Source organism: Schistocerca nitens, chromosome 5 (genome assembly GCF_023898315.1).
Source record: "Schistocerca nitens isolate TAMUIC-IGC-003100 chromosome 5, iqSchNite1.1, whole genome shotgun sequence".
NCBI classification, from domain to species: domain Eukaryota; kingdom Metazoa; phylum Arthropoda; class Insecta; order Orthoptera; family Acrididae; genus Schistocerca; species Schistocerca nitens.
In genome coordinates this window covers 504,374,499-504,446,587 of record NC_064618.1, presented here as the reverse complement: position 1 = coordinate 504,446,587, position 72,089 = coordinate 504,374,499, and the positions used below count along the sequence as shown (strand labels likewise).

At 39.0% G+C, this 72,089-nt stretch overlaps 1 protein-coding gene across 1 annotated transcript; it reads left to right on the top strand.

Annotated features, from left to right (window-relative positions):
* Positions 1-31,984: 31,984 nt before the first annotated feature.
* LOC126259402 (uncharacterized) lies at positions 31,985-64,123 on the top strand. Its single transcript, XM_049956173.1, has 3 exons — positions 31,985-32,401; positions 47,650-47,816; positions 63,162-64,123. The coding sequence occupies exons 1-3, from the start codon at positions 32,146-32,148 to the stop codon at positions 63,747-63,749; spliced, it is 1,011 nt and encodes a 336-aa protein (XP_049812130.1). The 5' UTR covers positions 31,985-32,145; the 3' UTR covers positions 63,750-64,123.
* The last annotated feature ends 7,966 nt before the right edge of the window (positions 64,124-72,089 follow it).

Below are 72,089 nucleotides of genomic sequence, written 5' to 3'. Positions count from 1 at the left end.
ACATTTGTTCTCTAGCGATTCCTGCTTAACTATTTTGTATATCCTGTAGATCTCATTTTTGAGACATTTGTATTCCTTTTCACCTGCTTCATTTGCTGCATTTTTATATTTTCTCCTTTCATCCTTTAAATTCAATATCTCTTGTATTACCCAAGGATTTCTATTAGCCCTCGGCTTTTTATCTACTTGAGCCTCTGTTATCTTCACTATTTCATCTCCCAAAGTTACTCATTCTTTTTCTACTATATTCGTTTCCCCTGTTCTCGTCAATCGTTCTGCAACACTCCCTCTGTAACTCTCTACAAACTCTGGTTCTATCAGTTTACCCAGATCCCATCTCCTTAAGTTACTACCTTGGTTCATAACCAATAGATTGTGGTCAGAGTCCACATCTGCCCCTGGAAATGTCTTACAGTTTAAAACCTGGTTCCTAAATCTCTGTCTTACCATTACAAAATCTATCTGAAACCTTCCAGTGTCTCCAGGCGTCTTCCATGTATACAACCTTCTTTCATGATTCTTAAACCAAGTATTAGCTATGATTAGGTTATGCTCTGTGCCAAATTCTTCCAGGGAGCTTCGTCTTCCATTCCTTACCCACTCCACATTTACCTGCTACTTTTCTTTCTCTTCCTTTTCCTACTAACAAATTCCAGTCCCCATGACTATTAAATTCTCGTCTCCCTTAGCATCTGAATAATTTATTTTATCTCATCATACATTTCTTCAATCTCTTCATCGTCTGCAGACATAATTGGCATATATACTTGTACTACTGAGGTGGTTATGGGCTTCATTCCTATCTAGTCTGTGATACTGTGTTCACTATGCTGTTCATAGTAGTTTATACACGTTCCTATTTTTTTATTAATTGCTACACCTACATTACCCCTATTTGATCTTGTATTTATAAATCAGCATTCAGCAAACCAGAAGTCCTGTTCCTCCTGCCACCAAACTTCATTATTTCCCACTATATCTAGCTTTAACCTATCCCTTTTCCTTTTTAAATTTTCTAACCAACCTGCCTGATTAAGGGATCTGACATCCCATATTCGTACCTGTACAACATCAGTTTTGTTTTTCCTGATAACGACGTCCTCCTGAGTAGTCCCAGATGGAGACACAAATGGGGAACCATTTTACCTCCAGAATATTTTACCCAAGAGGACACCATTAGCATCTAACCATACAGTAAAACTGCATGCCCTCAGGACAAATTACAGCTGTAGTTTCCCCTTGCTTTCAGCCACTCGCAATACCAGCACAGCAATCCTGTTTTAGATTATGTTACCAGGCCAGTTCAATTAATTGTCCAAACTGTTGCCACTGCTACTACTGAAAGGTTGCAGCCCCTTTCAGGAACCACACGTTTGTCTGGTCGCTCCCAGACACCCCTCCATTATATTTACACCTACAGTATGGCTATCTGTATCCCTGAGGCAGAATTCTAAGTGTTCTCAATGGTATCAGAAGTAAATAAACTTCCACTTTGCACTATTCCAAGTAAAATTCACTGAATTTTGATGACAGTGTTGTCTGAGATGTGTGGACAGCATCTCATATTGCAAGTAATGTTCAAGGAACAGTGGGTTCAATAAATGTACTTCATCACCTGACGTTATAAGCGTTTTCAGTAATGCTGCTCCTCAAAAATCACCATTATAGGTGGAAAGAAGATATGCACCATGTTCTTCAGTAGAAAAATGAAAACATAATTGACTTATTGACTGACTAATAGTTTTTCCAAGAAAACAATAAAACATGGCACTAGAGAGACACCAAAAACCATCTGAATTGCCAAAAGAATCACAATAAAATGTGTAAGGAAAATTGTATGAAGTGGCTATAACAACCAGTGAAGTAGGAATGATTTCACATTACAAGAAATTACTCTGTTAAGGAAAGTGATTAACGCGAGCATTACCATGGTAATTTTGGTTACATGTAATACCGACAGGAGGGCCACAGAAGCCCAGAAAGAAAATTACAATCTCATTTGTCATAATTCAAGTTTATTTGGTTCTGATACCACTGAGATCACTTAGAATTGCTTAGACATTATAAACGGCATTCTTAAAGGTACTTCTGCTATCGTGCTCATCATTTAAAGTCGCTAAAAATAGTACCTGTAGATTTTATTTAATTGCAATCTTTCATTTACAAATTTCTATATTACATTTAAAATTAGCAATTGCCGAGTGATTTGAGCCTTCGACTATTCAATATCATGTGTAAATTTATATTGTTTACTGTAGACTCAGCAGTATTTTGCTTGTAATGTGGCAACTATGTATCCCATCCCCTGGACAACGAAACCAACCAAAACTTTTAATATTTCAACTCTGAGTCTGAGGGTACATACCCACTTTTTTCTTCTTTTTTTTTTAAGCGCGCAAGACGAAATAGAAGTGGCTAAAGGAATTTGTACACAGTGCATTAAATTTCATAGTCTGTATACCCCTAATTCATGTACAAATTTTATCACATGTTCTTTGTACTATACTGTAAATGCACAATAAGTAAAATTTCCTTATTTGTTATCCCTCTTGTTCTGCAGTGTAAATAATAAAATTAATTGCAAACAAATTCAAATTATATTTGATGACAGCTCATTCAACTACATAGAAGAATTCCTGAGCAGATGTCTAATATTGTTTTTAATTGTATTTATTTGCCTCCTGCTAGTTGTCCAGCTGTTTATTGAACTGTCTAAAGACATTGTGTGTTTGTGTGTGATCACACTTGCACTCACACTCACATGCATATGTGTGGTTTTTAGGTGGAGAGGGAGAGAGTGAACATACTTAAGTGTAAATCGCAGTGTGTACAAAAAAAATTAAATTAGAATTCCTTACATGCCATTCCTACTTACAAGAGGTTAAGATATAGTTGTTTACAATCTGAAGGTTGATTCGAACACTTCAGTGGTTTACTGGCGCCTGTTGGAGGTAGTACGTCATTACCTTCCTCTGACCTCCAAAATGAAATATCCATCCAGTTATGTATAGGTTAAAGTGGCCCTAAACTATGGCCCTTCTCAGAATTTGCTTATGTTTTCTGATCTGCTAGGAGGTTGCTTCAGGATAGAAGCCTGCTCATGGAACATTCTTTCTCATTAATTGCCAAAAGATGCCTATTAAATGTGGAATATAATATGTTGAAATTAATGTACTTTGCTTTACTCCGATATTTGTGAGATTCTAGTTGTCCATGGAGAACCAGAAGATAACACATGAGAATATGATTAAGTGACCAGAAGTGCTTATATGGAAGCAAAAAACATACAATTTGGATCAATATAAACTTCCTTTGGCAGAAAAAGAGATTACTTTAGAGCTGGAAACAGTTTATGAGGCACTTGAAGACTCAAAACAAGTGTCAACAGATTTTACCATCATTATTTGCCTCTCAGTCACACTTACCACAGCTAAAAGAAACCACTTCAACAATACGAAAACTGGAAACTATTCGAATGGCTATGCTACTGATGTGTATAAGCAGGGAGCAACAACAATTCAATGACTAGCAAGACCAGCTAGCAAAATAAGTGGCCTACGAACAGCAAGATCTTGATAAATATCAACACTCAAGTTTGTCACAAAGCAAATACTCAAAGTGGTCAGAAGGTTGGCATACATTGGGCAGAGTGCACCTTTATAGATAGATTCAAGCAACGATCCTATGGCAACAATTGCACTTGATAAGTAGATGAAGTAATAATAGCAATAATAATTATTTTACTGTCATCAGAAAATTACAGCAACAGATAATTAACATACATGATACAATACAACTGATAATTCAAAAGTACAGTAGGTTAGCTATCATTATTATTATTTATTATTACTGATAATTCCCCATTTAGGAGAGTGTTAAAAACCAATCAATTTCTTGGCACTTTTTTGTCTCTTTCTTTTCTCTTCCCAAAAACCTCTCATATATTCACTGTGTTTTTTCTTCCTCTGTTCTGTCCACTTCTTTCCTGGTTTCTTCTCTTTTGGTGTTTCCTCGAGTTTCTGTTTGCTGATTTTTTTTCTCTATGTTTTTCTCTGTTTGTTATTTCTTCTGTGAAGATATTTAGTTTCTTGAGGTCTTCCATGGTTTCCTTTGCTCAGTTAGTTTTCATTGTATTACTCATCACTATGTTAAAAATCTTCTTGATCAGCATCTTTTTTTTCATCCTATAAATGCGCCCAGAGAATTTGGCCCTTCCTTTTCTGATGTTGACTGTAATTATCATTGTCTGTTTGTACAGGTCTTTTGTCGGTCTTTTTATCCAGATCCCCTGTGTCTGAACTGGCCCATAGATCTTTCTCAGAATTTTCCGACCTTGCTTTTCCGTTTCATTGATTTTCGTTCTTCCCCTGATCACTGTAATTTCTGAGGCAATATAAGGCTTCTGGTAAGATACTGTTTTGCAATGTCTTAATTTGGCATTAATGGAAATACTTATTTTGTTGTAATGGTTCCATCTAAGTCTGTAAGCTTTATGTAGCTTTGCTACTCTTTCTTCATTGTCTGTCCAGTTTAGTCCTGTTTTTTTGTATAATCTCTCCCAGGTATTTGAAACTTTCTACTTGTGCTATCTTTCCATACTTCGTTACCAATGGGTTTCTGTCTGTGGATTTTGTATCCATGTACTGGTTTTTTTCATACGAAATTTGTAGTCCCGTTCTGGCTGCGATTTCATGTAGTGTCTCTAGGGCTTCTTTGGCTTCTTTTCTCTTATATGTTATGATGGCTATATCATCAGCAAAGGCCAGACATTTTATGTTGATGGTTCTATTTTTGCGTCTGCCCATCTTTACCCCTTTGACTCCTTTGTCCTATGTCCTTATCATTTTCTCTAAGACTGTGTTAAATAAAATGGGTGATAGGCAATCTCCCTGTTTCACCCCTCTCTTGATTTCGAATAGTTCTAAGATCTCTCCCATGAAATTCACTTTGGATTTTGAATTTGTTAATGATTCCTGGATTAGTTTTCTGGTCTTGTTGTCTACCTTCATTTCTTGCAGTGTACTGAAAAGTGTTTCTCTGTCTATAGAATCATAGGCCTTCTTGAAATCAACACATATTATTGTGGTGTTTCTGGACTTTCTCGTTGATAACGTTGTTTTCAGACACCAGATCTGTTCACTGCACGATCTGCTCTTCCTGGACCCTGCTTGGTACTCTCTGATATGTGGAGCTATCTAAGGTTCTAGGCAATTTAACAGAGCTTTGGAGAGAATTATGTATGTCACAGGCAGTAACAATATTCCTCTATAGTTATTGGGGTCTGTTTTGTCTCCTTTCTTGTGGAGGGGATGTACTAGAGCTGACTTTCATTCTTCTAGCACCTCTTCTATTTCGCAGATGATTTTGATTATTCTGTGTATTTTGGGTGTAATGTTTTCCTGGTCTAATTTCCATATTTCTGCAATCGGTCCATCTTCTCCTGGTGCTCTGTCATATTTCAATGATTTTATTATTTTCACTATTTCTTCGTGTGTTGGGGCGGGGGGTGGGGGGGGTGGGGGGGGGGGGGGGTAGGGAGCTCACAGTCCTGGTTAGATTCTGGTTTTGTGAACTGTAATCTCTGTTTTGGTTCATCGCAGTTCAGTAATGTGACAAAGTATCGAGCTAATATTTCAAAGTTTTTCTTCGGATTTTTCTCCAGTGTATTTTGTTGTTTGAAGCATAAGCTTGGAGGTTGATATCCTATCATATTTTCTCAGAATATTCTGCAAAAATACCATGTGTTGTTTCTGGTGAAGTCCTTTTCTATCCACTTCAACCTGCTGTTTTTGTAACCTCTTTTTTCTCTGCGGATCAGTTTTGAAGTGTCTTTCTGTATCCTGTTGAATTCTTCCATTTTTCTTGTGTTCTATGGCTGTTAAATTTTTTCCAGGCTGGTATTCTGTCTTCCATAGCTCTGTCACATGTCGTGTTCTACCATCAATGTTTCCTTTTTCTCGGAGGTTACCCCAATTTTATCAGTTCTCTCATTTTTTCTGACAGTTCTGTCCAGTTGTTGCTGTTGATTTTCGTAATTTCTTCTATTATTTCTTCCTTGTTTAGTTGCAGGTACTCTGGATCTATTCTGAAGGCTGTGTTGGTTCTCTTAATATATCTGTCGCGTATAAATTTTGCTTTGATTTGGAGAAGGTGATGTTCAGACTCACAAATTCCTTTCCTATTTCTTACATTCATTATTTCTCTAGCGTTTTTCATGGATATTGCTACCTGGTCTAACTTAAATTATTATAGAGCACTGTTGGGGGATTTCACAGTTACTAGTTTCCTGTGTGGTTTCTGGAATTGCGTTGACATGATTTTCAGCTAAAAATTACTGCAGAAATTTATCATGTTCTTTCCATTTTTGTTTGTTCTCTTGTGGGCCGTGTGTTTCCCTGTCGTGTTTCGGAATTTTCTTTCCTTGCCTAGCTGGACATTGAAATCCTCTAGTAACACATTTATGTGATTCTTGGTGATTTTGCTAGTAGTTTCTTCCAGATCTTCCCAGTATTCCCTTATCATCTCTGGGTTCTTCTTGTTATAGTTATTTGTGGGAACATGTGCACTAATTAGTGTATAGGCTTTGTTTTCAGATCGTACCGTGAGTGTTGAAAGTTTTTCTGATTGTTAGGTGAAATCTACTACATAGTCCAGTATCGATTTATCTACTGCAAATCCAGTCCCAAAGAGTTTGAGATTCCTTCCTGGAATGGTTATGGTTGGTTTCCTCTTATATATTCTGTAATTTTCCGAATCAAAGTTGTTCTCATCCACGAATTGTGTTTCCTGTATTGCCATAATTTTGATGTTGAATTTATCCGTGGAGTTTGTTAATTGTTTCACATAATTTCGACTTGAGTTTTGAGTTCCAGAAGATTCAGTCACAGCCAAACTCACAGAGCCAAAAGACGCTGACCAGAGTGCCAGTGTCTACCACACAGATGTGTCTCGATTTTGGGGCTTCATCTGTAACCCTAGGCGAGGGCCCTCACAGGGTGCTACCATCTGGAGCCAGATGGATCCAGGTCTTTTTTTACAAGGTGTTACTCACCCCCCCCCTCCTCCTTCATCACGTGCGAGATGAGGCACCGAGTTTGGGACCAGCAATGGCAGAGTTAATAGGTTAATAGGTTAGCTATTAACATTACAGTTTTAAATTATAATTAATAAATTACTTTGTATCATACAATAGGTGGGCAATGGAACAATCATGCAGTGTTTGTTTGAATGCTTCTTCAGGTAGATCTAAATCCGTTTGTGGAAGCTTATTATGCAATTTGTGCCCCATGACTGTTAACTGATTTTGACAGGCCATGGTATGGAGTATGGTTCAAATGGCTCTAAGAACTATGGGTCCCCTAGACTTAGAACTACTTAAACCTAACTAACCTAAGAACATCACACACATCCATGCCTGAGGCAGGATTCGAACCTGCAACCATAGCAACAGCGTGGTTCCTGACTGAAACGCCTAGAACCACTTGGCGACAGCAGCCAGCCGGTATGGAGTATAAATATATCTGTTGCTTCTTGTATTCTAATAGTGTACATTTTCTCTTTGTTTTGCTCTTGGTAACTTTGTTTTCATTTCAACAGTCATTATTTTTGTTTGTAAAACAAAGGTTTACAATGCACTTTATATGAAGAGCCAGCAATAATCCTAATAGCTTTTGTCTGCATTGTTAAGATGTAATGCATACAACTAGGCTTTCTTCACAAATCGATACCAAATGACATTACACTTCAGAAAAAATGAAAAATAGGTAGTTCTAATATATATTTCAAGTACTTAGTCAAGAAGCACCAAAACAAAAACTTATTCTAGACAACTTAACATTGTCGAAATATACAACCGAAAACTCATCATAAATTGGGTCAGCCTATCATTTAGAGTAAAAATCAACTGCTAAGTTTTGTTTTCATTCAGAAAGAATCCATTTTCTCTAAACCAATAAGATGCTTGAGCGATTTTCTTTTCAACACAACTTTTATGATTACTGAGATATTCAATGTTCTAAAGGAAAGTTGTGTCATCTGATGGTAGCCCTCTTCAGGCTCTAATAAATGAGCACAGGTTTAGGATCAAGAAAGTACCTAGCACAGGTCCCTGTGGAACACAACTGAAGTTGATCTATGCTGTACATTTTTCTCTCAACAAAACTTTCTTACAGCTCTGTAAATAGGATTTTAATAATTTGAGGCTTTTATCTCTAATGCTATAGCAATCCGTTTTTTCAAGCATTGTGTGCTCCACACAGTCAAAGGCCTAATTTAGGTTACAAAAAATTACTTGAGCATCACTGGAATCTTTGCTACAACTACTTCGAGATATTTTGTTCCAATTAGGCAATATGGATATGTCAAATTTCTCTGAAGAAGAAGAAGGAGGAGGAGGAGGAGGAGGAGGAGAAGGAGATACAAAGTAATTACGAAAATCAATAAATTCATATAAGAACCCATGAGCTTGAATTATCAACAAGCAAACTGAGTACGACTGTATAAATTTTGTTAAGTTATGAAACTACTTAATGTGATTGAAATTTATGCAAAATAATTCACAGTATTATGTGAGACACACTTAAGCACCAGCTAATCTGTGTGACTGTGTATGATGCTTTTAGAAGAATTAATGATTATGGTTATATAGATTTGTTTTATAGATTTGTTTTCCAATACAAAATAAATAAAAATAATGTATATAAAAGAAGTGCAAAGATCATCATTGCAAAATAAAAAAGGATAAATCAGTTTAGCTCATTTTTCATCTCAGTTGTCAATGATGTATGGGGACAAGCTGTTCTAAATTAACAAATAATATCCAGGGTGTTTGGCTGCATATATCATGTTACTCCCTTTGAAAAACTGAAGTTTTATGAAATTGGTGGCTTTATGCACAACTGGTTTGAAACATACTTTACAAATAGAATGTAAAAAGTTCTGCTGAATAATTCAAACATTTTTGGAAGGGTAGAAAATTTTAAGGGCTGTGAGGAGATGACAAATGGGCTCCTATAAGGCTCAATTTAGAGTCTACTCCTACTCCTTGTGCACTGATGTGACAGAGGTCATGAGATACCTACTTATATCGTGTACAACCTCCTTTTGCCCAGTGTAATGCAGCAACTCAACATGTAATCGACTCAACAAGTCATTGGAAGTCCCCGGCAGAAATATTGAGTGGTGCTGCCTCTATAGTCGACCACAATCGCCGAAGTGTTGTTGGTGCAGGATTTTGTGCACGAACTGACTTCTCGATTACATCCCATAGATGCTCGATGGGATTCATGTTGGGCGATCTGGCTGGACAAATCATTCGCTCCAATTGTCCAGAATGTTCTTCAAACCAATTGTGAACAATTGTGACTCAGTGAAATGGTGCACTGTTATCTATAAAAATCCCATTGTTGTTCTGGAACATGATATAAATGAATGGCTGCAAATGGTCTCCATCTAACAGAACATAAGTATTCTCAGTCAATGATCGGCTCATTTGCACCAGTGAACACAGTCTATAACACATAAACACATCCCACACTATTACAGAGCCACCATCAGCTTGCACAATGCCTTGTTGACAACCTCGGTCCATGGCTTCATGGGGGCCTGCGCCACAAACGAACCCTACTATCAGCTCTTACCAACCAAATCGGGACTCATCTGACAAGGGCACGGTTTTGCAGTTGTCTAGGGTCGAACCAATATGGTCACAGGCACAGGAAAGGTCCTGGGGCTGTGTTGTGCTGTTAGCAAAGGCATTCACGTCGGTTGTCTGCTGCCATAGCCCATTAACGCCAAATTTCGCCATACTGTCGTAATGGGTACGTTTGTCTTGCGCCCCACATTGATTTCTGTACTTATTTCACGCAGTGTTGCTTGTTTGTCTGTTGGCACTTCCAAATCTATGCAAATGCGCTGCTCTCGGTCGTAAATGAAGGCCGTCGGCGACTGCGTTGTCCATGATGAGAGGTAATTCCTGAAATTTTGTACTCTCAGCACACTCTTGACACTGCGGATCTTGGAGTACCGAATTCCTGAACGATTTCCGAGGTGGAATGTTCCATGCATCTAGCTCCAACCGTCATTCCAGTTTCAAAGGCTATTAGTTCCCATCGGGCAGCCATAACCACGCCAGAAACCTTTTTACATGAATAACCTGAGTACAAATGACAACTCCGCCAGTGCACTGATCTTTTATACCTTCTGTACGCGATACTACCGTCATCTGTATATGTGCACATCGCTTCCCATGGTTTTGTCACCTCAGTGTATAAGTTAACGGCGTTCCATTTAACATTCATCAAGCAGAATTGGTGTTTTTTGCTAGTGACGCCAGTGTAATAATAAATTTTATTAGAGAAAAAGTAAATAAAGAGATTGTTGAAGATGCTTTCCAAAGAATTATTAAGTGACTCTCAAAACTGGACTCTGTTTTGAGAAAATACACGGTTTTCAGGCCTGTGCAACAAATAGTTATATAGCAATTGGCGTACCGCATGAAGGGGAGACAGTAAACAGGGTAGAATGCTCCATGTTTTGGGTGTACATAATGATGAAAACTTGAACTGGAAGAAGCATATTGCAAATCTGCTCAAAAAAGTTAAGTTCTGCTACTTTTGCTCCTCGTGTAATTGCTAGTCTTGGAAACAAATAAATCAACCTCCTGATATATTTCGCATATTTCCACGCAGTAATGTCTTGTGGAATATTTATCTCATCTTTTGGCTGCATGGAGTGGCCACGTGGTTAGAGGCGTCATGTCACCAATTGTGCAGCCACTCCCGCCGGAGGTTCGAATTCTCCCTCGGGCATGGGTGTGTGTGTTGTTCTTAGTATAAATTACTTTAAGTAGTGCGTTAGTGTAGGGATCGGTGACCTCAGCAGTTTGGTCCGTTAGGAATTTACACACGCTTGAACGTTTTTTAACTCATCTTTTAGAACGGAGGTATTGATTACACAAAAGAGGAAGGAAGGAAGATAAGAATTTAACGTCTCGTCGGGACGACCTCATTAGAGACATATCACTAGGTCGAGATGTTTCAAGGAAGCTCAACACGCACCAACAAGACGTTTTGGTCATTTGCCGAATACCATAAAAAGTGCGACAGGTAGCAAATCAAGTATAAAATTTTACTTATAATCAGTTCTCTGGACAACTCCTTCTATTCCACCGACGAGTTTTTATTTAAAATTTGTTAGCATATTAAAAGAACCTGGTTTATACGTGTAGTTGCATGATTAGGACTGGAAAATAATTTACTCATCAGTGTTAACACTAATTATGTATACCGTGCATAACCTGTAAATTGACTCCGTCCACATCATCACAAAAGAGTTGTTCAAATTATCTATGCAACATGTAAACAGCTAACATGATAAAATAGTCCAACTTTTCCTTTACTGTGTGACAGGTAATGTTTGATTGGTAAAAAAGAAGATATTTTATTCATTGGCTGCTCCAGATAGCCGGAGTAAATAAGATATTGAATTTTTTTATCGTTAAATCTATTCTGAACGATAACTGTTATGGCCAGCTACAAATAATGAGCTATGGAAAGTGATGCAATTGGTGATCCATGACTTCGGTCAATCTGATATAAAACCTGACTACTCTTTAAATACCAGGTGACAGGATACGTGCGTCTCACAGGCGCCGAGGAATCGCTTCATGACGTCATCAGGAAGGCTGAAAGCGTAAGAGCGCTACCTGGTGACTAGACCTGTAACCAACTCTGTTGACGTAAGTGACATCATACATTGGCCACAGCGTTTATACAGACTTGCCTTCAGCTGTTGTCTTGGAACATCGAAACAATCCAGATTGTTTGAATGAAGCTTTCGTTAACAGAATTAAATGTAGAAAGAAGGTTTGAATGCGAATAATCTGACATAATAATCCGCAGCGTAGTCAAAGTTACATATTAGAGTCTTACGTGATTGATTGACGCCAACTGATTACAAATTATTGGTCGAAAGGCAGAGTGATTTATAGCGTAACACATATTACGCATTGAGGACAAAGTGTCTAAATGTTTTTAACGCATTAACTGCACCTTACTAATGTAGGCCAAATACCACTGAGACGTTTGCAGCACGAATTGGTATTTGAACCCATAGAAGCAGTAGCAAATGCGGAAAAAAAATCAAATTTGTTAAAAGATACGTAGTGGAACGCCCATTGCATTTTCCCAATTTGTGTACGATAGCTGTATTTAATATGCATCAAAACACGCCAGATGCTTGTTCATTTTGTAATATATGTTTTTTGGGGATGACCTAGTAGTTCTATTTTTTTTATTATGAGTAATGCGTTAAATGTGGTAAAGTGCATTTAAATATGCCGCAAACAAATATTAGGCAAAGCCACATGTCTGTCTGTTACCACAACCTTTGTTTCTCATTCGGTGTGTTCCACAACTGTCAACGAAATTATCGCTTTTCAACCTAATGTAGACCTCAGACTATGCTACAAATAAACTTATTACTCCAGCCAAGGTTTCTAGGGAAGGGGGTGAAATCCAGTATAGTGCTCTAGCCCAGATATGTGCTCTTGCCCAGTGTGTGTTACCGATATGTTAAATTTTGATCGTTGTTTTTCTGTAAACAGACAGCTATATGCCAATCACATCTTCCTGTATGTAGTTTCTCAAAAATCCAGTTTATGTGATCTTCTGATAAAAAGAGCTCAATGAGGGATTATTAATAGATCGAAGCAATACTGTCATCTCCAAATTGTAAGACTGCTATAGAAGCAAGTCACTGATTGCCAGAGTGTATCAGTGTGACAAAACATTTGAAGTAAATTGAAGAAAATTTGAAGTAAATCACGAAGCTTTAGGTTAGTTCAACTATTACTTCATAATGTAGTAGGCAGTCACAATTTTCTTCTGTATTTTGATGTATATACATACTACACAAGCAACCAAATGGTACCTTGTACCACTACAAATCATTTTCTTTCCTGTTCCACTTGCAAATAGAGAGAGTGAAGAAAGGCTATCTACCATGCGACACCTGATTTCTCATTAACTTGCCATGTCAGATTTGAATAAAATCGCAAGCTTTTCATAACAGCCTCCATCACTGTCACCAGTAATGGTACTGGTATGTAATGGTATGGTGTACTGTAGCAGCACATTAAAAGGGTTTCAATTGAATTGATTCTGCATTATTTCTCTTCCTCATGTCCTTGATATTGCTGCTACCAAGTTATGTTCTTGTACGGTAATTAGTTTTCATGTTGTAACTTGTTAAATATAGAAAGTGTAACTGTAGCCAAGCAGTAGTTTTCTTTGATGACAATTTCAGTTCCAGTGCACAACTGAATTTCAAAATTTTGTCTTGTGGGGTTAAAATCCATTACTCCTGCTATCTTCTGCTGACAATGAGATGACTTCCATAGAAATACCAAATTATTTCATTTGTAATACATTTTCATACTTTTTGTAGTTACTCATGATCTTTACACTTGCATGCAATGGAAGTAGCATCAGCATACGGAACTATCCTTGAATTTGGGGAGCAGTATTTTGTCATTTACGTAAATCAAAAAAAGAAAGTATCCCAGTACAAAGTCCTGGGTACCCTCTGTTACATATCAGTAATGTAGATCTGTGTGTGCCACTCGCCATTCTTAAGAGTGGAAACTGATTTGTGTTAGATGAGGTTTTATTAATCTGTGAACAATCATCAGCATAATTACCCAGCCGTTTTCCCTGAGTACTTACTATCTTTCTCTACAAGCAATTGATAGAGATCAACTAAAGAAAAATATCTGTACTTTCAGATGGAGGTTTGTCTATATCTAAAATTATGATTCCTTTCCCATCTATGACAGATGTGAAAATCCCGAAATATCAGTTAGCTGCAAAATACTAACGCGAATTCTTTACAGACGAATGGAAAAACTGGTAGAAGCGGACCTCGGGGAAGATCAGTTTGGATTCCGTAGAAATGTTGGAACACGTGAGGCAATACTAACCTTACGACTTATCTTAGAAGAAAGATTAAGAAAAGGCAAACCTACGTTTCTAGCATTTGTAGACTTAGAGAAAGCTTTTGACAATGTTGACTGGAATACTCTCTTTCAAATTCTGAAGGTGACAGGGGTAAAATACAGGGAGCGAAAGGCTATTTACAATTTGTACAGAAACCAAATGGCAGTTATAAGAGTCGAGGGACATGAAAGGGAAGCAGTGGTTGGGAAAGGAGTGAGACAGGGTTGTAGCCTCTCCCCGATGCTATTCAATCTGTATATTGAGCAAGCAGTAAAGGAAACAAAAGAAAAATTCGGAGTAGGTATTAAAATTCATGCAGAAGAAGTAAAAACTTTGAGGTTCGCCGATGACATTGTAATTCTGTCAGAGACAGCAAAGGACTTGAAAGAGCAGTTGAACGGAATGGACAGTGTCTTGAAAGGAGGATATAAGATGAACATCAACAAAAGCAAAACGAGGATAATGGAATGTAGTCAAATTAAATCAGGTGATGCTGAGGGAATTAGATTAGGAAATGAGACACTTAAAGTAGTAAAGGAGTTTTGCTATTTAGGGAGTAAAATAACTGATGATGGTCGAAGTAGAGAGGATATAAAATGTAGACTGGCAATGGGAAGGAAAGCGTTTCTGAAGAAGAGAAATTTGTTAACATCGAGTATAGATTTAAGCATCAGGAAGTCGTTTCTGAAAGTATTTGTATGGAGTGTAGCCATGTATGGAAGTGAAACATGGACGATAACTAGTTTGGACAAGAAGAGAATAGAAGCTTTCGAAATGTGGTGCTACAGAAGAATGCTGAAGATAAGGTGGGTAGATCACGTAACTAATGAGGAGGTATTGAATAGAATTGTGGCACAACTTGACTAGAAGAAGGGATCGGTTGGTAGGACATGTTTTGAGGCATCAAGGGATCACAAATTTAGCATTGGAGGGCACCGTGGAGGGTAAAAATCGTAGAGGGAGACCAAGAGATGAATACACTAAGCAGATTCAGAAGGATGTAGGTTGCAGTAGGTACTGGGAGATGAAGGAGCTTGCACAGGATAGAGTAGCATGGAGAGCTGCATCAAACCAGTCTCAGGACTGAAGACAACAACAACAATTCCATCTATAGCTTATCGCAGAAAGTTCAGTAATACCTTCAACATGTTAGGAATTACATCTTTGAGCACCAATTATTGCCACTTTTTGCAACATCACCATAAGGTTTGATATCCTTACTCAAAAATGGGCAGAAATTCTTTGTTAATGGGTGCGTAATAAGATTCTTTTTTGGTATACCAGTGCTCAGTAATAACTGAAACATCTGGTTTATTAAAATATGCTATTATGTCCAAATCATTGTGCTTATTTCCTAGGTTTATAAAGTTTTGGAGAATGATCTTGGTTTGCAGGTTGCATTATCAACACTTTTTTTTGTAACCATAAATATCATCATTAAGCAAATCAGATGTACTTGTCAAACTGGTAAGAGGACACAAAAAGGCCACACATGTACAAAATAATAATAAAAGAAAAGATTCCAAAAGAGTTCCTGACAGCAAACTGGAAAACGTAATTGTTTTTGGATATATCACTTACTTATATCCTTCATTCAAAAACTTAAGAAAGCTGTTAGTTTAGTGTCTTCAAGGCATAATGCTGTTTCATTGAATATCACAACAATCAAGCCTGAGATAGTAGTGTGCTATGATACTACCTATGGAGAAAGTGATGCACTGGATGTGAAGTGCACAGTTTAGTCTACCCAGCAGGTGTTCCAGAAGATGGCCCTGCAATGTTCCATACCATCATGAATATCTGTGTGGTATATACATTAGTGATATATTCAACACTGACAGAAAATTGAATAATCACATTTTTGATTCAGGTTTCTGAAATGGCAGTTGATGAGATCATATCTGAAGAGACAGCTATCACCCCACACCTCCAGCATGAGGTAGAACTAGCAATTACCAGAATTCTGAAATGTGGATATTGTAAACTTAGAGTTGCTCTAGGAAAACAAGTAAGATGTGACAGGTGTCCCAGATCAAAGATTAGAAAATAGAAGGTTGCTGTGCTATGTTATAGCACACAAATATGCGGTGACTAAGAAGTGTGAAATGACTGTGTTCAAAGCTATGTAGACTTGTTTAATTCCTGGTTTAAGTAATTCACATTATTTCATTGCTGTGTTTCCTGCGGTCATCCCTTAATACCAGAATGTCAACAACTACTTTGTTACTTTAAAATCTTCAACATGTTCACTGTGGCTGACACGAAAGTCAGTAAGAGCTACTAACCCTGTGCTTTTAAGTGTCAGCCGCAGTGAATGTGCAAAACAAGAAAATTTTTGCAATTTAATTGAAAGTCCTAATTCAGCTTCCTTTGTCAGGTGTGTTTATTTTTAAATATTAAAACTCATGAGAGTTTCATTACTAGTCCCCTAATTTTGAAATCTGGATGACATCATCCCAGCACTGCAACAAAATGTGCACAGGTTCAATGCGATCTCTCCTATCCACAAATTTGCACCTCAGATGTGGTATATGTCATATACGGTATATGTTGTATGTCATATAATACTACAGTTAATTTTCCATATATCTGAGCGAAACCAGTTCTTGCATGTCCACGTTTATCTCATCTAGGCACTGCATGTTTCCCTTAACATTAGTGTGCTCTACAATAAAATTTGTATGAAAAGTTTTCTGTGTAAATTACCTATTCAACATCTACAACTAACTCCTGTGTAACTCAGTGTGTCATTCAGATGGGTTTACTTGTGTGTCAATATAATTGTCAGGTTTGGTTTGAAAGGGTTTCTTGAAATACATTCCTACATAAATATTGAAGTATCTATTCTCAGTAGTAAAATATATTATGCACTGTCAATGCCATTTCAATGCAAAAATTTTAAATCATGCTGGGGAATATACTGATAACACAGTTCCAGCATACCTCAGAAATTTAATTTTAGTTGCGTCAACCAATGAGAATTACAGACCAAGTCTTGCACTGTCCTATTTTGTGTATTAACCTGTTGGCTGGCATGAATGTGCCGATGGTCACAGCAGATTGCTCTGCTGGGGCCAGTAGTGATCTCATCGTAACAACCAGGTATCAGCAATTTTACACTTTAATCTTACTGAGGAAAAATATTTACTTATATTTGATATTACTTACCATTTCCAGACGATTTTTGGGTCTGCAATATTTTTATTTAAATGTCTTACAAAACCAAACTATTGAATGACTACAAAGTTATTCGTGAATTCAGTTTTAGATACATATTTAACATAAGATATTTAACTGTACAAAGGATAATTCCTGAAACAGTAATTAGCATGCTAGCTGTATCTTTTTAGCCAAGACTGTACAGATGCATATACTTCACACTCAAAGTTCCTAAATGCCTGCGTAACACATTGACTACCATGCCACTGACAGCATAGCAGCACACTTAATGCTGTATGCCTGACCTGGTGGTGAAACATCCATTACTAATCGTGTCAGGGCTAAGAAACGCAGAAGATAATCTCTCAGGGAGTACTATAATCTAAAAACGTAAAATTATAACTACAAAGGCCATTTCCAATTATGTCTACCAAGCAAATTATGCTTTGAGTCAGTGATTTCTTTTGCCATAACTGACTAGTGAACCCACATGCCAGAGGATGGTGAATATTCATACTTTGCCTGTGAGAAGCAGCAAAGCCATTAGAAACAGCTGTGCACATAGTCCAATTTCTGTTGAACTTATCACCTGGGTATTTTAATTAAATTTGGTCAACTGTAAGCAATATGATAAAGGAATCAAAAGAAAGAGACACACACTGAATTAATTTCTTTATTAACAACACTCAGATTTCCACATCACCATTGAGGTACCAAGCTTGATGCGTTACTCGTTTTTTTACATGGTGAGTTTCCCCAGTAGGCCTATAAACCATGAAACAGACAAAAAGCTACTTCTCGCTGTCTTCTCTTCTTTGGACTTTCACTTCAGAAACTCTGAAACATCCATTACAAAAACAGATTACACCACTCACAAATCTGGATTCAGTCACTGCAATTCGTACCTACTTTACTGTAAAAAATACTGACTATGGTCAATTATGTAATTTTGAACATTCAAAAGTTTTCAAATGTGCAGGTTACTGAAGTTAGATTACAGTTACTACACAATTTTTGATCAGGAAAAAGTTACGATGATTGAAACTTAAATACCGAAGCCATTTGTTATGAGAATACGCCATTACCACAAATAATCTACTTAGATGCATTGAAAGAAACTTTACAGGGTAACATAATGCATCAGAATACTACAGGCACAAAGAATGAAATTTCTGTAGGTTAACCAGACACTTTACTTTTCTTGCGCATGATAAGATTAATAACGGAAGTTACTTACCGTCCATTGTCTGGAATATAAACTATTCTGTCTCCTCTGCAAACATGTGCTTTTGCAGCAAGTATTATCAATTTTTTCCGTGATTGAAATGCTCTAACGTACACAAAACACAAAACCCGCCATTATACACACACCCACAAGGCATCAGCATGTCATGTTCAAAGAATATCCGCGTTTCGAAAACTACCAGCGATATTGACTAGCGTGAGAGACGACGTCATGTCATGATTCCTCGGGGCCTGTGAGCTGTTTCTCATCAGCATGTCATGTTCAAAGAATATCCGCATTTCGAAAACTACCAGCGATACTGACTAGCATGAGAGACGACGTCATGTCATGATTCCTTGGGGCCCGCGAGCAACACCGACCAACACCGACTCAAGTCGGTGTTGCCGCGAGCCGCTTCTGTGACGGAATGCGACCAAGGAGGTAGAATAAGGGGAGATGGCGCTACAGACTTCCGCTGTACGTTGTATTGGGAGGATGCTAAGTTCACCAGACTTGGATACGATGTGACGTCATTATGACGTATACACGCTACATCGAAAACGATAGAAACCGTATATCGACTATTGTGAACTTTCGAGAGATTGTGACAGGGTAGCGCTGTGCTCTGCGCCATTCGTTTAAATGTGTTTTGCGTTCCTTGCGTTGTTTTTCGTTTGCTCGTCTCTAATTATGTGTTCAGCATTCGAGAGACTAATGAAAGAAAAGCTTACCACCATGGAATGCTTTGACACTATCACACCACCATGGAATGCTTTGACACTGCATTCAATCATTTCATACGTCAATCAGTACTAGACACTAATATTTGGTTAAGATTGCATTGAGAAATCCACTTCCCCTCGTATTTCATCTCCGGTCGACGATTTTTCTTCAACAATGCCTCATATTTTTCTTTTTAAGTTCGAAATTCAATCATTCTACACGTCAGTCATTACTGGACACTAAGGTACCTGTCTCTGTGGTCCGAGTGTAAAATTACTTGGAATTATGGTTGACAAAAGACTATCTTGGGATGGACATATAAATTACTTAGCTAACAAACTTGCACGAGTTCTCTTTCAGCTATATAAATTAAGAAAAAAAAGTCAGCAAGAGTATGCTGCTACAATCTAATATGTACTGACAAGACCAATTGTATGAAACCATACTAAAATGTTGATAATAAATAAACATTATTTTCGCCGTAAGCTTTAAATACAACAATCACACAATCTAATCTGGTCGGGACATAAGAAGACTTCACTTTTTTACGTGGTGTTTCCAAGGCCACGGTCAGCAATATTTCTATTAATATCCAGCTCTTTTATTTTGGCGAAATACATATACGCTACAACACTGAGCTGCTTTCAGAATCGCACGTGTCAAAACAAGCCACTAGCTGACGACAGTTTAGAATCTCGAACGTTCGTAAAAGTCGATAGGTGTGTTAATCGACTAAAGCGTATATACGTCATAATGACGTCACATCATATCCAGGTTGGGTGAACTTAGCATCCTCCGTTGTACTGAAGCCAGTGGGCGGGGCCTGCCGCCATCTTGGATCCCCCAAAACATTAGCAGACAAGTGTTAAAAATTGCTTCTTGTTCGTTATTTCTGTCGCATGCACGCGATATTTGTTTTATATAGTAAATGTTACACTGTTTTAGTGAAAAACACAGCATAAGGAACGCAACTTCAAACGTTTTTCTGGTCTTAAATGCGTATTCGATACAGTAATACAACACGAAAAAATGACGCTTCTGGCCTCAGTACTGTAATGCCTTTTTGTTTATACGCTTCGAATAATCGAGAACAGAAGTTTGTGCTATGAAAAGTGTGCTTTCGTAATCCATTTCTATTCACTTTCGTTGTGTTTGTGTCGATAATTTGTAAAGCCAGAACTCCAAAAGCAATGATTGATAGTTTAGAGGCACTGATTTGTATTCATTGCATTTTCAAGTCAAATGTAAATTTTAAATGTTCAAGTTTGCAAGAAACTTACCTGATTTCCTTTGGTGTCCCATAGATGTATGCAGGGATGATATAAACAAGCCAGCTGTCACGTCAACAAAGTGAAAGATTCTTTAAATTACGAAGGAAAAGAAGTGAATTTAAGATTGTCAGACCCATTGTAGTTTACACATCTGCTTTGTTTTTAAATTGTACCTACCAAGTGACATTCAGTGTGGCAAATAATAGCAATTTACAGGGTAACACGACAACACAATGGTTAATGTAATGATCTAAATAGCCTTTACTTGGATACGGAACTTTCCTTTAACAAATATGTAACCCTTTAAGTACTTATAATTTAGCCACTGTAACAGGTGTTCCACACATTTTACTGAAGATTTAATTAACTACACATAGTTACTTTACTTTTATACTAAATTATCGCATTGAACCAGAATTTCAAGTATATATAAGAAAATAATGCTTAAATAAGTCCACTTACGAATGGAATGTGGTTTGTTTAAACTTTAGACTACAATCACAATGATTACTACATCCGTAAGCGACGGAAGCCGGCATTTTTTTATCAAAACACTTCACGACTACACGCAATCAAACCACCAGAAGCGAATGTTTTGGGGTAGCTAACATGGCGGATCTTCACTTGGATCGGCTTCAAGTTTGTGACGTCATGACAACTCCTCTTATTTTTACCTCCATGGATGAAGTGCGTCTCGCGGGCCCCGAGGAATCCCTTCATGACGTCATCAACAAGGCTGAAAGCTTGACAGCGCTGCCTGGTGACTAGACCTGTAAACAACTCTGTTGACGTAAGTGACATCACAAGTTGGCTACAGTGTTTATACAGACTTGCCTTCAGCTGTTGTTTTGGAATGTCAAATCAATCCAGATTGTTTGAATGAAGCTTCCGTTAACAGAATAAAATGTAGAAAGAAGGTTTAAATGCGAATAATCTGTATCATGGTGACATGATAAATCCGCACCGTAGTCAAGGTTACATATTAGAGCCGTACGTGATTGATTGAAACCAACTCATTACAAATTATTGGTCGAAAGGCAGAGTGATTTATAGCATAACACATATTACGCATTGCGGACAATGTGTCTAAATGTTTTTAACGCATTAACTGCTGCTTACTAATGTAGGCTAACTACCACTGAGACGTTTTGCAGCACGAATTTGTCTTTGACCCCATACCAGCAGTAGCAAATGCGGAAAAACGAATCAAATATGGTAAAGGATGCGTAGTGGAACGCCCATTGCATTTTTCCAGTTTGTGTACGATATCTGTACGTAATATGCATCAAAACACCTCGGATGCTTGTTCATTTTCTAATATATGTTTTTTGGGGATGACCTACTAGTTTTATTTTTTTATTATGAGAAATGCGTTAAATGTGGGAAAGTGCATTTAAATATGCCGCAAACAAATATTAGGCAAAGACACACGTCTGTCTGTTACCACAACCTGTACTTCTCATTCGCTGTGTTCCACAACTGTCAACGAAATTATCGCTTTTCAACCTAATGTAGACCTCAGACTATGCTACAAATAAAGTTATTACTCCAGCCAAGGTTTCTAGGGAAAAGGGGGCGAAATCCAGTATAGTGCTCTTGCCCAGATATGTGCTCTTGCCCTGTGTGCATTACCGACATGCGTAAATTTTGATCGTTGTTTTTCTGTAAACAAACAGCGATATGCCAATCACATCTTCCTGTATGTAGTTTCTCAAAAATCCAGTTTATGTGATCTTAAAATAAAAAGAGCTCAATGAGGGAATATTAATAGATCGAAGCAATACTGACATCTCCAAATTGTAAGACTGCTATAGATGGAAGTCACTGATTGTCGGAGTGTGTCAGTGGGACAAAACATTTGAAGTAAATCACGAAGCTTTAGGTTAGTTCAACTATTACTTCTTAATGTAGTAGGCAGTCACAATTTTCTTCTGTATTTTTATGTATATACATACTACACAAGCAACCAAATGGTACCGTTCCACTCGCAAATAGAGAGAGGGAAGAAAGGCTGTCTATCATCCGAGCCCTGATTTCTCATGCCTTCTAAATTTTCTCAATAGTGTTATACAAAATAATACTCGCACATAGTTTGAAACTACTGGTAACCTATCTACCATCCAGCCTCTGAGTTGCTTCAATGTGTTGCTTAAATCTGACATGGATCTCAAACTTTGGAGCAGTACTCATGAATGTGTCACATAAGTGTTCGATACGGGTGGTCTAAGTGATCTTCCCCTCATTTCCAGTCACAAAACATATTCATCTTCCCAGAGGAAGGAAGTAATGACCCTGAAAGCTAGAAATGGTTTTTTTTTATTCAAGTGCTGTTTCTCTCATAGTTTGTACAAAGCATTTCAGAATTTTACAATGAGTACTGGCAGCCCTACATATAATGGTAACATTAAAACCCTGTTAATTTGAACCTTAGTGTTAACTATCATATGCATCCTTGAGTAAGAACATTACGTTTAATTATAATTATAGAAGGAGAGGCTAATAAAGTAATTTTTTTACTTTGTATTTTATTAATATCTTAAGATTTTCAGTTTGCTGCCTGATGTCTTGCAGCAACCTCTTAAAGATTTTCAATCAGAATGTGAAATTACATTTCCTTCCAGTATTTTGCAAGTTCATTTCACTGAACAGAGTAAAATTACCCCTATTATGGGCAACAAATACTATTAGGGAGTAAATATGTTGACATGTAAGTGAAAGACTCCGAAGGCCCTGAAGAGACTTCTGTAAGAAGCTGCACTATCGATTTTACACAATAATTTTACTCACGTGGATCAAAAGTTCTGTTAACTTGCCATATCAGATTTGAATAATATCGCAAGCTTTTCATAACAGCCTCCATCACCGTCACCAGTAATGGTACTGGTATGGAATGGTATGGTGTACTGTAGCAGCACATTAAAAGTGTTTCAATTGAATTGATTCTGCATTATCTCTCTTCCCCATGTCCTTGACATTAATGCTACCAAGTTATGTTCTTGTACGGTAATTAGTTTCCATGTTATTTTATTTATTTATCGTGTCAGAAGCAAACTAAAAAAAAATAAAAAAAAATTTAGATACATTACTACATACATACATTATGGTTTATAAATTAAACTAGTCAAGAATGAAATAAATGATTAGACACAGATTGTGTTGTCAAACATAAGGTAATTTTAATCTATACAGTGGATGCCCAAAAATTTGCAACGCCCAGTGCACTTTGTGTAGTGTTTACAAGGTCCTCCATGGTGCACACAGTTGGAGGTAATGTGCATTGTAGTAGATGTGTTGATGTCTGCATGGCAGCTCCGCAGTCACGCTGGAGAGAGTCCACCTGGAAGCCCCACCCCTCCAGATTACTCTAGGATCTTGTGACAGAAGAACGCAGGCGGTTGAGTGATTTCCAAGTGGACCATTTCTCTGTGTGGCCTGGGGGAAATACTTCTTGTGGAATCAGCCACTCCTCCAAATGCTGGCATCTGACCTACCATCTCTTCTTCCGGTGTTGATGTGGAGTGTCAGCGAGTGGTTCTGTACTGTGAAGGATGCTCTTTCTAGACACAAGTCTTTGCTGTGCCAGTTGGTGGCCATGTAGTGGGTGGGCTTCGGATGTTATGCCTTCTTCATTTCACTCCGTGCTGCTGTATCTCTTCGGATGTCCGGGGGGGCTATGCCGGATAAGCAGTACAGTTTTTCCACAGGTGTGGCTCTTAGACAACCCGTAGTGATACGACATGTCTCATGCAGGGCAACATCAACTTTCTTTGTATGTGTAGATCTGCACCATACTGGGCAAGCGTACTCAGCTGCAGTGTAGCAGAGGGCTAATGCGGATGTGCGCACTGTGTCTGGCTGTGCTCCCTATGTTGTTCCAGTCAGCTTCCTAACCACATTGTTCCTGGCAGCCACTTTTTGCTTTGTTTTTAAGCAGTGTTCCTTATATGTAAGAGCACGGTCCAGAGTGACTCCGAAGTATTTTGGAGTCTTGCAGTGTTCTAAAGAGGTTCCTTCCCAATCTATCTGCAAGGTTCTACTAGCCTGTCTGTTTCGGAGGTGGAAAGCACAGGTCTGGGTCTTAGAAGGATTTGGTTTCAATTGATTGTCCCTGTAATAGGCAGTTAATTCTTTCAGAGCATCAGTTAGCTTCCGCTCCACCCTCTCAAAGCTGTGATCTTGTGCTGTGATTGCTCGGTCATCTGCATATATGAAGCTTTGTGTTCCTTCTGGTAACGGCTGGTCATTAGTGTATATATTGAAGAGGGTGGGTGCCAGTACACTGCCCTGTGGCAACCCATTTTTTCCGCTGCCTCCATCTGCTTCTTTGTCCTTGATATTCCACAAAATATCTTCAGTTCTGCAGAAGATTTCTAATTAGACAGGTTAGTTTATAGTCCTTGGTGAGGTTGTATAGCTTCAACAACAAGAGTCTGTGGTTGACAGTGTCGTAGGCGGCTGAAAGATCTATAAACACCGCTCCTGTTATCTGCCACCTTTGGAAGCTGTCCTCTATATGCTGTGTCAAATTCAACACCTGTGCTGTACAGCTCTTCCCTTGTCTGAATCCTGCCTGTTGAGGGATCAGTAATGGTTCCATCATATCTGTAATTCTTTGGAGGATCAACCTTTCCAATACCTTATACAGGTGGCATAGGAGGGAGATTGGCCTATAGCTTTTAGGGTCATCCCGGTCTTTCCCTGGTTTATGTATAGCTATAATTTTTGCTTTCCGCCAAGATTTTGGTATCTTGCCGCTCTTGACACAATTATTCATTAGCTCGAGTAGCCATCACTTTGCGCCTGGACCAAAGTTCTTGATCTGTTCACTTCTTATGTCATCTACCCCTGCTGCTTTTCCGACTTTGCACTTATTTAGAGCTGAGTCGAGCTCATTCAAACTGAATGGTCGAGACAGAGTGTTTCCCTCTTGTTCGGGCTCCCTTTCCAGGGTTCGTCTCCTGATTTTACTGGTATGATCAGGTTTACCATTTTTCAAAAGCTGGTATGCGATCTGGTCTGCCTTCACATTTGTATGCGTATTGGGTTGGGAGGGATCATTGTTAAGGTGTCGTAACAATCTCCAGGCCTTTTGACTACTTCTACTCATCTCACATTCTGTCATCAGTTTAATCCACTGTTCTCTCTTCACCTCAGAGATTGAGGAGAGAGTATTTTGCGCAGCCAGATAAGTCTCCTTGCTATAAGGGTTTTCTTCATATAGTCGATAGTATCTGTACAGCAGAGAAGCTGTTTCAGGTGTCACACCCTGCAGATACATTGTCCTACACCCTCTTGGAATTGATGCCCGGGAGCAATGTTTGACAGTTTGAACAAAGCTGTCATACTCTTCAGGAATAGGTCGCACAGACTTAATCTCCTTGTCCAGCATCTTAGCAAATTTTTTCCAGTCAGCTCTCTTGAAATTGTATCTCCGTTTGAAATTCACCTCCTGTGGCCTTATTGCTGGAAGAACTTGACACAGTAGTGGCCTGTGTTGCGTCTTTGGTATGGGCGAGCACACTGATTTGGAGCAAAGCTGTGTGATGTCTTCACTCACAAAGAGGAGGTCAGGGTTAAATCCACGTTGCCACCTGCCACTGTTGAAGGAAGGGGGGTAGCTTGCTGTCATGTATAAGAGACAACTGGCAGGATTCAGCCCAGGAGAGGACTGCCTCCCCATTTTCGTCATCTTCAGAGTATCCCCACAAATGACTATGGCTGTTAAAGTCACCGATTACTACAGACGTCTTGCTGTTATGGAAGTTCCTGGGTGGTGTGAAGGAAAATGCAGCCGAAGGGGGCTTATACACAGAGGTAGCCACGCAGTTACTCAGCTCCACTGAAATGACTTCGATGTTATTTTCTACGGTGCAGTGAGCACTGATTATCTGAAGCCCTGGTCTTAACAAATATAGCACTTCCATACTGAGAGTGCGGTGTTTCTGCAGCTAGTTTCATGCCCGGTATTTTTGGTCATCTCTGTCGCTCATCTCTATGCGTCTCTTGTATACACAGGACGTTGCATTTTTTGTCACGGCATAGGTTGGATAACAGATGTTCTTTGGCTGATGATATGCCTTCATTATTTATAGATATGATAGTTAAAGTTGGCTCTGATAAGGACCGTTTATTTCCATGTTATAACATGTTAAATATAGAAAGTTTAACTGTAACCAAGCAGTAGTTTTCTTTGGTGACAATATCAGTTCCAGTGCACAACTGAATTTAAAAATCTGTCTTGTGGGGTGAAAATCCGTTACTGCTGCTATCTTGTGCTGAAAATGAGATGACTTTCATAGAAATACTGAGTTATTTCATTTGTAATACTGTTTCATAGTTTTTGTAGTTGCTCACGATCTTTACACTTGCATGCAATGGGTGTAGCATCAGCATACAGAACTATCCTTGAATTTGAGGAGCAGTATTTTGTCATTTACACAAATCAACAAAAGAAAGTATCCCAGTACAAAGTCCTGGGTACCCTGTATTACCTATCAGTAATGTTAGATCTGTGTGTGCCACTCGCCGTCATGAGTGAAAACTGATTTGCGTTAGATAAGGTTTTATTAAACTGTGAACAATTATCAGCATAATTACCAGCCGTTTTCCCTTAGTATTTACTATCTCTCTCTACAAGCAACTGATAGAGATTAGCTAAAACAAATCTGTAATTTCAGATGGAGGTCTGTCTATATCTAAAATTATGTTTCCTTTCCCATCTATAGCTTATCGCAGAAAGTTGAGTAACATCTTCAACATGTAGGAATTACATATTTGAGCACCAATTGTTGCCACTATTTGCAACATCACCATAAGGTTTGATATCCCTACTGAAAGATGGGCAGAAATTCTTTGTTAATGGTTGCATAATAAGATTCTTTTTTGGTATACCAATGCTCAGTAATAACTGAAACATCTGGTTTATTAAAACATGCTACTATGTCCAAATCATTGTGCTTATTTCCTAGGCTCGTAAAGTTTTGGAGGATGATCTTGGTTTGCAGTTTGCATTGTATCCACATATTTATTTATTTATTTATTGTAACCATAAATATCCCCATTAAGCAAATCAGATGTGCTTGTCAAACTGGGAAGAGGAAACAAAAAGACCACACATGTACAAAATAATAATAAAAGGAAAGATTCCAAAAGAGTTCCTGACAGCAAAATGTAAAACTTGATTGTTTTTGGATATATTACTTCTTATATCCTTCATTCAAAAACTTAAGAAGGCTGTTAGTTTAGTGTCTTCAAGGCATAATGCTGTTTCATTGAGCATCGCAACAATCAAGTCTGAGATAGTAGTGTACTATGATACTACCTATGAAGAAATTGATGCACTGGATGTGAAGTGCACAGTTTAGTCTACCCAGCAGAAGATGGCCCTGCACTGTTCTATACCATCGTGAATATACCTATACATTAGTGATATATTCATCACTGACAGAAAATTGAATAATCACATTTTTGCTTCAAGTTTCTGCAATGGCAGTTGATGAGATCATATCTGAAGAGACAGCTATCAACCCACACTTTCAGCATGAGGTAGGACTAGCAATTACCAGAATTCTGAAATGTGGATCTTGTAAACCTAGAGTTGCTCTAGGAAAACAAGTAAGATGTGACACGTGTTCCAGATCAAAGATGAGAAAATAAAAGGTTGCTGTATTAGTTATAGCACACAAATATGCAATGAATAAGAAGTGTGAAATGACTGTGTTCGCCGGCCGCGTAGGCCAAGCGGTTCTAGGCGCTACAGTCTGGAACCGCGCGACCACTACGGTCGCAGGTTCAAATCCCACCTTGGGCATGGATGTGTGTGATGTCCTTAGGTTAGTTAGGTTTATGTAGTTCTAAGTTCTAGGGGACTGATGACCTCAGTAGTTAAATCCCATAGTGCTCAGAGCCATTTGAACCAACCATTTTTTGGCTGTGTTCAAAGCTATGTAGACTTGTTTAATTCCTGGTTTAAGTAATTCACATTATTTCATTGCTGTTTGCTGCTGTCATCCATTAATATCTCAATGTCAACAACTACTTCGTTACTTTAAAACCTTCAACATGTTCACTGTGGCTGACAAGGTCAATAAGAGCTACTAACACCGTGCTTTTAAGTGTCATCCACAGTGAATGTGCAAAACAAGAACATTTTTGCAATTTAATTGAAAGTCCTAATTCTGCTTCCTTTTTCCGGCAGGTTTATTTTTAAATATTAAAACTGATGAGAGTTTCATTACTAGATCACTAATTTTGAAATCTGGATGACATCATCCCTGCACTGTAACAAAATGTGCACCATACACAACAGGTTAAATGCAATCTCTCCTCTCCACAAATTTGCACATCAGATGTGTTGTATGTCATATAATCAGTTAATTTTCCATATATCTGAGCAAAACCAGTTCTTGCGTGTCCAAGTTTATCTCATCTAGGCATTGCACCTTTCCCTTAACTTTAGTGTGCTTTACAATAAAATTTGTATGAAAAGTTTTCTGTGTAAATTACCTATTCTACACCTACAGCTAATGCTTGTATAACCCAGTGTGCCATTCAGGTGGTTTACTTGTGTGTCAATATAATTGTCAGGTTTGGTATGAAAGGGTTTCTTGAAATATATTCCCACATAAATTTTTTAGTATCTATTCTCAGTTGCAAAATGTATTACGCACTGTCAGTGCCATTTCAATGCAAAAATTTTAAATCATGCTGGGGAATATACCAATAACACAGTTCCAGCACACCTCAGAAATTTGATTTTAGTTGCTTCAACCAATGAGAATTACGGACCAAGTCTTGCACTGCCCTGTTTTGTGTGTTAACCCATTGGCTGGCATGAATGTGCCGGTGGTCACAGCAGACTGCTCTGCTGGGGCCAGCAGTGATATGGTAACAACCAGGTATCAGCAATTTTACACTTTTATCTTACTGAGGAAAAATATTTACTTATATTTGATATTCCTTGCCATTTCCAGACTATTTTTGGGTGTGCAGTATTTTTATTTAAATGTCTTACAAAACCAAACGATTAAATGACTACAAAGTTAGTCATGAATTCATTTTTAGATAAATATTTAACTGTGTAAAGGATAATTCCTGAAACAGTAATTAGCATTCTAGCTGCTCTTTTTAGCCACAACTGTACAGATGCATATACTTCACATTCAAAGTTCCTAAATACCTGATTAACACATTGACTACCATGCTGCTCACAGCAGAGCAGGACACTTAATGCTGTATGCCTAATCTGGTGGTGAAATACCCATTACTAGTCATGTCAGGGTCAAGAAATGCAGAAGATAATCTCTCAAGGAGTACTATAATCTAAAAACATAAAATTATAAGTAAAAAGGTCATTTCCAATTATGTCTACCAAGCAACTTATGCTTTCAGTCAGTGATTTCTTTTGCCATAAATGACTAGTGAACGCACGTGCCAGAGGATGGTAAATATTCATACTTTGCCTCTGACAAGCAGCAAAGCCATTAGAAACAGCTATGCACTTAGTCCAATTTATGTTGAAATTATCACCTGGGTATTTTAATTAAATTTGGTCTACTATAAGCAACATGATAAAGGAATCAAAAGAAACACACACACTGAATTAAATTCTTTATTAACAACGCTCGGATTTCCACATCACCATAGAGGTATCAAGCTTGATGCGTTACTCGTTTTTTTACATGGCGAGTTTCCCCAGTAGGCCTATAAACCATGAAACAGACAAAAAGCTACTTCTCGCTGTCTTCTCTTCTTTGGATTTTCACTTCAGAAACTGAAACATCCATTACAAAAACAGATTACATCACTCACAAATATGGATTCCGTCATTGCAATTCATACCTATTTTACTGTAAAAAAATACTGACTATGATGAATGATGTAATTTTGAACATTCAAAAGTTTTCAAATGTGCAGGTTACTGACGTTAGAATACAGTTACTACACACTTTTTGATCAGGAAAAAGTTACGATGATTGCAACTTAAATACCGAAGCCATTTGTTATGAGAATACGCCATTACCACAAATAATCCACATAGATGCGTTGAAAGAAACTTTACTGGGTAACATAATGCATCAGAATACTATAGGCACAAAGAATGAAATTTCTGTAGATTTACCGGGTCTAGTGAAGCAGGGGATACAACCCGTCGGCTTTGAACAATGACGTCATTCCTTAGTCATAGATAGTAATGTCTTCACTTCGAGGCATAGATAATAAAGCAGTTCTGTGTTCTAATAAGCGCTATCATTAAAATAATTGAATGTGAATCTAAAAGCGATCGTTTATCTATATTTCACTATTTTACCATATTTCACTTTCTTATTCCACCAATATCCTTCAGTAGCTGATAAGTGTTTTTTGGCTTACTAAAAAAAAATCTCAAGAGATAGAATAAACTGATCCTAAGATACATGCTTCAGTAGCTAAGTGTTTTTTGGATTTTGCTGTTGTTTTAGTTTAGTTTTTTTATTGATTGCTTAATGAAGTAGGATCAGTTTATTCTATCTCGTGAGATTTTTTTTTAAAAAACCAAAAAACACTTTTCAGCTACTGAAGGGAGCTACAACACTAAGAAGAATCGCTTCTCGGCTTTTGCCAAGATCAATGTGTAGTTCCCTTTCAACAAGTGAAACACAAAGATTAAATAAACAATCAAACATATAAAATGAAACAGTTTGCAAATGTAACGTACGTGTATTTTCACCTATTCGTTACCAGTGTACATATATCGAGGTCAATGGAAGTCTGGTATACATATATTACATACGTAGGTCCTTCTGTCATCAGTAATACTGATATGTACGTAAGAAAAGACTGTTAGTAAAAGCGGAGACGAAATAAACAGCACATCTACAATTTGTATCCCGTGTTCCACTTAGGGTTTACTGAAGCGGAGGATACATCGTTCAGGTGAAGAACGGGACAGTAATGATAGTGAAAACGAAGAAATCGCCTTACGACAAACTCGTATTCCGGACTGTACTTAAGCAACACACGAGCTTTTAATTTGTATCGGGTGTTTCATTTGCGGTTTAGTGAAGCAGGGGATACATAGTTCAAGTGAACAACAGGACAGCAATGCTAGTTGAAACTAAGAAATCGACTACGCTGAACTTGTATCCCGTACTGCACTTAAGCAATACAGTTCGAAAGACTTTCGAGATACAACTGACATACATGTAACGTGATGTATTTTTTGCTAGTAATTTCATTCATTTCTTTCCATTGTATTTTGCGGAGAAATACTAAGATACAAACACGCGATATCGTTAACGTGAAAATACTACTGGCCCTTACATATGTGAAATAAAGTTTATCTCTCTCGCATTCCTTTGTTACTCAACATTCTCCTCAGCTCTTTCATCTTTGTAATACATGCTCTCTGGCGACTTGTGACGTCATTGTTCAAAGCCGACGGGTTGTATCCCCTGCTACACTAGACCCGAAAAGCTTTAACGCACACAAATCACAAAACCCGCCATTATACACACACACACCCACAATGCATTAGCATGTCATGTTCAAAGAATATCCGCGTTTCGAAAACTACCAGCGATATTGGCTAGCGTGAGAGACGACGTCATGTCATGATGTGACGTCATGATTCCTCGGGGCCCGCGAGACGCTTCTCCATGGATGAGACACAGTGGTATTTACATCACGTCTCTGACTCAGCATGACTCCTTGCAGTGTGCGTCATTTGAGTGAGTTGTTTACCGATGCTGGTGGCAGTGTAGTCGGCGTCTGAAGTGTTCGTAAGCGTGACGCTATGGCAGCAGCAACGATGGATTCAGAGAAACAGTGTAATATTCAGTCTTTTGCAGTGCTTGATTTAGAAACAACAGGCTTACCAGTGTTCGAATGCAACAGAACGAGAATAACAGAATTAAGCATTGTAGCCGTAACTAGAAAACACATTATCGAGACTGGGAATTCAGAGGAGAAGCTTCCTAGAGTGCTGCAGAAGCTAAACCTATGTGTTTACCCAAAAAAGAAAATATCACTCGAGTCCTCTCAAATGTCAGGTATGTTAAAGTGCATACGTGCCAATAATATTTCTGTGGTACTTTGTAACTTCGTAATGTCGCTCCTTAGGTAACGGTACTGTTCAGGTATTCATGTACCTAGGAGACACCTATCTGACATGTATATACCTTCCATAGCCTCCATAGGATTTTTATGTAGTGCATGTTACTTTTCATTGTGCTGTAAAAATGGTAATGTATGAAGGGTACCCATCTATTTCATGTGCCGTTGTATAACTATTTGTTAGATACCATGTGTATTTCTTCCATCCAGTTACTCTGTTATTTCTTTATTGTTGTATTGCCCCTGACGTTGACCAAAATGCAGCCCTTAGGGGATCTTTAATACATGTCAAGATGCTATCATTACTTGAAAAAATGTGTGTACGGTTGGACACTGATTTTTGTCTTAGTGTTGCCCTGCATTTGATGTCAGATTGTACTTCTCCAGTAACACTATGTTTCTGAATTAAAATAGAAATAAATCCTTATCAAATTATGGAGCCTTTGGCATTCGAAATATGTTTTATGTACCCCAGAAAGTTTCTTATTTCGTGCCGATTTTACTGTCGTGAATATACCTCTAGATTCCTATGATAAAATTTGTGTAATTCATACCTGTACATTACATTGATCTAGATTTTACACCATGTTGTGCACTGGAACTGGGGTGTAATATATATTCTGAGCTGGACCTAATATCCCAGTGGTACCTTTTTTTATCCTTTAATACAAATGGCTGTCCCTTGTTTGCCCATTTTGCATTAAAGGGAAAAAGAAAGATCAGTCTTTAGCATTCCAGATTAATTATGTGAAATCACCATCATAAATGTTAATTCAGATGTGCTTTTAGTGACACAATTCAGTCTCAATTTTATTAGTGCAAGAGGCATAGCTGTTTCATAAGTCACACGTTAGTACCACGAACATCAGTGATGAAAAAAGTCTGCTCATTTATGTATGAGTGTTGCACAATAAATTCTCTAAACAAGTCATTTATCATGTTTATAGACATATATGTGTTTTACAATACGCTATACAGTGTGTCGCAACAAAAAAATGTTCCAACAGCTTTAGGACAGGTACCTTACATCGAGACAAGGGAAAAAAGTCTAGTATACATGAGCTCTAAAATGCATACCTTAAGATCTATGGGTGCTTGGTCATCTTTGATATTATGAAACAGATCTCTTCTACTGAAAGAACTTCACTTTTCGTATTTTGGGAGGAGGTAGTGTGCACCCAAAAGAAAAAAAAAAAAAATCAAATATGTGTACCTTAACAGTTATGAGCACCTGTACATCTCCGCTAGCTTGAAACATCTCTTTTTCCACAGAACTAGTGCTCATAACTCTTAAGGTATGCATTTTAGAACCATTTAGTAGACTTCTTTTTGTGTTTTGTCCACACTATCTACTCCCACAATATGGGAACCAAAGTCCTTGCTGTGGAATATGTCTGTTTCATAGTATCAGAGATGAATAAATGCTCATAGCTGGTACAGCATGCATTTTAGAACTGGTGTTTACTTGACTTTTTTTCCTGTTTTGTTGTAAGGAACCTGTCCCCAAGGCTTGGTGTTTTTTTTTTTTTTTTTTTTTTTTTTTTGGGGGGGGGGGGGGTCATCCAATATACACAAGTAGCTTGGGATTTCAGTGGGTATGTTGGTAGCAGTGAAATAGAAATAATTTCTAATGGTCACTTCCTTCAGAGCCCTGTTTAAAATCCCCGACTCAATTGGGCATATAGTACACAGTAACTAAATGCTTTAAGTAGCTAGATTAAAGTTTGACCTATGTCTGAGAAGCATGTGCTCTATCTCCCTTTCTCCCTCCCACCTTCTGTGTGTGTGTCTGTATATAGACTGCATGATATGAGTCGTATCATACATTTCTGTAGCTGTGTGCTGTCTTCGTGCAAGTTTTACACTAGACCTGGACATTTACATTTTTTCGTTTATTTTGAATCCTTTATAAGTCATTAGATAATAATTTTCTTGATTTTTAGGATTAGTCAAAGTAGACAAACATTTTACAAAAATTATTACCAAGATTGATAAAATGTGAAAAGAAATACACCTAACAAATACAATATGAAATATATTTTTACAAAGATACATTGACAGTTAAATAATCAATAACATGTCAGCAGATTGAAGACTTTGCTAAATAAAGGATAGTTAGTGTTCATGAATATTTGCTGATAGTTAGCAAATTCTTTTCAGTGACTACAAAATCATTCATGTACTAAAAATTGTCTTACTGGTCATACCTTAAAACATTCATCAATTTCAGTTTATGGTATGAAGATGGAAATGCACATTTGCATCAATGTGTGCTAAATCTTCATTGTATTACAAAGTCAGAAAGACATACTTTTTGTCCTATAGATCATGAAGAAATCTCATCCATTCCATTGGACACAATCCTTCACATCAGTCTACCTGCTGAACTCTATTCAACCTGTATGATTTAGGCGAAACTTAAGTTTGCCCTTTCCTCACATAATATGCTGTGTATCATGAATGAAGAGCAAAAGACAGCTTGCATATTCCTACATTTCTGGGAAGTGTTTGGTGCAGTGCCCCACAGCAGATGTTAACAAAGCTCCAAACCTCAGAATAGGTTCCTAGACAGATGAGTGGATCAAAGAATTGTTGAGTAGTAGAATCCAGTATGTTGTCCTGGGGAGTGAGTGTTTATCAAAAACTGTTGTCGGGAGAGCCCCAGGGAAGTGTAATAGGACCACTCTTCTCCTCCAAATGCAAAAGCGATCTGGTGGATAGGGTGAACACCAGTATGCAACTGCTTGCTGGTGACACTGATGGGTGCAAGAAAGTGCCATCATTGAGTGAATGTAGGATGATACATGGTGACTGAAGAGACAGAATTTCTATTTGGCATGATGCCAGATGTAGAAAAAAATATAAGTTGATGCAGATGAATAAGGTCAATCCTGTAGCATTGAAATACAGTATTAGTAATGTGCTGCTTGAGACAGTCACATCAGTGAAATATCTGGGCATAACACTGCAAAGCAATATGAAATGGAATGAGCACTTAAGACCAGTAGTAAGGAAAGTGAATGGTAGACTTCAGTTCATTGGGAGGATTCTAGGTCAGTGCAGCTCATCTCTAAAGGAGACCACATATAAGACACTTGGGTGACTCATTCTTGAGTACAGCTACAGTGTTTTGGATTCCCACCAGGTCAGATTAAAATAAGACATTGAAGGAATTCAGAGATGTGGAGCTAGAGTTATTTTCGGTAGATTTGATCAACATGCAAGTATTACGAAGATGCTTCATGAACTCAAATGAAAACATCTGTAGGAAAGACGGCTTTTTTGCGAAACACTATTCAGAAAATTTATGGAAACAGCATTTGCGACTGAGTGCAGAATGATTTTACTGCTGCCTTCGTACATTTCTCATAAGGACCACAAAAAACAAGATAAGAGAAGTTTGACTTGTGCAATGAGGTACAGTCAGTCATTTTCCTGTGCTCCATTTTTGAGCAGGACGAGAAAGATTATGAGTTGTTGTGGTACCAAGGAACCTCCTCCATACACCATTTGGTGGCTTGTGGCATATGTATGTGAATGTAAATAGAAATTTATATGTTACAGGAAAAAGAAAGATTCCTGTATAATTATCAGGTCTCTCTCCCTTATAATAGTGGTTGCACCAGTTTGTGGTCATGATGTATTTTCTCAGTTTACTAAATGTTTTCCATGTCTTGCGTAATTTATTTCATGTTATTAGAGCCAACTGACTACAGCAGATGCTTTGATACTTTTTAGACTTTTAATTTGTCTTACAATTTCTCCATTTGGTCTTTGTGAATAGAATGATTTTTGAGGGAATTTATTGTGGAAATCTCTGTGGACTCATGGAAATTTAGAAGTTTCTTAGACTATAGACCATTTTAGAGAATTCTCTGCAGTTTTCATGGTGTAATTACCAGTCGTCCATTTTCAACAGTATGAAATGGATAGTTTGCTACTCACCACATAGAGTAGTCACAGAGTTGCAGACAGGCATAATGAAAAAGACTGCTAAATGTTGGAGCTTTTGGACAAAAAAGGGGCACTGACATAAGCATCCATCTGCTGGAGTGGATGCAAGACAAGTTTAAGGTCGAAGTGGTACAAGCCAGCAATTTGGGTGCTCCCAAGAACAAGATTTGTAATTTGTATACAATGTGTCACAGATACCGATTAGTGAATGTGTTCCCTGTTCTTGGAGTGGCCCTGGGTGATTGGTGGGGGTAAGCAGATGGCATGGTGTGAGAACAGGGAGGGGTAGCAGGATGAGGGTGAGAAAAGGTTCTTTGCTGCCTGTGGGAATGTGCATGGACATGGTACAGAATTGCCTGCTAGGTGTAGAGTGGGAAGGCTGTGCTGGGGGAGGGGAGGGGGGGGGGGAGTACAAAAGAGGAAAAGACTAGTAGGTGCACTGGTGGGATAGAAGCATGTGTAATGCTGGAGTGGGAATGGGGAAGGGGGCAAGTAGGGACTAGGCTAAGGTTGAGGCCAGGGGGCTTACAAAGGATATGTTGTGGGGAAAGTTTCCACCTGCACAGTTTAGAAAAACTGGTGTTGGTAGGAAGAATCCAGATGACATAGGCTGTGAAGCAGTCAATGCATCGAAGTCGAGCATATTGTGTAGGGAGCACGTTCAGCAACTGGGTAGTCTAGCTGTCTCTTGGTCATTGTTTGGCGGTGCCCATTCACATGGACAGACAGCTGGTTAGTTGTGATGGCCGCATAGAAAGTGGCACAGTTGTTGCCACTTAGTTTGTAGAGCACATGGCTACTTTCAGAGGGAGCCCTGTGTTTTGACGGGGTAGGAGACACCTATGAAATGAAATGACTGGAGTAGGTGGTAGTGGGAGGATTTGTGTGACAGTTCTTGCATCTAGATCACATTGCATGGATATGAGGAAACAAAATGGGTGCAGGGATGGACAAGGTTATTGTCTTAGGTTTTCTGGGCAACAGAATACCATTGTAGGAGAAGTGGGGTGGATATTCCTCATATCAGGGCGTGACAAAAGGTAGTTGAAACCCTGTTGGAGAATTGATTAAATTTCTACAGTCCTGTGTAGTACTGTCATGAGGATAATAGTAATTTGTGGCCAGACAGTGGGTATGTGGTGGGTGGGAGATGACCAGGGAGAAGGTATGGGGTATCTGTTTCTGGACAAGGGTGGAGGGGAGCAGGTAGTTTTGGTCCGTGAGGACATCAGTGAGACCCTTGGCATTTTGTAGAAGGACTGCTTGTCACCTTAGGTGACTAGACTGTAGGGAAGGGACTTCGTGGTATGAAATGTGTGGCAGTCTGTCAGAGTGGTGGATGATTGGTATGTCTGATGTAAACGGAGGTACTGATGTAGCCATACGTGAGTTGGGGTAAACATTGAAGAAGGTGGCTTGTTGGCTGAGGAGGACGAAGTGAAGTGGATGATGAAGATGATCAGGAGGAATGTGGGCAGCCTGTTCTCATGAAGATGCCATCTTTGACCTGAACCAAGTGAGTGGTTTGGCATTCTGGGTGGTTAGCAAGCTTTCTTCCAGGTGGCCCATGATGAACAGGTTGGCATAAGGTGTAACTGTCTGCGTGCTGTAACAAAGATTTGTTTGTAGGTGATACCTTCAAAGGAGAAGTAATTGTGAGTGATAATATAGGCTAGTTGCTAATGGTGACAGAGGAGGAGGTTATAGGTTTGGATGCAGTCGGACTTTGGAAAAGGTAGTGTTAAATAGCTGCAAGGCCATGACTATTGGAAGTGTTAGTGTAGAGGGAAATGGCATCAACAGCGACGAGCAGGGCACTAAAACTGTGGAGGAAATGGTTGGTGTCTCCTATTTTATAGGGTACTTTATGGGTAATAGGCTGAAGGTATTGGTCCACGAGTGCAGAAATCCTCTCTGTGGGGTCTCAGTACCATCCGCAAGGGGTGTCCATGGTGAAGGCTTTCTGGGCTTTAGGAAATGTGGAGAGTGGTAGGTATGAGGAGAGAGATAGACTTAGGGGAGAGGTTCTGCGATGGACATCAGGATTTGATGAGAAGCAGGAGACCCTGCTGCATTTCAGGAATCGGATCACTGTGTCAGGATTTGCAGGTTGTCATATCGGACAGCTGGTGGAGTCCCTCTGCCAGGTAATATCTGTGTTTCATAACCACAGTCGTGTAGCATTTGAAGACAGACAGGATTATACGAGGGCCGTTCAGAAAGTAACCTCCGGTTGATTTAAAAAATACACCAAGTTAAATAAAAATATTTTAATATATACATCTTACAACTACATCTTTGCACTATTTTTCTACATTGTCTCCATAGCGATTGAGGCACTTATCGTATATCTTCACAAGCTTTGAAATTCCTTCTGCATAAAAATCACCCGCTTGTGCCTGGAGCCAGCCAATCTTGCTGTCACTATCTCGTACAAGAGAGTCTTAGAAATCTGTGGAAAACCAGTAGACAACTCCGACATTGAGAAACGTCGATTTTCACGAACTTTTGCATCAACTGTCTGAACGAGTTCGTCAGTCACCAATGATGGTCTACCACTCCTCTCTTCACCATGAACGTTTTCTCGTCCACTTTTAAATAAACGTACCCATTCACGGACAACTCCTTCACTCATAACTCTTGGTCCATACACGGCACAAAGCTCATGATGAATAGCTGCTGCAGAATATCCTTTGGCTGTAAAAAACCTTATGACAGCACGCACTTCACATTTGGCGGGGTTTTCTATTGCAGCACACATTTCAAACTGCCACAAAAACTAAACTAGCGCAGGTACGACGTTCACTCGGCCACGGCTTGATGCCGACTGACCTGTTGAGTGCGTGAACGCACAGATGGCGTCGCTACTCCCCCCACAACCCGCACTGTGACTAATCGGAGGTTACTTTCTGAACCGCCCTCGTAAAATTGGGATCAGTTTTTAGGTGATATTTTGTGGATGTAAGGTTGTTTACATGTTGAGGGATTTGGGGAAAGATGGTGAGGCAGGGTTTGAGGTTAGGAAATTCTTGAAAGTTAATGGGATGGTTTGAAGGCATCACATTAGGATGGAAGAGTGTACTGAGTCATGCACGGTTCAGTATTAATTATGGATTGAGCCCAATTGATAAGGTTGGTAGCGAAAAAGTGTTTCCACTGTAGAGTCCAGGAGATAAGCCCAGCATGATTGAATTTCTTCATCCTGCACTTTAACCTCATTTACAAATTCCTTTTTTGATCCCTTTACTGCATGTTCAGTGTATGGATTGAATGACATATTAGGGATAGGCTACAATGTTGTCTCACTCCCATCTTAACTACAGCCTTGTTTTCGTGCGCTTTAACTGTTAGAACTGCAGTGTGGTTTCTGTATAAGCTGTAGATAATCTTTCACTCTATGTACGCCAGACCTGATCATTTCAAAGTGGATGTTACATACCAACTCCCATATATTTTGGGTAATAACAACAAAGGTTTGAAATGGCTGTTAGAAGTTTTTGTTTCTGGGAGGGGGTGGTTAGTATGGTTTGCGTTGTTGCCACAATTTATATTGTAGAATTCTATTCATAAATCTTTATTTATATTTTTTAATAGCTTTGTGTGCTTCTCTTTCGATATGTAATTTCCTGCTTTACCACAACCGTGTTATTTTGAAATATGAAAGAAAATATTCATAGACATATTTTTAGGCCTCAGCAGTGGCTGTTTTTTTCTGAATATCCTACCCAATGCTGTGTATTGTAGATTCTTCCCTGTCTTTTGAGAGAATACGTTGGTGTACACAATACGGGAGTTTTTTGAGATGATGGGAAGAGAAGTATGTGAAAAAGGGAGAATTTCCATTACTTTCTCAGAAACTTCACAGTAAGCAACATATGGATGAACACAGAAAGCTTCAGTTTTAGTGAGGGTGCTATTTTCTGTTATGTATATAGGATACATATTGTCTCCTTCTCCAGATGAGGTTCCGAGAATCTTCCTTGCTGAAGTAGCTGTAAAGAACGTAAACTTATGAACAGTAAAAGTGAAAAGACATGAGTGTCACAGCATTTCACAACACTTAATGTTGCCAGTGTGTAATCCAATCCTGTCTAGTCTCAATGAAATTAATACATCACCACTTTTTATCACAATAAGTACAGCACTGTGTTAGTGGTGTTAATGTTCAAAGCATTATTTATGATCAGACAGACATAAGAAGGCTGTCCAATACTGCGTATGTGTTACTGCACATATTTACAAAAAAAGGAATATCTAATGAAATGATAAACCATTCTACTTTAAATGCTTCTTGTCTCTTTCATTTTTTAAGCCTTATTGCCAAAGTACATGACATTAAAAAATGAATATATCCTGTGTCTCATTTGTTGTTTTTATGGTGGTGGTAGTGGTGGTGGTGGTGACGGCGACAAGTATGCTGCAGAGCAAGGTTTAATGTAAGCAAGAAAGTCAAATGCGATTAGTTCTTAAATATTGATTACTAGGCATAAAAAGACATGTTTCCTGTTTTTTCTCTATCACGTAGCATGTTCCCAAGTTTCTTCATTATAATTCTTGCTTTAATCACTTTCAGACACCACCTCTTTCTAATTTTTTTCATGAACATTTCATTTATCTGGCAAGTCAAGATGATTTGTTCAAGAGCTGTCCTCAGCCATGCAGTGGGCTTAGATTTATTTGGTGTTTGCATCTGTGCACATGTCAACATAACACTTCAAAAACTCCAGGATGGAAAACAAATTTTCATGTGGGAAGGATTTCTAGTAAACATTCCTGAAGTCTAATTTGGGTGTTGAGTAATAATCTCTGCTGGGGTGGGTGATAGGAGGAAGGGGAAAACAGCTGTGGGTGAGAAGAGATAGTGCCACTGTTTAACGCACAGGTGCATGCAGCCCAGTTGGGTGGCATATTTGTGGAAAGATAGGATATTGTATCTTTACACTATTCTATGTTTCAAGAAATGTCTGCCACCTGTATTGGATGCACCTGTATGAAATACTGATAACATTAGCAAAGAGGACAGACGGAGAATCCAGAGTGAGATAACTGTAAAGGAAGTTACATATGGGGAGAAATAAACAGGCATGAAAAAGCTTCAGACATATTGTATGAAATGTTAAAAGATCATTACTGTTCACAAAATAAAATCTGGTGCATAGTGTCAGTGATTCCATGAAACTGTTCATGAATGACACTGTGCTTGTAGGAATGTAACTGACCTCAAAATTATAGCAGATAAACAGAGAACTGTTGCTTCTTGCAGAAGCTCCCAGTTGATTATCAGATTAAATAAATATTTAATGCATTGTATGTTAATAGACAGGAAGAGCCATTATTATATAACACAACTGATAGTAATTGGAAATGGACCCAAGCTCATAATATCTATGCGTATGGTGCAGTTTTAAAATTGGAACGGTCGCTCAAAACTGATTACAGCAAAAGCAGGTGTCACACAGATTCATCAGAAGAATCATAATGAAATGTAATTCTTTCATGGAGGACAAAGCTTACAAACCCTGTGTTTAGACGAACTCTTGGGTATTGCTCATCACTCTGGGACCATTGATGTAGGTTTAATAGATGACAGAAAGAAGATCCAAAGAAGGTCATTTATTACAGTGTGTCTGTCATGCTTTGTTTAGCAATTATAAGTGTGTCATGGGACACTCACCCAAACCCAATAGCAGAGGCTACAAGAGCCATTGTGCATCGTGCAGAGACTTTTTGTAATAGTCCTGAGAACTCACTTCAAAGAAAAGTCAAGCAGTCTTTGTCTCGAATGTGCCTTGAAAAATTACTTTAATGGGATAATCTGAGAAATTCAAACTTGTGCAGAGGCGTTTTTAGCAGTTACTCTTATCACCGACCATTTATACGTGGAACATTTAATGTGAGGAGAAATGATAATGGTTTGTAATGTACCTTTCACCACTCACCAAAGGGTGTATTGCTGAGTATAGATGTAGACTGTTATAGTTGCTGTGAAGTAAATATGAAATGTCGTGTGGCTAGGGCCTCCCGTCGGGTAGACGTAGAAAATTACTAAGGGATATGTTATTCTGGTATGAGGATAAGAGGGTGCAATGGAGTGGGAAGAGAAATGGCAGTAGAGCCAGTTAGAGGAAAGCGAGTCTGTGGGGTCATTAATGCTTGGAGTTTATTAGTGTTAAGTTTCCTGACAGAGTGCCTGTCACTGCTTTGTCCTCTTCTTTTTCCTCTTACTGTGTGACTTCAGCCAAGAGCCTTAAATACCTACTAATTCAAACCTTTCCGCTTATATGTTGTATGTCATTGCTTTGTGTTTGAATATTTCAGACATTAGCTTCCTAAAGTATGTATTTGTGTCATGTTTGTGTTCCTTTTATCCAGCACACGAAATGCATGATAACCTGCCTGATGCTTTTGTTCTTAATATTGCTCTGGAAGATCTGTGAGCTATGAGTCATCAATTACTTGCTTCATAAAAACGAAATGAACAACTTTTTATCCTGGCAAGAGTGATACTTTAAACAGCAGCATTGGTTTGTGTCAGTGTTCAGGGATCAGTGCTGAGGTAAGATGTTAATTTGTTGAAATTCTCCATTTTTAACATAAGACAAGCACATAGCAGTTGAATTTCTAGTCTTTAAAAGATCCTAGAAATTGATAGTTACGCTGTAAACCAATTTTGAACCATTATGTTTACATACAAGGCATTGTAATATGTGGGGCATTGACAGGAACTTGTAGTAGATAGAACACAGTACAAGGTTATGCAGAATAGTTCACGTTGTTCACATGGTATACAGCCATATAAGGTACTGAACCTTCATAAACTTGTATTTTATTCTGGGATCCTTGAGGCATCCAGTCAGAAAATTGGCACAGAAATCTTTTGCAGCACTGACCATGGAAGAAAACTGAAATACAAATTATATCAATATTTAAATATAGTGTTCATACATGCAACCTGATACATATTACTAAATTATTCATAGTTCACTAAATTTTATTGTTAAACTGGCAGATTTTTAATGATTAGAAAATATTTTTGCATTTTGGTTCATTTGGGGGATTTAATATCTTTGACTAGTGCCATTATGATGACTTTTGTTCCTATATAAAGCTGTATTTGAAAATTGCTATTCCTTGGGTCTATGAACCCCAAGTATCTATAGCATTTCCTGCGAATGTGGGAAACAATATATTGGACAGACGCAGCGTTGCATAACACAATGCAGATCTGAACATGTGAGAAGCGTTTGCCTCGGACAGAAAGAAAAATCCATGGTAGCGGAGCACAGCCTCCTCAGTGAAGAACACACATTTCCATTTGAAGAAATCAAGATACTGTGTAGAGCGAAAGGCTTCTGGGACTCGTATTAAAGGGGTAGTAGAGATACGGGTCAGTAATAACCTGGTCAGTTGGGAGAGTGGATTCCAACTCAGCATCACGTGGAACACAAAATTATCAAGAATAAGACAAGAGTGCACCGATGGAGGCAGGTTGGTGGCGGCGGACGGAATAAACAGGCCACATTGAGACGAGACACCAGGACCCGGCACCCGCGCCCCCCACCCCCTTCCCCAACCACGTGCTTCTGCGCTGATTCCACTCGCGCCTGATTTGCCCTACCAGCACCGAGCATGCGGAGAAGCCTGTGGTCCAGCAGCTATAAAGACCTGGATGAAACATAAACCCGACACTTTGCCTGAAGATGGCAAGTAAGAAACTTGCAGAAACGTTGCTGGAGAACAACGCATTGACTCAGCTGTCAACCCAAGAAGATTTATCATAAACAAACATTTTGATCTCTATGGAGTAAGACTCATTGCTTAAGGAAGTCATATTTTGTACCTTTGTGGAAACAGTGAGACTTCACATCATGTGGGTTACACAAATGTTATGTAATATCACACTAATTTTGAACAATGTGCCACTGGTAGCTCTGGTGCATACTTCTGGACTGCTTGAGCAGGAAGTTTGATATGTTCTCCCCTAACTGCAGTGGAGGGCACAGATCCTTATTTCTAGGAAGTTCATGGGTGACCAGAATTTCACGGGCTCCAGGAGGTTCTGACATGCAGTTGCTGTTTCAAGGAAGTTCACAGAGCCATGTTTTTTCTGAGAGTTCGTAGGTATGGAATAGAGAAGCAACATTCAATGTGAGAAGATAGTCATGTTTGTGAATCAATTAATGCTGTATTGAAACAGTGATATCAGTGGAAACAGTAAAATGCACTAAGTACATACCTGAGCAAAAAGAAAGGGAAGAGTGATTTGTTGGGCCACTGTTCCCTGCAGAATAAAATAGATTAACTACATAGATGATTAACACATGAACCTACAATTCAGTTCAAAAATATGATTATTACTGGTTGTAATATTTATTATTAGGAATTAATAATAAGATGTGTTAACATCACAATCAAGGAAGGGAACAGTGACCACAGTGCTACAAACTACAAACAGAGAATTGTAGGATGAAAGAAAATAGCTGAGTTTGTCATATCTGAATATTGTTTGCAAAGGGTTGGATATGCTGTAATGCTGCAGCTTCAGAGGTCCAGATTTCTTTTAAGATTGACAGAATATTGTGTTTCATATCATATCACCTAAGAGTGTTTATTTAAGTATTTTCTATAACTTTTATTGTTATATATAAAACAATAAGTTAAATCATGGTAGTGCCTTCAGTTGCCTCAAAGTTTTCTCCTAGTGCCCTCAGATCTCTCAAAATAATAATAGATGTTTTGCAGAACTGTCTTAGATAGTGTAGACATTGCAATGAATTATCACAGCACAGTGATTCCCATCTGCTTTAACCTGCAGAGCCTAACGAGCACAACTACTACTGTCCTCGATACAAAAATATTAAACTATGGGATGTCATGATGATGATATGATGTGATGATGACACAACACCACCCAGTCATCTCGAGGCAGGTGAAAATCCCAGACCCTGCTGGGAATCTAACCCAGGCCCCCGTGTTCTGGAAGCGAGAACGCTACCACGAGACCACAGGCTCCGGATGGGATATGTCATTATCTCAACATGCCTTAGTATCCTTTTTTTCTGGCATATGGGATATGTCATATGCCAGGAAAATAATGAAGGATACTAAGCATGTTGAGATAAAAAAAAAGATACAGTTGATGAAGTTGCCAGCAAAGCAAGTAACAAGGCACTGTGATTTGGTGAACTGACCTCCACCATGGTATCATGCAAAATGAAGAAGAATGGTCTATTGATCCTGCAGCCCTCTGAATAGAGATGAAAAGGAATTAGATATTAGCTGCCAGTGGGCATTGATTTAAATCAATGGGGAAAGTTGAAAATTTGTGCCGGGTTGGGATCCAAACCAGAGTCTCGTGCTTACTAGCAGATGCATTGGCCACTACACCGTCCGGACACAGGGGTCATCACAACTGCATGGACTATCCTAGCATGCCGTCCATCAGATACAAATTATACACACACTACAGATGTAGTGACACTCGCCCAATATCATCAGCAGACATGTCTGAAAGAACAGACATCACATATATAACTAAGGTGAGGCTGACCAATGATTCTTCAGTGCAGATGTACACCGAACTCGAACTGTTATGGGAATCGGCGAAATGCCATGAGTAGTGTAGACAATGGGTAATTGATCTGATAGGAGGCGTTGTGATGACTACTGTGCTTGGATGGTGTAATGGTCAGCACATTTACCTAGTAAGCAGAAGACCGTGGTTCAAATACTGACCCAACACAAATTTACAACTTCATTCATTGATTTAAATCTATGCCCACTGGTAGCTAAAGTCTTTAACTCCTTTGTGATTTAAGAAGAATAGTGTTAAAGTAGGAAAAAAATTGTTGTGAAGCATAGAACAAAATACTGCGGTAATTCAAGTCAGCAACTCTGTTGGGGGTGAACCTCTGGCAGCCCCATCAGCAGAAGGAACGAAGCCACACTTGCCGTACTAAAAATAGGACATTATCCTTTAGTATAGTTTACCTTCCAATGAGAGGGCCAGTCAACTTGTGTAGTTTGTGAAGCACCTCAATTGGTATAGTGTATTGTACAAGGTGTATTTTACTTGATGAGAGCTGTGGAATTGCAATGTTTGTTGTCAGTACGTCTGCTTGTTTTCATACTTTTTTGGCCAGGCTGCCCTAAGGTGGTGGGAATTAGTACTACAATGAAAGGGCTTTCTGTGTCACAATTATTAAGGCCCCATGAAACTGTGAGTTTCTGGTACATGTAGTTTACGTTATTATTATTACTATTAGTATCACCACCACCTTTTTTAATGACTCATTACAAAACTTTTGACAAAAGACGTTAAATGAAAGCCATAGTTGAGAAGGGGGTGAGGCAAGGTTGCAGCCTATGCTCAATATACTTAGAGCAGACAGTAAAGGAAACCAAGGAGAAATTTGGAGAAGATATAAAATCTTTGAGGTTTGCCAATGCAGTTACAGACAACGAAGGACTTCGAAGAGCAGTTGAACAGAATGGATAGTTTCTTGAAAAGTGGTTATAAAGTGAGCATTGACAAAAGTAAAAGTAGGCTAATGAAATGTAGTTGAATGAAGTGAGGAGGCAATGCTGAGGAATTAGATTAGAAAATGAGAAACTAAAAGTAGTAGAAGAGTTCAGCTATTTGGGCAGCAAAATACAGACTGGCTATATCAAGGAAAACATATCTGAAAAGAGGAATTTGTTAACATGGAATATAAAGTGTTAAGACATTTGTCCAAAGAGTAACCTTAATGGAAGTATAATTTAGATGATTAAAACAGTTCGGATGAGAAGAGAATTGAAGCTTTTGAAATGTGATGCCATACAAGAATGGTGAAGATTAGATGGATACCTCGAATAACAAATGATTGATACTGAAATGAATTGGGGGGGGGGGGGGGGAAGTAATTTATGTCACAACTTTATTAAAAGAAGGGATCAGTTGATATGATGATTTCTGAGGTATGAAAAAACTGCCAATTTGGAAATGGAAGGAAGTGTGAAGGATAAAAATTGTGGGAGGAGACCAAGGCAGCATATTTAAATTGAAGTAAGTTGCAGTAGCTATGCAGAGATGAGGTGGTAAGAATTGTTTAGTTTTGCATATTATCTAGATCCGCAAAACATACAGTAATGAAACTTTGGATGATTTATCAGCACACAAATTACATTGTTGTAATAATCCTTCTTTTACTGTCTTTCTTCAAATTCTGTGTGTGTTTCTATTTTTCAGGACTGTACAATGACACACTAGAGGACTGTAGCCCATTTGATGATGATGTGTTCATGTTATTGGATGCATTTCTCAGACGACTGCCTCAACCTGTGTGCCTAATTGCACACAATGGTTTTAGGTTTGACTTCCCAGTACTTCAGACTGAACTATACAGACTGGGAAAGGTGATACATTTTTTTTTCCTGTTTATGATATTGATAAACGCCTAATAGTCATAAATTTGATGCTGCCAATAAATTATTGATAAGTATGGCCCATCTCCAAATTTTAAAAAAGTTACAATACTATATGAATGTGGAATAATTCATGGTATATGTTAACCCCTGTAGTGCCATGTGTTTTGCAAACTGTCTGGTGCAGAGTGGTACAAAAATGTTTTGACAAAATGTTAAAAGTGAAGTTCAAGGTCAAATTTTTTATTTTATTTTAGTTTTTTACTGTGGAGAACAGTTCTGTCTACAGTAAAAAGCAAAGTAAAATTTATAAAAGAATGTCATCAGAGCAAAGAGGTAAGGTGTGGTGTGTTTTTTTTTTTTTTTTTTAAGGGATGAAACTGAAATCTGTTACTTCAGCTCATATTGAGATAAGGTTTACTGTTTACCTGCTCAAAAATTCTTTATTGCTTTCACCAATTGCATGCCATATTCAATCATAGTGCATCATACTGAAAAATATTATCAGCTGTAATGACTAATTAAAAATGCACAATGCAGTAGTAGAGTTTTTCTCATTAAACATTCTAAATTGCAGAAATAAACATCATATTCATTGTCTCGCAGATATTACCCAACAAATATGACATAAAATCTCTTTCCACTACAAAATCTCTTAAATTACCAAATGTGTTGCTTATAGAAGTAGCACTTCTTACGTGATAATAGACAAATGGCATTATAATTATGTCGTGTTTGACATCAAAAGTGTTAACAGAAAGAAGTGTCTAATTCCTTAGCGTGTATTAAGAAGCAGCTAAATTGTTCAGGTAAGATTTTAGTTTGGTATTTAGCAGTAGGAATATCCTTTTTGTGAGTTGAAATGCTAGAGAATATTTAACAAAAGCTTAAGAAGTACAATGCTATGCCCTGTTAAAAAAAATACTAATCTTCGTAGCTTGCCTGGGTTACATAAGCAGAGGACCTTGTACTTATTGTCGGTATTTTGTTATGCGTTACACTGTGTAACTTCATTTTGATACAGAACCTTTTGTATAGATACAGTGCAGAAAATAATCTTTATCTTCCATGAAATATTTCTACGTCCATGAATTTCACTTTTGTATACCCTAGTTAGATAACAATTATTTAATTTGTGTTTTGACAAAATAATCTTATTAATTCTCAGTAACTAACAAAAAGTTGCAACAGGGGAAAGTTAACTTTGAAAGCTGAAAAGCCCAAAAGTCTGCTTGTAGATAATTTCAATTTGGCTGTAAAAGCTATCCAATCCATAAGTCCCATCAACAGAATCACAGCCCAAGGAGCACAGTATTGTGTTCTCATTACATGAGTGTAACAATGAAAATATGAGTGCAATTCTGACACTGTTCATGAAATGCAGTCTTGGTGTGCCAGAAATACTAAGATTCATTGTCCCATCTCTGTTTAGTGTACCTTGGTTGTATGTTTTCGATGAGTAGAATGTGAAGCTGCAGCTAGAGCCAAAACTGTCAAACCGTAGTTCATGTGAAACTGGTTAGATGAGTTGGTTTTGAATCATGGGAAACTCAAGACAGCTCCCATGTGCTAATACCATTGTGTGTTCAAATCAATCTTCAGGTTTATAAATCATTAGGTTTCAAGTTAAGTTAGTTGACTGAAGACATTAGCTTTCAGCTGAGCTGCACCCTGCCACCGTTTAAATGGTGGAATGCTATATATTGGCAGCCATAGTTTTGATATGTGCCTCAGCTGCTGACATGAAGATGGAAATGTTGGTCCTTCATTGCCACACATGATCCCACACGCACGGTAGTGCTTGCAGCATCCGTGGCATTCGATAAGCCACACGTGGCCCCTGGGTTGCGCATAGTAAGCAGCGCCAGTCCTCTGTAACCATTAGCTCTGGACTTACTTCAGGCTGTTGAGTTGAACAGTCATTAGTGGGCAGCCTCTGAGGAACCAGCTACACCTCAGTTGTGTAAGGCTTGCTCAGGCAAGTTGGGCTCTGCCCAAGTGGACCCTTATTTCCCTAGCTGCTTGTGGGACCTAGATGGAACACTTAAACTTCACTCTTTTAAATCCCGGTGGAATGAATGTACCTCTGGTAGCATCAGTACCCAATCTAACAAGAGAGTTCGTGAAGTCACTCCTCCTGACTCGGGGGGGGTTATCCCAAGTACTTCAGTTTATTGTAACAGAACGCATGCTGCTGGTCAGAATGTGCTTTTAATAGTTAAAACAAAAGAAGGCAACTTCGAGAAAATTTCACTTTTCTACATTCAGAAGTGTTTAGAGGGCATTGCTGGAATTTTAAAATCTATCAAGTGATTCCTCAGTTGTACATTGTTCGTTGGAACTTTTAATTCTCAACAAGTAAAGAACCTGCAGAAAGTTAAATGCATCAAGGAATCTGCAATTGAAACGAAGCTACACATCACCTTCAGCTACAGCAAATGTGTTGAATCCGATACACTGCTTAACGAGCCACCACAACGTACACTTCTGAACAATGGAGTATTTGCACAAAACATGCACCAATGACTATATTGTTTAACATGATGGTGTCTTAGTTACCATATTAATTTTCATTTCAATAAGAAGTGGTTGCAGTAGCACGTTTTGCCATGAATCGGATAATTTATATAAACAGTTCTCACAAACAGTATATACAAAATGCTTGTAAGTTACTTCGTAAAAAAATACTTTAATTTTGAATCTACTTTGCCAGAATGTACAAATGTCAAAAGAAGACATTGTGATTAAACCAAGTGTTTCCCATGGAACTGGAATTCCTGCTCTTATTTTTGCACAAGCTTCTAATGCATCATTTACGATCTCACAAATCATTGGAACATTCTCACTTTTATTAAATATATAACATTCTGGCAACCTATACGAATTTAACATGAAATTAAATTTCGAAACACGAAATTCCAACAGAATATCTTCCCGTATAGTTTGTATTACATGTAATTGAAAAACATCCAAAGCATTTTGCAGTCTTCCACAAACAGCAATTCTTGCAAGTTTGTACAAAGTTTACATTGTAATAGAAGTGTACTTACTATTTCTGGCAGTAGTGACAATAGAAGTTCTCGAAGTCGATTCAGAGGACATAATGTACAGACGACAATACCATGCCCCTTATATACTGGAGTGGTTGCTAACCAACTTCAGTTATCAATACTCATATGTCGTCACTCCAAAAAGAAAACTTTTACACGTGCCAACCTTTTGCTGGCGTGGGTGCTTGCTCAGATAATTGTCCTGAAAGGACAAATTATCTCAGCGGGACAGGGACCGCCGCCATGCTGACCCCGGGGGCCCCGGTGGGTAAATGACCTTGGGCACCCATGAAACAAAGACATGACGACTCGTCTTCATGTTTCGAGCTCAGAGACCTGATAGCTATTTCCAAAGAGGAACTGAAGGCTGAGTGAGTGGACCCAAGAAAGCACTGTTGACCTACAAAATATAATGGAAAAGGGTGGATGCTGATATGGTCAAATCACTTATTTAAAGTTACTTTCAACAGCACAAAACTTCCAGAGTGTGTCAAAGCAGGTTTCCTTCACTTAAACATGCAGCCTTATGTCCCCAACCCAGTACACTGTTTTAATGCAAGCACTTTGGACACACTACTCTTGGGTGTAAGGGGAAGCCACTTTTGGCAAGTGTGTTAAGGCTACGCATGGAAGAGTCAGTTGTTCATCTCCTCCGAAGTATGTAAATTGCGAGGGAGGTCATCCTATCTGGAGTAGGACAGCAGTGCCTGTCTTGAAGAATGAAGAGACAGGGGCTAAAAACAACAAGGTGTTTCCCATATAGTGAGGCCAAAAAAATCTATAAAGGCATTTAGCCTCCCACCTTCACTACATCTTTCCTTCAGCTCTTAAAAAAAAACCTCTGGTGACAGCCAGTGCCTCTACACAAACAGAGGTTGCTAGTGGTAACTCTTGACACCTGCATTTGTCTGTGCAATTGTAAAGTTGCAGTCATTTCAGAGCCCATAGCCCCCCTGAGAACATCAGAAAAAGCCACAGTTGCCAACATTGGAGAGCTCTCAGCATCTCCAAAGGCAAAGTCTAGTAAACAATGCTTTATACATACTTTCTGGCAAGTGCTGAAACACTGACAGATCTGGGAAAAATACTGCGAATATTGGTTTTAAAAGCTTTACTTTAAAAATAAATTTCCTTTTATGCAGGATGAATTAAGTTACGTGTAAGAATGTACGATTAATTTCTTAAATCATCGAGCATTTGACTGTCGTTTACATCGTAACATTTTGAGGACTGGCCACTTACAAGAATTTAGAGTCCAGAAGACCAGACGTTTATCATTATTTTAAGTTTTACTGGTGCATTTGTGTGATGTATCTTAGTGTAACACACACAAGAAAAAGACCAATATTAAACGTGAAAACTTAGCTTTTCTTGTAGCTACGTTATGTATATTAATTTAAACCATTAACTTTTCCTATTTGTGGGTTAGTGCTACTTAACAATGAAGTTGCTGTTGGGTGACTACATCACATGTCTTATACTCTGAAAGCAGCAGGCAAGATCACACAACATGAGCTGTAATTGGCTTACAAAAGGGTATCTCAGTCTTTATTTCAATGCTTTGGAAACTAAAGTACTGTGTTTGGAGGAATTCGAATTTACACTTACCTAATTACAAAAATATGCAGTGTATCATTATACGAAAATATGCAGCATAAATGTTCCTGCACATCATCAAAGATCTTTCCAAGACCTCGTTTTCTTAAGTGGCGGCGGTAAGTTCTATGGTGATGATGATGATGATGATGATGATGATGATGTATTAAAATGTTAACCATTCAAAGGGTTGATAAGTTTTACAGTTCCATGGAAAAGTATACTGTCACTTAACATGGAAGAAGTGTATTTTTTAACTGAGAAGTCCGGAATTTTTTTCTTTGTCCACATATACACCCTGTCTTAGAAGGCAACCTGTACCTTGGCGGACCACTCAGCAGTCCGGGTCGTGCATGTGGCTCTACAATGGTTTAACTGCCACCCAACTGCAGACAACCTCACAGTCTGCCACGTCACAAGAGCAAAGACTCAAAATGTCTTTAAAGAGAGCAAGAAAAGCTAATGGCAGCCATTCTTGGACTCCATCAACCATTCCACTTGTTCTACAAAAGTACAGGAAGCAATTAATATTTACAGTAAACGCCGTAATTTACCAATAACACCAGTGCTGAAACAGGGATATCTCCTAACAATGGCCAGAGACATCGTCCAGACAATGACAGAGCATTTTGCAGAAACTACTGCCAGTGCCACCCAGGGTCCGGAGTTCCTCGGCTACAGTGCCACTCTAGAGAAAGGCAATTGGGCTTCAAATCCAAAAATTTTCTGTTTTACAACTGCCCTGGATTTGGCACTGAGGCTTGTGACTCTGCAATCAGTCAAGACCAAATCTAGTACAGTATGCTTAGGCATTTGCAAGAAGCCTCAAAATAAATCCTCCTCGAAAGTTTTAATTTTATATGGCAGACACCCACTTTCCCAGCTCATGGAGAGAGGCAATTTTGATACCTCTCCTCAAACCAGGAAAGGACCAAATGTGTCCTAGGAGCTACTGGAGTGTCACCTTAACAAGCTGTGTAGAAAAGACCTTGCCGCAAATGGTTAACTATTGACTAGTCCGATTGCTAGAGACCAGGCAACTCCTGTCAGTGTGGACTCTGGAGATTTTGATCCACTGTTGACAACTTGACCTTACGAGAGGCGGGTATTAAACAGGCTTTCCTACACAACCATCGCTATAATGGTACATTCTTTGACACCAGTAAGGTGTAAGACACTACTTGGAGACACAGTATTGTAGGGCAGCTGCACCAATAGCATTTTCATGGCTGCATCTCCATGTTCATACAGTTCTTCCTATAAAAGCGCTGTTTTAGGTCCCAAGTTGGTGACATGCTGCCAAATCGTTTAGAGCAGGTATTTGTCAGGGCAGTATTTCAAGAGTTACCCCTCTTTGTCGTAGCCCTAATCAGTATCGCATCTAGGATAAGAAGCCCTGCATAGTGCTCCTTGTTTTTGGACAATTCAGCAGTTTTCTGTTCCTCCCCAGTGTTGCAACAGTAACTCGTCAGTTGCAACTTACACCATTCTACGAGGGCGGTTCAGAAAGTAACCTCCGATTGGTCACAGTGCGGGTTGTGGGGGGAGTAGCGACGCCATCTGTGCGTTCACGCACTCAACAGGTCAGTCGGCATCAAGCCGTGGCCGAGTGAACGTCGTACCTGCGCTAGTTTAGTTTTTGTGGCAGTTTGAAATGTGTGCTGCAATAGAAAACCCCGCCAAATGTGAAGTGCGTGCTGTCATAAGGTTTTTTACAGCCAAAGGATATTCTGCAGTAGCTATTCATCGTGAGCTTTGTGCCGTGTACGGACCAAGAGTTATGAGTGAAGGAGTTGTCCGTGAATGGGTACGTTTATTTAAAAGTGGACGAGAAAACGTTCATGATGAAGAGAGGAGTGGTAGACCATCATTGGTGACTGACTAACTCGTTCAGACAGTTGATGGAAAAGTTCGTGAAAATCGACGTTTCTCAATGTCGGAGTTGTCTACTGGTTTTCCACAGATTTCTAAGACTCTCTTGTACGAGATAGTGACAGCAAGATTGGGTTACCATAAGTTCTGTGCACGATGGGTGCCCAAAATTCTTACCGACCACCACAAAACTCAAAGAATGGCCTCTGCATTAGACTTTCTGTCACGTTATGAGGACGAAGGAGAACCATTGTTAAACAGAATCGTGACTGGTGACGAAACCTGGATTAAGTACGTGAACCCTGAGACAAAAGAACAATCAAAGATGTGGGCACATTCAAATTCGCCTACCAAACCAAGAAAAGCCTCGCAAGATTTTTCTGCCAGAAAACTGATGGCAACGGTGTTTTGGGATGCCAAAGGGGTGTTGTTGGTTGAATTCATGGAACGTGGTACGACCATTAATCAAGACGTGTACTGTGAAACAATAAAAAAGTTAGGACGGGCTATACAGAACAAACGCCGTGGTATGCTGACTTCAGATATCGTTTTTTTGCACGATAACGCCCGTCCTCACTCTGCTCGCAGAACAACGGCCCTTCTTGAGTCCTTCAAGTGGGACGTTATCAACCATCCACCTTACAGCCCAGACCTGGCGCCAAGTGATTATCACCTCTTCATGCATTTGAAGAAATGGCTCGGGTCACAGTGGTTTGATGACGACGAAGAGCTCAAAGATGCGGTCACAGGCTGGCTCCAGGCACAAGCGGGTGATTTTTATGCAGAAGGAATTTCAAAGCTTGTGAAGAGATACGATAAGTGCCTCAATCGCTATGGAGACTATGTAGAAAAATAGTGCAAAGATGTAGTTGTAAGATGTATATATTAAAATATTTTTATTTAACTTTGTGTATTTTTTTAAATCAACCGGAGGTTACTTTCTGAACGGCCCTCGTACATTTTAAAGGATCGATGAAATTTCTGCACCTTATTTTGACTCTAAACTGTGGGGTTTACGACACCTGGGACACATGAAAGCTAGAACCCACAAGGCACTGAATACCTTAAAGTGCCTTGCGATAGGTCTTGGGGAGTAGACAGGGCATATCTGCTCCAGTTTTACAGGGCTTTCATGTGATCACAGCTAGACTATGCATGCACAGTGTGTGGATCAGCGAGGTCATTATTTCAGAAGTTCGTTGACGGTATTGACCATGAGGGGATTATACTGGCCATGGGTGCTTGTAGGACCAGCCCCATACCCAGTCTTTGCTAAGGCTAGGCAACCACCACTCACCATCGAGTGGCTGCTCCTCATGGTGCATCAGGCATGTAAGTTCCTCAGTGCCCCAAAATCACCTGCGTACCATGCTGTTGCTCATCTGCCTCTGAAATATCTCTTTCCCCAATTGTCCATGAGCAACATAGCTCTTTGGGATCTGCGTGTGCTGGAGTGACTTGGTGTGCAGCTAGTATAACCCTAAATTCAGGGTTTTAATCGCCTGCTAACCTGGATACTGCAGAGTCCCAGAGTAATTTTAGATTTAGTGCAGTATAGGAGAGGTTGCACTACTGCATATGTTTTTAATACGTTATTTTGACACATCTACATCGTTATTCTGCACTTCATTCTTAAGTGCCTGGCAGAGGGTTCATCGAACCATTTTCATACTACTTCTCTACCATTACACTCTCGAATGGCGCCTGGGAAAAAAGAACACCTAAATCTTTCCGTTCAAGCTCTGATTTCTCTTATTTTATTGTTCTCCCTACGTAGGTGGGTGTCAACAAAATATTTTCGCATTCGAAAGAGAAAGTTGGTCATTGAAATTTCGTAAACAGATCTTGCCGCAAAGAAAACCGCCTTTGTTTCGGTAACTGCCACCCCAACTCACATATCATATCAGTGACACTGTCACCCCTATTGCCCGATAACACAAAACGGGCTGCCCTTCTTTGCACTTCTTCGATGTCCTTCGTCAGTCCTACCTGGTAAGGATCCCACACAGGAGCCAATTATTATTTTGGTACTGCTGTTGAGTATAACCTCTACCCATAGTAATTCACAGGAACTATCTATTTCAACTTCACTACAAGACAAACAACAACCAGCAGACACAAACACACTACCACCTACTTTATTTAATCTATCCTTTCTGTACACAGTTTGCGCCTCTGTAAAAAATTCGGCAGAATTTATCTCCGGCTTTAGCCAGCTTTCTGTTCCTATAAGGATTTCAGCTTCAGTGCTTTCTATCAGCGCTTGAAGCTCTGGTACTTTTTCAACACAGCTACGACAATTTACAATTACAATACCAACTGCTGCTTGGTTAATTCTTGTCGTTTCTTTGCCCTGTACTCTTTGCGACTGGAGCCCTTTTTTTATGTTTCCTGAGACGTCTAACCTAAAAAAACGCCCATTTTAATGGAGCACCCCCAACTCTAGCTGTGTTTATGGATGGCTCTAAAGAGAGGGGGGACTATTCATTGCTCTGTTGTTTCCCTGATCGTGTCCTCAAGATATAAGTGCCTCAAGACTTTACATCTTCGATGTAATTATACGTGATCTTGTGGGCACTGGGGCAGAGAGATGTTTAAAGTACAGAAGTCCTTGTCTGTTCAGATTCCCTGAATGCCCTTCACTCTCTGCAATGCTAGTACCCAGCAGGTAAAGTAGTCCAGAGTTTCCAGGACACCCTCCTTCAACTAAAAAGGCTGGAGAAGCAGATGTCTTTCTTCTGGATGCCAGGGCACATGGGTATTGTGGGGAATGAAAGGGCAGATGTAGCAGCCAAGGAGGTGTGTTGTGACTCTTAGTGAGTTCAGTGTGTCATCCCTCTGCATGCTATCACCTCACTTTTCAAGTAGTCATGTGTCACAGAAAAGGAGCGGTCTAGTAGTCTACAACATGGCTGTGGCATCTCTCTTTCCAGTCATACAGATGTGATGAGGTCTTCCTTCCTTGTTCCTGCATAGACCACAGCCCTGAGAAGCGTGGCTTCTTACTCTGACCCTCCAATGTGTGGTGCTTGTGGCGTACAGATCCCAGTGCGCCACATTTTACAAGGCTGCATTTTAATTTTGCACCAAAGGGTTGAAGTGCATTTGCTAACAAATTTGCCCTCTATTTTAATTGACGATCAGTCAAATGTGGTAAGACTTTTAAAATTTTGTGAATTGTCGGGCTTGTTCCCAAAAATTTTAGGGCTTCATTTTTAATGTGTCATCATGGTGTCTGTCTCACAATTTTTTGGTATAAGTGATCAGCCAGCTACATATTCCTTTGAACCTATTATAGTTTTCTTTTGTCTTAATTAGTTCTACTTAACAATTTTAGAACATGGGAACAATTTTAACACTGTCTTCCACAATTTCAGCTAGTGTGATTGTGCAGGTGATCATGAGTGAGATTGGATGAGAGCGAGTGTGCTTTTATCTAGGGTTGCTTTTTATTTATTTTCTCTCATTTTCATATTTCAATGACGTTTGTGTCTACTAATTTTGCAAAGGAGCTGATAACACAATGCCAGCAGCCTCGCCTCTGTGATAACACCGTTTCACATCAGATTACTAAGTTAAGCGGTGCCGGTCTTGGGTGGGGTCACGATCCAGGTCTGCTGCTGAGTGCTGTTGGCAAGCAGGGCGCACTCAGCCCTTCTTGTGAGGCCAGTTGAGAAGCTACTGTATTGAGAAGTAGTCACATTGGTCATGAAAACTGACAACGGCAAGGCGAGCGGTGTGCTGACCACATGCCCCTCCGTACCGGCATCCTGTGATGCCTAAGGGATGAGGATGACACAGCAGTCAATCAATACCATTGGGCCTTCAGGACGTGTTTGTTTTTTGCTGATAACATCGTCGTTCAGTGCCCTCTAAAAACACACATAGACACCACTCTGATCCAAAATATACTGCACTATTTTAATTTGGGCATTGCTAAATCCCGTCTATTGCTTCTATGTTGTGGCTACACCAGAACTAATGTTTTCACTGTCTGGTTTTCAGAAAACAGCCTTGTGACCAAGTCAAGTTTGCGTAAGTGTCCCTTTTCTTCTTGATTTGAATTCCTCTCTCTTCATATTCAAATTAATGTTCCAAATTCAGTGCAGGTGGAATAGAATCCATGCTTTTAATGCTTATGACAGTCAATCTATGAACTGATCATAGTGACTTTAAAAAAAAAAGGCACAGTCCATTCTCTGGTATAGAACTTACCGTATTTACTCGAATCTAAGCCACACTTTTTTCTGCTTTTTGTAATCCAAAAAACCGCCTGCGGCTTAGAATCGAGTGCAAAGTAAGCGGAAGTTCTGAAAAATGTTGGTAGGTGCCGCCACAACTAACTTCTGCCATAGAATATATGTAGCGCTACACAGAAATGCTTTGCACGCACAAAGATAAATACTGGCCCCCAAATCTCTGCATCAGTAAATAATTTTAAAAAAAAGGTGGAAGACGAGCTTTTTTCTCCGGCCTGACCACTGCATTTTCATACATTATCCAACGAAGTAAATACAAATTCTGTATTGTCCATCTTCGAACGTAGCAGCATTTCAATGTACTACGAAAATACGGCTGGCAAGACTGTTTGGGATGTTTGTCAATATGGCCAACTCTACGTTCTGAATTTTTCCCTACCTGTGAGAAGAGATGGTTGCTAATAGGAACTTTTATGAATTGTGAATCACATGCAGTATTCTCTTCACCATAAGAATAATATGAATATAAACACTTTGACATGTATTCTTTCGTGTTTGCTGCTATATCATTTAAATCCAGTCTCCCTAATAAACTACAAAACTACAGTGAGACAACAGCAAACGCGGAAGAATATACATATCATGTCATGTTTATATTTGTATTATTCTTATGCCTAATAATGATACAGTCAGAAATGAAGCACGGTAATTGACTAGATTTTTAAATCTAAGATGACTCTAATTTCTGTGCACAATGTAATGTACTAAAGAGGTGTCTGCAAAGATTTTTAAACGGAGAAAAATTTTCGCTGAACTCTCGTTCAGAACATCTTCTATCATGAGCAGTCTATTATTTGGTTCTTGTTGCCCATTATCAAAGAAAGCAGCAGTGTAAGTAACAACAAATAGCAGTCTCTTGCCATTGTTTCGCTAATGAGACGATTCCTCTCTTTTTTATTTATTTTTTTATTTATTTGAATTGTAAGCGGCGGTAGCACGCACAAAAGCAAGCCATGCCGCGAGCGGCGACAGGTTTAACACCTATAAACACCTATAAGAAAGAGAACGGCACTTACGAGATCAAAGAAAAATAAGCGATCAATATAAACCAGACGAAGCACGTGAAAAAGGAAGGGAACTAGTATAAATACGGACGGAGCGCCTGACGCATAGCAATGGCAACCTGGTAAAGCTTAACTGCTAAGCTTACGACTCGAACCAAACTACCGTAGCAGTATTGTCATTCATTCGACCTAAATTGTGTCTCATATTACAATGGACCAACTTTTTTTCGATGTGGAGGTGCGGCCTAAAACTTTTCTCTCCCCTTGAATTTCGAGTCTCAAATTTCAGGTGCGGCTTAGATTCGAGTGCGGTTTAGATTCGAGTAAATACGGTACTTAAGTATGCTGATGACAGAGTGCCACAAACTATCATGAAAGTTTGCGCAAGGAGTAAAATACTGCATGACCATTGCAGATAACAAGTGACAGTTCATCTCCCAAGGGTCAGAGGGTAAAGTCTTCTATGATTTAATTCATTAAGAGGCTGTGAAAGGATTAAAATAAATACTCAGCCACTGGTGAAGCATTATGAACATCAGGAATGAATGCGATGGCAGTTGGTCTTAACAGTGACAGAGAAGAATTCTGCTTTAAGCTTGTGTGACTTAAATGAGTTGATGTTGTTTGAAACTGTGCAAGTTGCTTTTTTAAATAAAAAATGTCATCACAAGACGAAGTGTGAAAGAGTTGTATAGAAAACTGCTTTTGTTTTTCCTTAGCCAACAAAACCTGGCTTGTTGCAATAAACAGATATGCTTCCCAAACATTTTGAATGTGCAAATCAAATGACTTTGCGAAAAGTCTGGTGGCACAACTTTTAATATGAAGCTTGTCATTAAAGTAGACAGGAAGAATGATAAATTGATGTGTGCATAAATATAAGGGTAGAATCAAGTTTATGAAAACTATGAAGTAAAGTGTTACGGACTATCCAGTTCTGGCTGCAGAGTTTAATGTGCTGGCAGCGGGGGTATGGGTCCTGCAGTACCATTGCGAGAACTGAGTCAACAATACTTACACAACCTGAACATTCTTCATTACATCATGGTTTCCATAAAGTACTTAATTGGTAATGGCCCAGGGGTCGGTCATGGCTATTAGTCAACAGTATGCTGATGCAGCAGTGGCTGGTGGCAGGCAGTAACCTTGCTGATGATGTAAGTTGCCTTGTCATCTTAATCTTTTTGCTGCTACAAACATGCTATCTACACTCTGTGCTGAGGGTGGCTCTTTTTCTTTTCTTTTTTTTCTCACCAAATGCAGGTGCCTGTGCTCACGCAATATGAAATGCTTATCATCCAATTTTAAGACAGCTATTATTTGAGAGAATTTGATTTTTGCACATCTTGCATTTTATACCTTTCTCAATAAAGAACTGGGTTTCTTTTCATTATACGTCCTAGTTACCGCACTACATCAAATTAAGTAAAGTATTGTACAAAATTTTAAAGTGTTTGCAGGGGTGAAAACATTGTGTAAACTTTACACACAATTGATTTTAACTCCTTCCTTGCAGTGAACTGAATGCAGATAAGATACTGAAATTTGTTTTAAAATTGAGAGCGGAATGATAACTCATTTCATTCTCGAGTTATTGTTATTTATATGCGAAGGATTGTAAATCATGGCGCCCCCATTTCTGTCCTAGGGCAATGTACGAGGGTTGGAACTTTAATAGAGGCAACTATTTATCTACAGCTCATACAAAATAGATACATGTTTAAAAGTTTTACTGACCTTCAAATTAGTCACCAACATTGTGTATAGCCTGTTGCCAGTGATGTGGCAGTCGTAGTATACTCTTAGCAGTGCCAGTTGTGTTGACAGAGTGGCGCAGTCTATTGCCAGATGAATTTGTAGCAGTTCTGAAACGAATGCTGTGAAGTGTTTCCTTCAGTTTAGAAATAGAGCAGAACGCACGAGGGCTTAAGTCAGGGGAGAGCAGTAGGTGGTACAGCACTTAGCAGCCCCATCAGTCAAACAAATCAGTAACAGCTTGCACTCTACGTGCTTGAGCATTGTCCTGCAAAATGATGGTCAGGTCCTGCAGAAACTGTCATCACTTCTGTCTCTATGCTTTTCATTTTTGGAACACAACATACAACCAGCTTAGAGACACAAGAGATGACACTTTCTGCAGGACCTCACCATCATTTTGCAGGACAATGCTCAAGCACGTACAGTGCAAGCAGAGTATCCTACGACTTCCACATCACTAGCAACGGGTATGCACAATGCTGGTGACTACTTTGAAGGTCAGTAAAACTTGGAAACACATATCTGTTTCGTACAAGCTGTAAATAAATAGTTGCCACTGTTCAAGTTCCAACCCTCATAAATCTTGTGGTCATAAAAGTCATCATATTTCATGAACAATTCAAGATATTGAAATGAAGTTTAATGCAAATGATAGCACGCAAAGAGACACAAGTGTTGTATGGTAAACACTTCAGATGTTTTTGTTCACCGAGATACGGAAGCAAATTGTCAGTAGCAGTGAGAGGTTGACGTCTCAGGACACATACAGAGAATAGCACTGTAGGAAAACCCAAGTGGTGCACATATACATACCCACATCACCTGGGGAATGGCGGAAAAGGATGTGCATAAACATCCACAGCAGCAAGAGGGTTAATGATTTAAAGCAATAGAGAACCGTCAGCACATTGTGATGTTGCACAGGCCCCACATCGAACCAGTGACCTTTAGAGACTGGATGGAGTTTCAGGCCATGGTGCTCAGTGCACAGTCTAACCTCAACAGACTCAGTTTGTAGCCCAGAACTGATGGCTGTAGGTTAGCAGCTTTGCCTAGTCGTCAACATTGGTCAATGAAGCTTGAGTAACTGCGCTGCACGTTAGATCAATGACTGGTGCAGAGACTGCATGACACCAAAGGAATGATGCAGCCAGCTAAGCTGGTAGCATTTATACTCCCTTTGGCCGGATGTTTTAAGACTGGTGGTGGGCTCCCGTTGGTTATTTAATTGGCTGTGGAAGCACGTCACTGTGACACAGAGCACTGTTCCAGCACCCATGTGCAGAATTGCATTGGTGGGTGGTTTGCATATCACTTGTCTGCTTGCTAACTTTCTGGCTGATTCTTAGGCTGCAACAGAACAAAACACTGTTCTGCCTTATGAAACCCACAAACAAAGCTATATCTGTTTGTTTCCAGTGAGTGTCATGTAACACACTAACCAGGTTTCTTTGTACAAGATTTGTCATAATTTTGGTTTGTGTTATCATTTTGTGTGTCTTTCTCAGATAATATTTTGAATTTCTCTTTCATATAAGCTACAGCTAATTTTTTCCTGTGTCACAAGTAGAATTACTGTTACTTCTTACAGAAATAATCTTTCCTTCACTCTGTTCCCCACATATTGTAAAAGCAAATCAGCTGAATATTTTATTTCATCTTTTAATTAACAATTTTTTTTATATTACTCTTAATCATTGGTCTAACTTTAGTGTGCAGTAGAATTCGGTGCACAGTTATGTTTCTATTAACTGCAGTGTTTACTTTTTTATTGATATTTGTTTATGAAATTTGCAGGTACTTGCAGACGGCATATTATGTGCGGACTCCTTGATTGCCTTTCGGCAACTCCTTGGACAGAAAGCGATAACCAATGGCGTATCATGCATAGAAACAAGAAATGAACAGACTGTTAGTCTCACAGCTTCAGATGGATATGATGATATTCTCTGTGATGTTGTAGAGAAGGTTGAGGCAAAATGTTTAGAGAGTGCTGATACCATATTTAGTGATGATGCAAAATATGACTATAAGCAACAAGAACTAGAAAAAACACCAACCCAGGGTATTGCACAAGCAAATTCTCCCCCTAAGCTCAAACCTCATGAGAACAAACCAAGCACTTCAGAAAAAACAAGTAGCAAGGTTAGAAAACGCTTGTTTGATGAAACACACACACATGAAACTGAATCTAAAGTACTGAAAAGATTTAGATTGGGAGATGTATACGAGTTTTTGTTGGGGAAAAAACCTGAAAACTGTCACCATGCCGAAGGGGATACATTGAGTCTCTTGCAGTGCATAGTTACAAAGGGTTCAGAATTTATTGAATGGACTGACAATAATGCAAAGCTTTTCAGTAAGATACAAAAGTTGTCGTACTGATGAAAGCTGTGCACAATGTAGTTGTTATGTTTGTAATCTTTTTATGCTTTTTTATAGTTTTAAAATGCTGTTAATATTTGATTATGTTTTAATGAACTATGTAATGTGCCATTTTGCATTCAGCATTACCTGGTGTTTTTTATATATTAATGAAATCGTGTGAATGTTTTATTCTGTTTTGAGAGCAAGTCTGGAATGCAAAGAGAAATTTTATATTGTCATATGTTGTACATCAGTCACTATTCAAGAGCACTGATAATCATATTTTTAATATAATACATGTATCACTGCTGATAGGAACATAATGTTTCAAACTGTATTTACCTTGTGACAGATAATGTAATTTTTTACTTCTATTAAATGTATGTTTGCTATCTTTTGTATTATTCATTTGTTACGAAGTAGTTGCTAATTGCAAGAAATGATAATTTGTTCCTCTTATGTTGTATTGATTTTTGAAATATGCATTGCAACTTACCATACTCAACCTCCTTTTCCATGATATTTATACCATCTAAAGATTGATGTTAACATTATCAATGTGTCTATTGATAAAGTTTGAGTAAGATCAGTGTATCATATTGACAAGAAAACTTGAATATTAAGTATTTCATGCTCTTAATACATTTCACAGCCAGGGCTTTGGCTGATCATTGTTCCTCGAGATAAAGAATACTTACTGTTACTCTCCTGGACACACAAACCACAGTCGGTTTTTGGCCTCAAGTAGCCTCTTCCACAGTATTCTGTCTTTGGCATCTTCCTTCCTTGCTCTCAGTACCTGGAAATCTTTGGCAGTCTGGTCTCTCCATCTCATTTTCAGCCTGCCTGGAGGTCTTCGTCCTTCTGGTTTATTCTCTGAGACTTCTCCCAGTAAAGATTTCTGCTCTCTTCTATAGATGTGGCTGGCCCATCTTATCTTCTTGTCTTGGCTTCTGCAACTACATTTGGTTCATCGTATATCTCCCTGAGCTCCCTGTTCTTTCTTCTTCGCCATTCTCCTCCCTCATAGATTAGTCCAAATATCTTTCACAGGATTTTATTTTTAAAAACTTTTATCTATCTATTCTCCACATTTCTGCCCCATATAGTAATACTGGTCTGTTATGGTTTTATATATTCTTACTTTGGTTCCTCTTGAAAAAAATTTTAGATGACACTAGTTTCAGTGAGTATGATGCTCTGGATGCAGCTTTGATCCTCGCGTCTATTTCTCGCTTCTGATTGTTTCTGTTGTTTACTACTCCCCCAGATATTTAAACTCTCCTACTTCTTCAGACATGTGATTATCGTTCTGCATAGTTTCCCATTTTTTGTTTTGTAATTTCTTTCTCCCTCACGAATTTTGTTTTCTCATCATTTTCTTCTAAAGCAGCTTCCTTTGATTTTGAAAGAGTCTTTCTGCTGGTATTTTAAAATCATCTGGATTTTTGGCAATTAGTGCTACATCATCTGCAAAGGCCAGTACATTTATTTTTGTTCGTATTTTAATTCCCTCTTCTGCTTCACGTGGTGCGTCCAGCACTTACTGTTTAAAGATGTTGTACAAGAGGGGCGACATTCCATCTCCTTGCTTGACGCTTGTTTCTTATGTCAAATTCCTTGGAATATTCTCCATCCATTTTCACTACTCCTTTCGAGCCTTTCAGTGTCACTTTCACAAGATTTCTTCAGTATTCCGAATCTCTGCATTTTCTCCCACAACTTATCTGTGGATATACTGTCATAGGCTTTCTTAAAATCAACAAATAGTATTGCCATTGTTTTGTTATACTCCCAATATTTGGAGACGGCTTCTTTCAGTATGACTATCTGGCCAATAGTTGAAAGATTTATGAAGAATCCTACTTGTTTCTTATTCATTATACCTTTTAAATATGGTTCTAATTTTTTTTTTTCTGGAGGTTCTTGGAGAACACTTCATTGGTGGTGCTAATTAATGAGATGCCTTGTTTGTCGCCCTTTTTATGAATTGGTATTATTATTGCTTCTGCCCACTCCTCTGGCATTCTTTCTTCATTCCAGATGTTCGTAAGGAGTTAGTTTATTTGTTTCGTAATTTTTATTCCTCCCTTCTTAAAAAATTCAGGTCTTATACCATCTCTCCCTGGAGCTTTGTTGTTTTTTGGTATTTTGATTGAATCTTTTGTTTCTTTCATTCTCAGCAGTTCCACGAAGGAATGTATACTCTGATAATCATGTTGTTGCTTCATTTCTGCACTTCTGTCTTCCAACATTTAGAAGCTCCTCAAAATATTCCCTCCAGATTTCCATACCTTCGGATCTTTCCATAACTGTATTGCCACTTCTATCTGTAATGCCATACATCCATGGTATACAGGAGGGTCCATTGATAGTGACCGGGCCAAATATCTCACGAAATCAGCATCAAACGAAAAAACTACAAAGAACGAAACTCTTCTAGCTTGAAGGGGGGAAACCAGATGGTGCTATGGTTGGCCCACTAGATTGGTCTGCCATAGGTCAAACGGACATCAACTGTATTTATTTAAAATAGGAACTCCCATTTTTTATTACATATTCGTGTAGTACGTAAAGAAATATGAATGTTTTAGATGGACCACTTTTTTTCGTTTTGTGATAGATGGCGCTGTAATAGTCACAAACATATAAGTACGTGGTATCACGTAACATTTAGCCAGTGCGGATGGTATTTGCTTCGTGATACATTACCTGTGTTAAAATGGACCGTTTACCGATTGCAGAAAAGGTCGATATCGTGTTGATGTGTGGTTATTGTGATCAAAATGCCCAAGGGGTGTGTGCTATGTATGCTACTTGGTATCCTGGATTACATCATTCCAGTGTCCAGACCGTTCACTAGATAGTTAAGTTATTTAAGGAAACAGGAAATGTTCAGCCACATGTGGAACTTCAACCACGACCTGCAACAAATGATGATGCCCAAGTAGGTGTTTAAGCTGCTGTCGCGGCTAATCTGCACATCAGTAGCAGACAAATTGCGCGAGAATCGGGAATCTCAAAAACGTCGGTGTTGAGAATGCTACATCAACATCGATTGCACCCGCAACATATTTCTATGCAACAGGAATTGCATGGCAACGACTTTGAACGTCATTTACAGTTCTGCCATTGGGCGCAAGAGAAATTACGGGATGATGACAGATTTTTTGCACGCGTTCTATTTAGCGACGAAGCATCATTCACCAACAGCGGTAACGTAAACCAGCATAAATGCACTAATGGGCAACGGAAAATCCATGATGGCTGCGACAAGTGGAACATCAGCGAACTTGGCAGGTTAATGTATGGTGCAACATTATGGGAGGAAGGATAATTGGCCCCCATTTTATCAATGGCAATCTAAATGGTGCAGTGTATGCTGATTTCCTACGTAATGTTCTACCAATGTTACTATAAGATGTTTCATTGCATGACAGAATGGCGATGTACTTCCAACATGGTGGATGTCCGGCACATAGCTCGCATGCAGTTGAAGCGGTATTGAATAGCATATTTCATGACAGGTGGATTGGTCATTGAAGCACCACACGTTCACCGGATCTGACGTCCCCAGATTTTTTTCTGTGGGGAAAGTTGAATGACATTTGCTATCGTGATCCACCGACAATGCCTGAAAACATGCATCAGCGCGTTGTCAATGCATGTGCGAACATTACGGAAGGCGAACTACTCGCTGTTGAGAGGAATGTCGTTACACGTATTGCCAAATGCATTGAGGTTGACGGACATCATTTTGAGCATTTATTGCATTAATGTGATATTTACAGGTAATCACGCTGTAACAGCATGCATTCTCAGAAAAAAGTTCACAAAGGTACATGTATCACATTGGAACAACCAAAATAAAATGTTCAAACATACCTATGTTCTGTATTTTAATTTAAAAAACCTACGTCTTAGTAACTGTTCATCTAAAATTGTGAGCCATATGTTTGTGACTATTGCAGCGCCATCAATCACAAAGAGAAAAAAGTGGTCCAACTAAAACATTCATATTTCTTTATGTACTACACAAATATGTAATAAAAAATGGGGGTTCCTTTTTTAAAAAAATGCAGTTGATATCCGTTTGACCTATGGCAGCATCATCTAGCGGGCCAACCATAGCACCATCTGGTTTTTCTCTTCAAGCTACACAAGTTTCATTCTTTGTAGTTTTTCGTTTGATGCTTATTTCGTGAGATATTTGATCTGGTCACGATCAGTGGACCATCCTGTATATCTTTTTCTGAAAAATCTGTAAAAATCTCTTGCATTGCCTGCACTTTTATCCTCCTATGCTCTTTTAATCATATTATCCACATGTTCTGTCTTCTTCCTCCTGGTAAGATTTTTAGTTTCTCTATTAACATTTTCCTATGCTTCTTTACTTTTGTCAGAATCCTCTTGTAAGTTTTTTTTTTTTTTTTTTTCACATTCTTATGAAAACCATGGATTTTTCTTCCTTCTTTTTCTGCATACTTCTAGTGCCACTTCTTCCACATTTGCTTTTATCATTTCTCAGTGGTCTTCATTGTCAAGGTTATCTTCCAATGTTAGAACATCAGATTTGTTTTGCCATTTAATGTCAAACTCCTGTGCATTGCGGTTATCCTTCAATCTCTCTATGTCAATGTTATGGCCTTTTATGCTCTTCCTCCCCCCTCCCCCTTGGCTTTTCTATCACTGTTCTTTGGCATACCTCTGCTATGGCTAGATAATGGTCTTTGCCTGCTTCGGCTCCCCTTATGATTTTCACATTCATTATACTTCTTTTATGTCTTTGATCTACCAGGACATGGTCTGTTTCCCCCCCCCATCTGGTGATACCCTTGTTACTTTGTGATTGTCCTTCCGAGGAAAGTGTGTGTTCGTAACCCTTAGTTTGGCTGCACTTGCACAGCTTAGTGGCCTCACTCCATTATCATTACTTTCGACATATAGTCTTCCAGTCCCAGCTATTTCTTTCCAGATGATCCCCCTTCCAACTTTGGCATTGGCGTCTCCCACAAAGAGCTTCACATCATATCCTGGTGTCTTTCTAATTACCTCTTTGAGAATTTCATAAAAACCGTCTCTTTTCATCCTCTGCTTCCTGGGTCAGAGCATGTAGTGTAACTGTTGTTATAGTTGTGAATCTACCCTTTAGTCTTATAACAGCTATTGTATCACCAATCAGTTGGAAATAGTTACTGCCGTTGCTAAACTTTTGCTGACCATAAAACTTACTCCCTTGTGGAACTTTCCATCTTCCGATCCACTGTAGTACAGAATGCACCTACCTGTGGATATCTAATTTTGTGCAATGCTGTAAGATCCATTTCATATCTGTCGAGCTCTTCTGACAGAATATTGAGAGTTCCAGGTGTTGCCGAAGTCCTGATGTTCCACATTCCAAATTGTAAGTCCTTGTTCGTAAGCCGTTTTCTATCTCCTTGTTTCTGTTTTCCTCTGAGGCCATTTCTTGACGTTTCATAACAAGTTCCTTTTTATGGGATGGGTTGTTAGCCCAGTGCCCAAACCCCAACCTGGAGGACCAGTCCAGTTATTTTTTCGTGATGTGTATTTTATTTCCTCACTACTTTCCGACTCTGCTGGTGGCAGAGCCAGCGAGCTTTCCCCAATTCCAATGGGGTCACACCCAAAGGAAGTAACTGGCAAACCCTCACATGAGGAGATAAAGAATATCTTTTCTAATATTCTACCATCTCCTAAAGTGGTATTGCATTGCCCATATAACCAATCAGATGTGAGGCCATGTGTAAAAGTAGCACTATCAAATACTGGTATGCCATAATTATTGTGCAGGGATCTCTCTAAGTATGACAACTATATTGGTTTTCTACCCACTTCAGAGGCTAATTACAGATTGAACCAACCAGCTGGTGATTTACTTTACATTCACTTTATCCTCTCTTCCTTCCACTAAATTGTGCAGTTAGATACTGTCCTCCGAATCTATCCGGCAGTCCTAAAAATGTAGCCCACTGACCCACAGCCCAGTGTACCTCTCAACCAATAACTATTCTCATCTACCCATTCCTTTTCTGTACTTTTCTACACTATTTCTGACTTGTCCTGATACTGAAGTCACTTTGCCCTCTCCCATCACTATCTATTTATAAGTGTCTGGCTTACATAATTATTCAAGATAATATGAGACAGTAAAAGCATATATATAATGAAAGCTGGAGAAATGGCAGTTTGAGAAAGCCATTTCTAATTACACAGGGCATCTCGGGAAAGGTACCAGAGAAAGGTCCACCGTTTGTGTGACAAGGCCACCAGCCGCCACATCCATCAACCACCACTGTGCCCGAATTTCACACTAACTGGTTGCGCACACTTCCCCTGAGTTAATTATAAACAATGTTGCCATCTGATTAACTTAAACTTACCTTTATTTACAATAGGTGCTCAAAGTGATGTCTCTGCCTCTGTGTGTGTGCGCCTCGCCTATCTCATCTAATTTAGTTTCAGTTAAAATACTAGGTTCTCTAGGCCTTCATTTGTATTACACTGACCCAGTCTCTTGAAATTTCTTCGTTAATCTGTATATCGTTGAATCATTGGGAACATTCATACCGGGAAATTTTTGTATGAATTCTAGAAGACATTACACATGCAGTTCTGTTTTTCCATAGATCAACACAAGAAACACTCATTAATCCTTCTTGTATGCCATGCCAAATGGAAACTAGACAGGAATCTCAAAACAAAACATCCGAACACTGTCGCACAGTATAGGAGACAAACGCCCAGTGACATACGAGCAGGGAAAGCCCCGAACTTGGCACAGTTGCAATATACCCATTCTTTTTCAAGGCCTGTTTCAGATGATTCAGTTCTGTATCCAGATGTTCCGGTGTACAAATCAGTTTTGCCCTGTCCACCAAACTTTTGATTACACCTCTTTTTTGTTGTGGGTGATGATTGGAGTTCTTATGTAAGTATCTATCAGTATGTGTGCGCTTCTGAAACACTTTGTTTTAGACTGCCATCGGTCTGTCTCATGACTAACACATCGAGAAACAAAATAGCCTGGTCTTTTTCCACTTCAATGAAACAGGCCTTCGAAAAGAATGGGTACTCAAACAAAGAAATTAATAGAGTTTTAAGACCTAATTACAGCAGGCCCAAGGACAAGGATGGTACACAGCAATGGAAGAACACGGTGTCTTTACCTTTCATTAGTAAGGTTACACACCGAGCGAGGTGGCGCAGTGGTTAGCACACTGGACTCGCATTCGGGAGGACGACGGTTCAATCCCGTCTCCGGCGACCCTGATTTAGGTTTTCCGTGATTTCCCTAAATCGTTTCAGACAAATTCCGGGATGGTTCCTTTGAAAGAGCACGGCCGATTTCCTTCCCAATCTTTCCGTAACCCGAGCTTGCTCTCCGTCTCTAATGACCTCGTTGTCGATGGGACGTTAAACACTAACTACTACCAGTAAGGTTACAGATCGAATCGGCAAAATTTTGCTGAAACATAAAGTGAAACCGGTATTCAAACCTACCAGAAAAATAGGACAAGTACTTCATTCTGTTAAAGATAGGCCACCATTATCATCTAGCGGTGTGTATGAAATTCCGTGTACTTGTGGCAAGGTCTATATTGGTACTATGAAAAGAAGTGTGAATACGAGGGTAAAGGAGCATAAAAGTCTTTGCCAACTGGGAAAAATAGATAAATCGGCCGTTGCGGAACATGCACTTCAGTCAGGTGACCATGTAGTTAAGTTTTCTGAAACTACAGTTTTAAGTGCTACCACGAACTATTATCCACGACTGTATAGGGAGGCTATTGAAATTTATAAACATGAAGATAATTTCAATAGAAAGGAAGAGGCCTTGAAATTAAGTAAGATATGGACAGTGGCGTTACAGAATCGATAAGTGATTTTTATCTATGACGGACTATTATCGATAGTTACATTTTATCTTTGACTAGTTTTCTCTCTGCTACTATGTGCAAGCTAGACCATGCCCACTTTACTCGGTATTTAGGCCGCTCACCGACACCTGACTCGTCAGTCGGCAGGACTCAGCAGACCAGCCATACCTCTGAAGATGTCCAACGGAGTATTGGACGAAATGTTAGGAATAGAAGAGTTCCATGGACCACGGCCATATAACCTGGAAGAATTATCAACAACAGTACCATCCGGTCGTGAAAGCCTTCATTGTATGATTAGAGGTAACACTGTCAGAAATTCCTGACACAGATTCTTGGAAAAATCTATTGTGGTGTTCTCAGATCCGGAACTTGGGTCAGATGACCTACAAAGGAACTATTATGAACACACAGAGAGCATCACGGATAAATTTAGTAAAAGACACCTACTGTTTTACAG

Excerpts from the sequence above, each read along its gene's own strand:
- LOC126259402 (XM_049956173.1), top strand. The coding sequence starts at position 32,146 with ATGGCAGCAGCAACGATGGATTCAGAGAAACAGTGTAATATTCAGTCT. Across the intron at positions 32,402-47,649 it reads CGAGTCCTCTCAAATGTCAG|GACTGTACAATGACACACTA; the intron begins GTATGTTAAAGT and ends TCTATTTTTCAG. Across the intron at positions 47,817-63,161 it reads AACTATACAGACTGGGAAAG|GTACTTGCAGACGGCATATT; the intron begins GTGATACATTTT and ends TGAAATTTGCAG.